This window comes from Cryptomeria japonica, chromosome 6, assembly GCF_030272615.1.
Source record: "Cryptomeria japonica chromosome 6, Sugi_1.0, whole genome shotgun sequence".
NCBI lineage: Eukaryota > Viridiplantae > Streptophyta > Pinopsida > Cupressales > Cupressaceae > Cryptomeria > Cryptomeria japonica.
Window position 1 is genome coordinate 506375093 of NC_081410.1, and position 70349 is coordinate 506445441.

The 70349-nt window shown below is 34.5% G+C and overlaps 1 protein-coding gene across 1 annotated transcript; it reads right to left on the reverse strand.

Annotated features, from left to right (window-relative positions):
• Positions 1–44551: 44551 nt before the first annotated feature.
• On the reverse strand, positions 44552–60633 carry LOC131052807 (cytochrome P450 71AU50-like). The gene is made up of 3 exons (XM_059222117.1): positions 60484–60633; positions 45242–46189; positions 44552–45163 (listed from the first exon to the last, which is right to left on the reverse strand). The coding sequence occupies exons 1-3, from the start codon at positions 60631–60633 to the stop codon at positions 44552–44554; spliced, it is 1710 nt and encodes a 569-aa protein (XP_059078100.1).
• Between the last annotated feature and the right edge of the window lie 9716 nt (positions 60634–70349).

The following is a 70349-nucleotide window of genomic DNA, read 5'->3' on the forward strand; positions in this document are numbered from 1 at the left end:
ACATACATATACACACACATACATATGTACACATGTACATACACATATATATACACACATACACATGCACACACATGTACATCTATGTATTCATGTGTATGTGTGTGTATGTGTATTTTTTATATATGTGCATGTGGGTGTGGGTGTGGGTGTCTATGTCTTTGTATGAGTATGAGGATTTATTTTTTTATGTGTAGTGTATTGATTATAATTTTTTATGGTTTATATGTAAGGGTAATGAGAAAATGATTTTTTAAAATTATTTAATAGGTATATGTTCATATTATTTTTATAATTTCATAGCGTTGATTTTAAAATTTTGGTAGGTTTGATTTTTTTTAACATTTTTTCTAATGTTTTCATTCTAAAAAGTTTCAAAAAATTGATAAACTACAGAATAAAAATAATTATAACAATAAATATATTAATTTTTTAAATTACAAATACAAAACAAAAAAAAAGGAAAAAAAATGAAATCACCTAAAAAAAATGGGGGCTGGAAATTTAAGCTCTTTGTGAGTCTGGCTGAACTCCCAATGTTAGATTCAATGACAGTCCCAAAGACATTGAGAGGGGGTGGGGGGTGAATCAGCGTCTAACTGGTTAATTGAATATTTAAACTTATTTATAACTTTGCAACCCAAAACAGTGTACCGGTAAACAAGAATTAATGCAGTAAACACAAATAACAAAGACATCATAGAAACACACCATAACACAAGATATTTTAACGAGGAAACTCGGTGTGGAAAAAACCTCGGTGGGCTTTGTGACCCACAATATTTACTCATTGGCCAATGAATAAATACTACTTACAATAAGGGCCTGCACATGCAGGAAGGCCAACTGCCTGGAGCGCACTGCTCAAAAGAGTCTCACTGACTACAATATAGATAATTAAATCCAATACAATGTACTGCTCAAAATAGCATCTCAAATGCTTGGTTCAGTACCGGTTTAAGATCAGTTAGATACCTTAACCAAAACCTTCATTGTCCACTATATCACCTCATACAATAATTTCCTATTCATTACATTCTTTTTTTATTACCTCCTTCAAAATGACCTACGAGATCTCATACATATATGAGTCTATAAAATATACCAAGTCGGCTTACAAATAGTTAATTAAATTTAGAAAACAATTCAAATAAACAAAACTTTATCCCATGTCGGTCTGAGTGCCGGTATACTTCATTTCCGGTGTAATCTGGATGCCGGTGAAAGTGCCTACCAGTGTGGGTGCATGCCGGTGCATGTGTAGAAACCTATTGCCGGTTGGTTTTCAGTTGGTTGCCATCAATGACAACAACAAATATTCTCATTAGAGTGTAGAATTCCAACAATCTCCCCCTTTGGCATTGATGGCAACACTCATGAGAAAAATCCAAAACTGCTATCCAAAAATGAAATCCAAAAAGAAGTGTGCTCCCCCTGAGAAAGTGATCTCCTCTGTGCATTTATTTTCTCCATACTACTCCTTATTTTTCTTTATACTACTACTCCCCCTTTGACATCAATGACAAAGGATGTCAAAAAGAATCAAAGAATACAAAAATGCTATCTCATCACCTGTAACCGGTTGGTTACAATCTAAAAAATGCCTGCCAAAACTAGATTTAGGCTCAGCATGAATTTTTTGCTGTCAGAGAGAATGGTCTCAGTTTGTTGGACCATGCTAATTAGATAGTGCATTTGCTGCTCTGGTGATCATTCTCCTTGAACTGTTGCCTTTGATAATTCAACCCATTGAGTAATGAGAATGTCCAATTTTGGACCAAGTTTACTTTTGAGTTCCTGGTCTTTTGACCTTATCCTTGCTTTCTCTTTCGCAATTTTCTCTAACTTCTCTTTGAAAAATGCCATTTCCTGCTCAAAAACTAACCTATCAAATTATCTACAATATCATTGATTTATTTATGTGTTTTCTTGATTTACTCATCTATATCCTCTGTCAAATAGTGAGGTTTACATGCTTCTCTATATAGCTCCTTATACTCCAAAATTGTCGAATCAAGTATTGGTAAAAGTGTGTCCAAGTGATCGGTACAATTCTTTATAGTGTTCTCAAAGAATGTATTTTTCTCTTTGTCAACTCTCTCCTTAATGGTATCCTCATTCACCTTTTCCAGAGTTAGAACATTTTCAACAATAAATTTGGACAATGTGTCCAATTTACCTAAAGAATCATTAATGTGATCTATCTTACGAGTAGGTGGAATCATTTTCAAGATAGGTAATTTGTTATCAAGAGCCTTAAATGCTAAGGAATTGCAATTTGTTATCCTCTTGATAGAATCCAAAAGAATATTTGTGATGTTAGTTGGTCTGAATTCTCCCACTGATGTGCTAGATTCTCCAGCTACCTTTATTATTTGTTCCTTATTGCCAAAAATTTGTTGCTTTTTACTTACATTTTCTTCCGGTGGATCTGTCTGTGTATGTACCTCTTCCTTTGATGGTTTCACAATATGTACAAGTACCTCTTCAACTTCCAGTTTCTTTGATTCATGTTGCTATATGTTAGTTGTCTTATCCTCTGTAGGTTTCTCAGTTTGTGCCCGTATCTCAGTCTTCTGAGAGTCTATAATGTGTGCCGGTTTCTCAAAGATCTTTATATTTTCACTATCAACTGCTTGTTCCTTATCTACAACAATGTTTATATCTTGTGTATCTACATTCATTGTGAAAATTATTTCAGAATTCGGGTTAGTATCATCATGAGTTATACCTTCAATAGCCATATCTGGTGGATTAGCTATGTGTACCGGAGGGGTATCTTGAGGTGGCAGTGGAAGATTATCTATAATCTTTATAGTAGGAACACCACCAACTTTACCTTTTCCCTTATCTTTCTGATATACCTTGAATGCCTTGTCCATTTTCGGTCTGTTTCTTTCCTCTTTCTTTTCCTTCTCAACAAAAAATATATCCCATTTATCTGCAGTCTCATCAGAAATCTCCTTAACTCTCCCAACCATTAGGCTTACTTGTCGGTGTCCACTGATAAATACTGACCGGTTAGCTTCAGATATAAGCTCATCTATCTCTTCCTTAGAGTTTACCGGATGTACAGCCAAAAGTGGTTCAACTTTCAATTTCTTGTCAAGTTCCATTACTGATAGCCTTTTTGCTTCCAATGTCATATATAAATCATTGGGTAAATCATCAATTACTTCTATCAAAACTTTCTTGTAAATATCCAAATGTAGAATAATGCTTTCTTCAATAGTTTCTTTGTTAGAATCTTTAAAAGAATGATACCATTTATTTATATTTACTAGATTACCTTCTTGTGTTATTTCATTCAGTAGATCATCTAGTGTAGGGGTAACCGGTGTCTGTTTCTTCTTTGGTGTAAGCTTCTTCTGTGGTTTCCTAACTGTCTGTTGTTTCTTTCTTTATGTTCTGGTTTTCTTAGGAGAAGGTACTAGTGGGCTTTTCCTTTTCCTTTCCACTCTCTTAAACTCAACAACCTTGCCACTATCAGTATCAGAAGATGTCACAACTGGTGAAACATGTGCTTCCGGTTGCAGTCCTTTAAGCTCACTAGCTGATATACCACTGATATTCATGACATTTTCCTTAATTGCACTGGCCTTCTTAGAGGCATCTCTGATAAACTTTTCTCTTTTCTTCCTTTCTTTCTGCATAGATACATTACTTGCAATAGTTTCAACATTACCAAATATTTTTTCAGATGGCTCCCTAGGTGCATCAAGTAGGGCTTTTGCATATGTTTCCAGAATAGGTAGGTCTACCTCATAACCCATCTCAGCAACCCAAATAGTTCTAGGGATTACTGCTTCTATCCAAGTCTCATCTCTTTTCATAACAAAGAAGATTTGCTTGTCATACTTATCAACTATGCTTCGTGGTAACCTCTCTCTTGCCTTCATTTTGGTTTGAAATGTTTTGAAATAATCTGTTATGATCTTGTCACAGTCAGTACCCATACTGGTGAAAGCTTCCTGCATCTATTTGCCTATTGGGATGTCATAACCAAAATCTTTGTGACCTATGTCAGGTATCTCTTTGGTAAAGTATAGCATTAAGCATTCTAGTAGGTTCCCAAAATGGAAAGTACCTTTCTTATCTCCCTTAATCTTCTTCAAATTGTCAATCAATTCATCTTTAAGACATTCACAAACATCAATCTTAGCATTGTTGTTCACCATCTCATATGCACTGTGAATACAAAGGCTAGAAACCAAATTCAGTCTATTTGCATGTGTTGCTTTATATCCAAGTATCATACTTACATATCTCACATTTATATCCTTAACATCATTGACTCTAAGTGATCTTCTATCAGATGTGGCTTCGGTTAAGCTTGTCACACTCTTGTTAGGTATTTTCTTGGTTTTATCAGGTCTACTACTAGTTGAGGGTAAACCAGTAACTGCCTTAATTGCTTCCTTGGTTATCTTGAAAATAGACTCTAACCACATGAACTCACCATGGACTTTGCTCAATACAAGTCATACAACTTCCTTTGGAAATTTGGGAATGTTCAGTATTTCTATAGAACCTAAGTCTTCCACAATCTTATGTTCAGGTTTAATCACACCTTGTTCATCAGTAATAACCTCATTGAATATTTTCTTCAAATCCTTACTCCCTAGGTCTTCTATGTTGCAATGGATGTAGATTCTAGGGTCTTTAGCAAATGTGACACCCTTCGGAATTTTCAAAAAAGCTCTGACATAATCATCCTGCTTTGCAATCTCAGGAATAATCTTAAACACGGGTCTAGGGCATTTGATATTTTCAACAATGATAGGGTTTGTAATAAACTCAGGAATAGAAGATGAAGTTTCCATTTTGATAAATACCTCTTAACTTGAAATTCTGTGAATGTCTGAAAATCACTTCGCTTCTTCGCCTTAGAATGCCCTTGCTCAATTTCGCACTCTTTGAATGCTTGAATGCTTGGTGAGTTGAAATGAGGGTTTTATAGTTCTTTATAGCCAAAAAGGTTCTTTAAAACCGCATTAAATGATTGCCGGTTAAGTGAAAACTTAACATATCTGCCGGTAAAGAAGAAATGTGTCTTCTTCCCATCAACCGAGGGTAAAATGCATTATTTTCAATTTGCTGCAATACCCCCTAAGAATTATTCCTTAGTTAGATGAAGAATCTCCTACCGGTTGAGGGTTACTCTATTCTACCGGTGCAGAGATAGATTCATCAACTTTCTGAGCTCCCTTCTTAATCCATTGTTTTGAAAATTCTTGCTTTATTTCATTTATCTTTTCTTTTCCCTTCACACTAGATCCTTTATTGTTCGCCAGCATAGTCTTGCTTCTACAAAATTTTGCAATATGACCAATCTTGTTACATGCATAACAAGTTACATTATTCCTTTGAATAGATTTTCCATATCCTTGACCAGTTTGTGTTCTGCATTGATTAGATAAATGCCCAAATCTACCACAAACATAGCATTTCACATTCATTCTGCAATTTTCTGAATTGTGACCAACTTTATTGCATTTGGAACATTAATCGATGGGTAAGTTTGTATTCTGATCATTTCTAAATCTGCACTGATTTTCTCTATGACCAAATTTATTGCAATTGAAACATTTCCCATTGAATTTATAAGCATAAGGCTATCTTACCGGTTTACTGTGATCTTGATTGTTTGCAGTCCCAAAACTTTCTCCATGTTCAAACCCAAGTTCAATTGTATCTCCATCAAGTTTTTGTCTTTTTAGTATGTCATCAATTCTTTCTAAACTTTTCTTGAATTTGTCTTTGTGTTCATTTGTAGTGATCAGCTCATTTTCAAGAATTTCAACTTGTCTCACAAGCTCATCTTTATCATGTTGCATGTGAAACAGATTTTTCTTGAGCATATCAATTTCATGATAGAGTCTTAGATTTTCATTACCTCCATCATTAAGTCTCCTAATCAAGTCTTCTTCATTCTTCTTTCTATCTTCAAGATCCTTACATAGCCTCATGGTTAAGTCTCGCATTTCATTTCTCATGTTAGTGTTCTCTTGCCTCAACTTGTCTTCAATATCACTAAGAGTTTCCTTTTCATCATCATGTTTCTACATTTTCTCATGAAGTTCTTTTCTCTTATTTTGTGCTATAACTAGGTTCTCCTGAAGTCCTTTAATGAATTCCTTAGCAGTCCTCAGATCATCTTCAAGTTTGATATTCTTCAATTTTTCTGCATCAAAATCTTCAAGAGCTCCTTCCAACTATTTTCTTAAGTTCTCCATCTGTACCGGTTTCAAATTATTTCTCAAGCTGTTAGGCTTTTACAAATAGAGGACTAGGCTTTGATACCAATTATTAGATTCAATGACAGTCCCAAAGACACTGAGACGTGGGGGGGGGGGGGGGGGGGTGAATCAGTGTCTAACTAGTTAATTGAATATTTAAACTTATTTATAACTTTGCAACCCAAAACAATGTACCGGTAAACAAGAATTAATGCAGTAAACACAAATAAAAAAGACAACATAGAAACACACCATAACACAAGATATTTTAACGAGGAAACCCGGTGTGGGAAAAACCTTGGTGGGATTTGTGACCCACAATATTTACTCATTGGCCAATGAATAAATACTACTTACAATAAGGGCCTGCACATGCAGGAAGGCAACCTACCTGAGAGCACTACTCAAAAGAGTCTTACTAACTACAATATGGATAATTAAATCCAATACAATGTACTGCTCAAAATAGCATCTCAAATGCCTGGTTCACTACTGATTTAAGCTCAGTTAGATACCTTAACCAAAACCTTCACTATCCACTATATCACCTCATACAATAATTTCCTATTCATTACATTCTTTTTCTATTACCTCCTTCAAAATGACCTATGAGATCTCACACATATATGAGTCTATAAAATGTACCAAGTCATCTTACAAATAGTTAATTACATTTACAAAACAATTTACATAAACAAAACTTTATCCCATGTCGGCCTGAGTGCTGATATACTTCATTTCTGGTGTAATCTGGATGGCGGTGAAAGTGTTTACCAGTGTCGGTGCCTACTGATGCATGTTTAGAAACCTATTGCCGGTTGGTTGCCAGTTGGTTGCCATCAATGACAACATCAACTATTCTCATTAGTGTGTAGAATGCCAACACCCAAATCTCCTTAGAATGCAAATGAGGGTTGGTGGGAAAATATCTACACTCCTGATGCCATTTCGGTGCCACACATGTACCACACAGCGCCATGCAGTCTAGGGGTAGTCCGTCTGGACTAACCTCAGTTGGCCCAAAGTGTGACACAGGTCCATGCTTTGGCCCTTAACAAATCTAAATTTAAATGACTTGCATATTCAAAAGAATACATAAATAAGAGGTGTGCAAAATATGACACCACATAGCTTTTGAGGCCAAAATCAATGGCCGAGAGCGTGACATTATCAATCTAGAATATTTGATCCCCTGTCAATGCCTACAAAACACAAAATAAATATACATTAAAGAGAGTTAGTATATCTTATAATTGTTTTTTTCAATTCAAGGTACTATTCTATTTTAACATGTTACAAAATTTATACCTCAGGCATCGAAGCTACAATTGCAACAACAATGGGAGGAATATGAGATGGTGTATTAACACCAGTTGCTACATCCTGAAATGTATATTATTTGTATCAATTTAAATCAATCTATAAATGAAAATTTATTTATATTTACGAGTTTTAAGTGATTGATAAATAAAATGATATCAATTCCAATCAACACACCTGTGTCTGCGTCTGACCAGCAAACACCATTCCATCAAATCATTGGTCAACACCACATCCTCTACAGTGCTAGTCTGACATCTACTCCCATAATATGTACATAGATGGGACGTGGAACCATCTACACTGGCCTCAATATCCGCCCCAGAGCATATAATTGAACAACTGGGACACATGTTGAATGGGCTCACCATGGCTAGATAGATCAACTACTGCATCGTCATTTGGGCAAAGAGGGTGTGATAATTGTGTGCCACACTGAATGATGACATCAACCAATGTAGTGGCCACTTGAAGAGTTTGTACCTCCATTGACTCTTTCAGGGCTACTGGGACCGTGACATGGACCACATGTTTTTGTACTAGGGGGATGCAATTTTGGGGGTTTAGTACCCTTCGGGATCTAGGTCTATCTTGGGCAGAGCCTCCACCTCTACCCTGGAACTCTCTCATATCAAAATAGTTTGGCCTCTCATTGAGGATAAACTTGTAATATAGTTTCCTAAAAAAATATAATGGAACCTCAAAATTATTACAAGGTGGTTGGTCAAAGACCATCCACCACCTATTCCAAAAAGCATTTTTCATCGACAAATGGTTACATCAGTGTATAGGAAATCTCTTTGAATTAAGAGGTAAGGTATCAATGGTTTTGGGGTTAGCAAAAAGAGCACATATTTATCATTTACTTATATTTTTTTTCACTTCATTATAGGACAACCCACTAGCATAAAAAACACAACATCAATCCCTATAGCTTCCCCATTTTGTAACTTGTTTGGAAAATTCATTGGCACTACTAGACAATGATTCTAGGGCTGTAGAAAGAGATGCATGATGCTCATGCTTGGATGCCTTCAATCTATTCACCAATTTGGTAATTTTGACAATACTTTGTGTTAATTGATTTATCAAATCTTCCTATGTAGTTTGTGAATGGTCTATTGTGATAGTTCTGATACTTAGTATAAGTACAGATCCAATAGCCAACAAGATGAGGGGGGGGGGTGAATCATACAAACTTAATCATCAATGAAAACAACAGATTCAACCTCGGTAACATATATCAGTCATAGAATAAAATTGTCAAACATCCAAACTCAAAAGCATATGAACTATATAAACCTCATAACACCAGATTTAACGTGGAAACCCAAATAGGGAAAAACCACTGTGGGATTTCAGACCCACTAAGAAATATACTCTTCTAGAGTATGCTCGGTTAAAAGCCAATCCTATTAAAGATTGCAAAACACATTGCTAGATGTGACCCGGTTAAGGGATTTGCCTCAGATCTGTTAGGATCTTCACTTTGTTAGAAGTGACCTTGTCAAAAGATTTCAAACACTCATTTAGAATGTCACCTTGTTAGAGGATTTACTTATAAGACTGTTAAGTCCACTCGGTTAAGAGATTTCCTGTTACTTTCACAAGCTAACAGTAATACAATCTATCTGCAACTTTACATCTAAAATGCTAAAGCAGATTCTTATTTGTTCAATCACAATCTAGACATAGAACTAATCTTGTTTATCTGTTGGGCATCAATACTCTGTTATTCCAACAGATCTTTAAGCTTCTGTGCTCGATGATCACTATGTAGCATCCTTGTGCATACACTTGCCCGCATACATTGTTTATCAACAGTTCCTTATTTATAAACAATCTTCTAACTGCTTAATCTCCTTGATCACATTTCCCATGATCAATCATAGTCATCAGATCTTCAATCTTGTCCAGGTTCATTGTATCTTACAATCTGAAAAATGTTTTACCCTACCTCAGAACTTGCACAATCATCTTGGAACTTGTGTTAGGGTAATGCGGTTCAATCTGAGCTGTAGATCTTCTTGCCGACTTTCCATTGCCTTAGATTTGTTAACAAACTTCTTCCACGACTTGCCAATCATTGATCCTCTCTAGCTCATCAGCTTCTTTCATTAAATATCACATGTAAACATTTAATGCATTCTGTTATAGCTCGGTTACAACTCGGTGAATACTAAACTTTACTCGGTAGACATTCTGTCTTCATTAACCGGCTACGATAACCTTAGGGTTTATTGACTAGGTTCCTTAGGGTTTACCGACTAGGTTCTTTGCCTGATATAATTGTGTAGTATTAACCTTTACATTTTACAACATATGTATGATGTTAAAACAATCTAAAACATCAAGATCTCATCATTGTCTGACTCGGTAGAGTTGCTCATTAAATAACTTATCCCCTTATTCATCATATTCTTTCCTGTGTCTTTACCGACTTCTTTATGATCTTCATATCATGTTTCTTAAGATATGGCCCAACATCATACTGAATTAGAAAATCAATTTCTTGACATCAATGACAAAATAATAATATCAAGACAGTAAAACATCTTTAATCAGTTATGTCCATAATCATCAACAACCTTCTCAATATCCTTGTTATATTGCCAACATATTGGAGGATATGGAGGGTTTCTATCTTGAGGGTCTAGCTGTGGGTTCTCCTGTGGGTTTTTCCCTAAGTTCTCAGGAGGTGTGTCTTGCTGGGGGGCAGTTTTTTCAGAATCTAAGATGCATTTATAACAAAAAAACAAACAAAAAACAAACTAAAAAAACCAAACAAAAAAACAAAAACAAAAACAATGAATTTACATTCAAATTCCAAATAGAATTTTATCAAATGGATAAAATAGATGAAAAAAAATCAGTCTCATACCTCTTGGCATTGTGGATGTGTTTGGGCTTCAAAACCTCATTTGTGTATTGCTCACTTCAAAACCCTCCAAAGTATTTTTGTGCAGCCACGGGTGAAAATCACCCAGTCCAGAGCAGTAATTTTTTTTATTGACAGTAAAATGCGTACGGGGTTTTGAAAACTAAACCGCGTACGGGTTTATTTATAACATGAACTGTGTACGTAGTTTTGCTTCATTTAGGCTCAGTAAAAAGAGCCTAACCGCATACACACTATTTAAAATTTTATGTAACCTGTGCACGTTTTAAGTATGTGTGTCCACCTTTTTGCACACCATCTTGGTGCACTTACCCTTAAATAAGAAGTGCAGATTTGATTTAAATAGGTTGTGTCCCTTTCAAAGGGCAGAAATAATGAAGAGTTGCACTCTTTCAAAGGGTGCTAATGGTGGAAAGGGTGTGTCTCTTGCCAAAGGGCATACATGATGAAGATGTGTGACCTCTCTCTCACATTGAGACATATAAAGGGAAGGAATAAAAAACATCTAGTGAAATCACCATTGATCAAATCAGATTAGAATAGTTATTAAGTTACATGCAATAACATCCTTGTTCTTGGTGGTATGCATGGGGATGTGATTAATATGTATTCTTAATATATAAAGCCTGGTAATGTTCTTATGTAGAATTTAATAGTAATATTAATATGGACTGCAATATGTATGACGATCATCTTAGTTTCATGTATATATTCATAATACATAAGAATTTAGTATACTTATAGTCTAATTCTTGTTATTTCTATTAGTATTTTATAATATGGGGGATGAGATGTTCCAAAGAGGGGCATTCTAAATCCAAGCAATAGGTTAAGTCTCATGATAGGGTCGGGGTTAGCATCCCATAAGCCTCGAGGGTATAGACCCAAGATAGGTAAGGGTTTGGATCTGTAAACTTTTAGGGAAGCTGTTGTATTTGGTCTCTAAGCGCTTTGGTAACATACGTAAACCCTTATCCCTTAAAACTGAAGTAGTAGTAGGGTTTGATATATATATATTAAGAACTACGGATAATGAAATTAATCATCTAATGAGGAAAATAAATAAACACTGTTAATGACTAATAAATTGAAGAATATCAATGACTGGCTTCATGATTAGTCTCTTATTCAATTTTAATATATTGAAATAGATCAATTATGTTAATTACGTAGGGGACATTACATGGGTTCATTAATACCCAGTTATATAGTATTTTATAATTTGAGGAGTTTATATAATTGTTCCATGGAGATGCGTCCCCCCCACCAAAATTCTCGCATTTTCAGGATGTAGACCACATGGAGACATTTCTGGAATGTGGGAACTTGGAGGAAACATCCCTTGCCACACCACCACTACTACCACCACGCAGACATCTCAGGGACTTCTCGGAGTCCCCTAACTATCTCAAAAATTTCTAGGAGTCTCTCATGGTTCTAGTTAGAAACTCTGACTAAAAGAATAGAAAAGGTCATAAATTTGAGAAAATGACATTCATAACGAAGGTTTGTGAGCTTTTTGAGGCCTTATTTGTGCTTGCTGGAAAGGGCTTCTTCCTTTAACTCTGCCCTATATTGTGACAAGGAGAATGCTAAGAGAACTAACCCAAACCCCACAAGGTCCACTACCCCTTGATTAGGGAAAAATTTAAGAACACCCCCCCTCGGACAAGGTGTAAAAACCTGGCGAAAGGTGTATAATTTTCGAGGAAAATTTTAATTTTACTTGTTAAATTTTGCGGTTTACGGAGTAAAAATAATAATCTCCATTGGTGAATCATTCGTGATCGCTCAAAGTTTGTGAAAAATCCCGGTGAATTATAATGTTTTTAAAACCAAAAAAATATTTGCATGGGCGAATTGTAATGTTTTTAAAACCAGAAATTGTTTTTGCATTGGCGATTTCAACCTATTTTCAAACCATTAAAAAAAATATTGGCTATTTCAACCTATTTTCAAACCATTAAAAAAATATATTGGTGATTTCAACCTATTTTCAAATCATAAAAAAATATATTGGTGATTTCAACCTTTTTCCAAAATGTTAAAAAAATATATTGGCACCTCAGCAGTTCCCGTCAAGTCATTAAACACGTGGCACACACTTGTCAACCCTCTGTCTGATAGACTTCCCATTAGAAAATCTCACAACCTAGAAACAAGCCCTTACAACTCTATCTCCAGCTCACAAGCTGAAAATTCTAAGCATTCATAACCTCGAGATCTAGCGACTGAGGGCAACTGAACCGCCACTCGCCAATTCTCAACCACAAAATGTTAAGTCCTCATCACCACAACGACTTGGAGATAGTGGTAACTTTAACCCTTGTCATGTACTCACCAACATAAAAATGTTTATCTCTTAACTGCCAGCACTTCACACACAAGCTCACGGCTTGATCAGGTCTTCAGCCATTTAACTTCGCGAGCTAGCAATAACCATAAAACTTAACCACAAACTATCTAGTCGCTAGCTCATGACCTAAAAATGCTAACATTAAACAAACATGAGATCTAGCAACAACTATATGAAATGATTTACTCACTAAATCTCACGGCTATAATGTATGATATCAGACCAACTCAAGACCTTGCTACCAAAGCAATTTCATTAACAATCTCCAGCTCACTAACATAAAACGCTAACACCCAAAAAGCTAGAGACCTCATGATGTAAACCCAAACCAACTTGTCGCTAGCTCATTGCTTGATCACATCTTCAGACATTTAACCTCATGAGCTGGCAATAACCATAAAATTTAACCACAAACTATCTAGTTGCTAGCTCATGACCTAAAAATACTAACATTAAACAAACATGAGAGCTAGCAACAACTGTGGTGGCAAGCTAATATGTACGAGGAATTTTTAAGGCTTGGATGCTGACTCATTCCTGAGGGAATAGTTTGAAGGTTTCTCTTGAGTCAAGGTTGATTAGACAAGCGAGGATGATGGTTTCAGAGGCATAAAAGGATTGGATAGCTTCTGAGTTAGAGATGGGAGATCATGGATTTCTTTGAGAAATCAGAGGTTGCTTGTTGTCAGGAATTTTGAAGCAGAATTTGTACAATCAAGGAGGAATAAAATCAGAACAAAATCATTCACATAAGATGAGCCTTAGCAGGATGCAATGGATTTGATAAGCATGACTTCTAGTCTTCTAGAGTCTAGAGTCACATTGAAAAGCACCAAAATGATGATTTTTCACGTGAATGAGCATCACCAGATGAAGTGTTAAAAAGTTATAAATACAATGGAGTGGTGACTTAATTGGTAGAAGAGAAAAGAAACATTTTTCATTTTTTGAGAGTGGTTTTTTCCTTAGAAAGGAAGATGTTGTTTGAGCAGGATCGTGCATGGAGTTGTTGTGTGCTCTGTGATATCGGATGGGTATTTTTTTTTTTTTTTTAATCCTATGTGAGTTTGTTTATTGTCAGAGGGGTTGTGAAAGTGAGAAGGATTGCTAGAGGGGGTGTGAAAGCCTTTTCTTATCAAGAAAGGCCACTCATGGCACATCCTCTATTTCTACTCTACCACAGGATGGCAGGAGGTTTGAAGAAGGAGCCCACAGAGGAATGAAAGAAGGATTTGTTTGGGTGGGGAGTAGTAGCCAGTCATCTTTGTGATGACATGGAAGCTGCCACCCCTCCCCAACATATTATTTTTACCCTAAAGCTCCTCTTTCCACTTTCTCTGATCTTGGGCATGAAGGCTCGAGTTCCTCTTTCGATTTTCTCTATTCTTGGGAATGAAGGTTGAAGCTCCTCCTCTATTTTAGGGGTGAATTTACTTAATGTCAGGTCCCAGGATCCCTCCCAAGAAGGGAAACAATCTGTTGGACATAACATAACATCTCTCAGAAGGCATCAGGGTGATAATGGCATGGCTCAAGCAGTTTTTCTTCTACCAATTTTTTAGTTGAAAATTTTGATTCGTAGCCAGCGCATGGACAAATAATATTTTTCTAACAAAATTGCATATGGCCTTTTAGGCCTAATTGCTGAGAGTAAATGTTCTATTGACATGTGTCTCTTGGCCTGAAGCTTGTTGCTCCCTTTTCTTCTATAAAAAGGGAAATCAAGGCCATTAGAAGGGTTCCTTTTGGGAGGATCTCTTGAGGGTTCCAAAATTCTGGTGCCTTTGGGGTTCCTTTTCTAGTTCTAGTAGTGAGTCTAGGTAAAGGGAGCAAGTTGTACAATCATTTACAAAGCAAATGAAAATAATTTAGTGTCAAGCTTTATGTAGGTTCTCGAAGGAGTTATACGTAAATTTATTTTGTGACAGGAGTAGTAATTTTATTCAATAGAAATTAAATTCTGATCTATTTCTCTCCAGTGTATAATTCTATCACCTTTCAAATGAACAGAATCAAGAGTTTTTAAATTTGTTGCATTGTTATGGTGTATGTAATTTTTCATTTAATGCTTCCTATTATGCCCAGGAATGCGGAATTTCAGTCAGTCTGGAATCATATTAAGGATGCACCTCATTGTAATTGGTGGGTAGATTACTTAATGGAAGAGGGTTTTTGAGGTCCTAGAAAACTTGTCAAACATACCGATGGATAAGATACAAGAAATCTTGAATGTTCACAGAGGAATATATATATATATAATTTATATTCATATATACACATATAATGACAAGGATACAAAGGTCAGGATACATGTTGATTATAGGTATGAGGAAATGCCGACTTTATGGAGGAGGGAAAACATGTACATGATAGAACACCTCAATATATATTACATTAACATCCATAGCATATAAAATAATAAGTGTATTAAGAATGAAAGGATCTAGATCAAACACCACAATAGATAGGAATACAACATAATTAGTAAAACATGCATGTAACTCAATTAAAGGGAATATATTTTGAGGATCCAATTCCATGATAGATGTTACAAAAAAAGAAGCAAGAACATAGTCTAATGTTGGGTAGGTGTGATGGTATGATGAAAGAATAAGTATCCGGTAGAATACTAAGAGGTGGGGGGGCTGAATCAGTATCCTGAAAAAATGATACAAACTCCCAAACTCAAATTCAAACTCACAAAGTAAACGTTCACTTATCAAGACCAATACTCAACATTAACCAACATCAACTTACATCAACCAGGTTAACTGTTATGAAAACTTAACAGTAAACAACTTCAATATTGTAAACATAAAAAATGCTTAATCATATGTCAAGATATTCATCTCTCAATGCTTCCAATTATCATGCCTTATCAGAATAGTTAAGTAGTTAATCATATAAACAAATAAGATCATAACCACAAAAGAATTCACCACTTGACAAAAATATTTATACATGGAAAACCCAAATAGGTAAAAACCATGGTAAGATGAGACTCACAAGGATAGCTATTTGAACTCTTCTAAAGTTCACCCTGTTAGGAGCCAAGCTTGTTAAAACTTTTACAATAAGTCATGTTAAAAACTAATTCCGATTAGGAATCACTCGGTTAGGGGATTTACAAATATGCCTTGATGAAAAGCACAATACCTTGTTAGGAGTAACCTCGCTGGAGGATTTGAGAGTCCAAACGAATGGACCACCTTGTTAGAGGATTTAGAAAGTAACCAAGCTTGTTAGAGATTACCCGGTTAGGGGATTTCAATTTTTGATGTAATTGTTAGAAAACAACAGGTTTTCTTGATCTATTTGAATAGCCTACATCTGCTTGACCAGATCCTTTTTAAGCTTCAATCTGCCTTTACTCAAACTGTCGATCCATCCACCAGTTTGGCAACCACACACTCAACTAGTTTCTCCCAATCTTGTCAACTTTGCCAACACTTAACAAAACAATATCATCGACCTTAAATAGAAATCAACTAGGTCGGTAACACAACAAAAACCTAATTCTCACCATTGAGATTACAAACAAGTCGGTACAATCTTGACCATTAGAAATCATAACAATCTCTTCACATTCTTCAAGAAAATTCCAACCGCTCCATGATCACCACTTCATCGGACTTTGTAACTCATCGCGCGCTATGCATTAGATGCAATCCACTTTGCTCTTTTCCAAGATAACAAACATGTGAGATCAATCTGAACTAATCCTCATTCAATGATCACATGTGTCTCCATCATTACCGCTCAACATTAGATCTTAAATCAATAAACTTGATCGGTTAGGGTTTAACAAAAAACAACTAGTAGGGTTTACCGGTTACATAACATAGAAAGGTTTAACCCTTTACATCGGCGCATCTTACAAACTACCATATACTAGTTTACAACATTTTCCTTAAAGTTTATCATACCGGTTATAAGACAATAGAAATGACATCAGCAATATAATTAATATCATTCACCGGTTCAATTGACATCAATGATAAATATCATTAATGTAATCTATATGTAAATGCCAAAAAACTAAAAATGCCAACATTATCCCCCTTTGGCATTGATGGCAATACAAATATCAATGCCTTTGATTGCTATTGTGATTAGTGAATAGGAATCCTGGTTTACATTACCAAGTATTCACCATGCTTTGTCTATCTTCAATCTGTCACTGGTCCACTTAATTAGACACATATTTCTTCTCCTTAATCACATAATTCTTCTCCCCCTTTGACAACAATGCCAAATTTAAAGTAAAACATGTAATTCCAAATTCTCACTATGCATCAATATACTGCAACTTGATGCCCCCCCTATGGAATACATCCACTTCCAAAAACAATCAATCCATGTAAGATTCTGCAAGTAATTCAGGGACTAATGCAATCAGCATCATGCTCAACTAAATTCATGAATAAGGACAACCCCCAACTGACTTCTAAGATACTCAAAAGTCATCTTAGGCAGAGGTTTGGTAAAGATATATGCAAGCTGTTCCTAGGTAGAAACATGCTCTAAGATAACATCTTTACTTTGAACTTTTTACCTCAAAAAGTGATACTTCAATTCAATGTGGTTAGTCCTTGCGTACAAAACAAGATTCTTAGAAATATTTATTGCACTTGTGTTATCACACAAAACCTTTATAGGTTCTGAGATCTTCATCGTAAAACCTTCCAAAATGTGTCTCATCCAAATAGCTTGTGTGTAATTCATATAAGCTGCTACATACTCAGCTTCCGCAGTAGATTGTGAAGTACAACTCTGCTTCTTACTACTCCATGAAACTAGCCCTCCTCCTAGAAAGAATGCTCCATCGGTAGTACTCTTCCGGTCATCAATATTTCCTACCCAATCAGCATCAGTGTATGCCTTCAAATCAAAATTGCCTCCCTATGGATATGATAACCCATAGTCAATAGTACCTTTCAGATATCTAAAAATTCTCTTCATTGCTATCAGATGTGCTTCCTTTGGATTTTTCTGAAATCTAGCCACTATACCAACTGCATGGGCAATATCCAGTCGACTATGAACAACATAGTGTAATTTTCCAATCATTGACCTATATTCCTTTTCATCTACAAAATTAGATGCATCTTCCTTGGATAATTTACAACCTATAATCATTGGAGTTCCAACTGGTTTACAATTACTCATGCCAAAAGTCTTCAAAACCTCTTTCACATATTTAAATTAAGTAATGAAAATACCATTCTTCATCTGTTGTATCTATAAGCCTATGAATTTTTTAATTTCCCCTACTAATGAAATCTCAAACTCATTCTTCATTTCATTTGCAAAACTATTGCTCATGACATCATTACCTCCAAATATATTGTCATCAACAAATACTTCACTGACCAGTATTTCATCTCCTTTGGACTTGAGATAAATGTTGCTATCATCAGCGGTTCTTGCAAATCCTATCTTCATGAGATGTGTATGAAGTCATTCATGCCATGCTTTGGGTGCCTGATTTAATCCATACAAAGCTTTATGCAATCTGCATACCATGTCTTCCTTATCTGCCAATGAATAACCATCAGGTTGTTCAATATAAACCTCTTCTTCCAATATCCCATTCAAAAATGCAGACTTAACATCCATTTGGTATACCTTGAACTTCTTATGGGCCGCAAATGCAAGTAATGTTCTAACTCCTTCCAGTATTGCTACTGGTGCAAAAGTTTCTCCATAATCTTCTCCATCTTCTTGCGCATAACCTTTGCAAACTAATCTTGCCTTATTACAAACTACAACACCATCTTCATTTAACTTGTTTCTGAAAACCCATTTAGTACCTATAACATTCTTGTTTACCAGTCGGGGTACTAGGGTCCAAGTGTTTTTCTTCTCAGTTTGATCCAATTCTGCCTCCATTTCTTTCACCCAATGATCATCACCAAATGCCTCCTTAGCACTTCTAGGTTCAATGGTGGAGATCATGCAAGAGTTCTCTCTAATTTTCCTTCTAGTTAGTACTCCAACATCCTTATCCCCAATAATCTGTCTAGGACTGTGATTCAGTCTCACATACCTAGGAATATCATGATCATTCTCATCAGGTTCAACTTCTTCATTGTCTTCTTCCTTTAAATTTATTTGTCCCAGTTGAACAAGTACTTTAGGATTTGCTTTACCGGTTTTTGATTTAACAGTTTCAGGTTCGAAAAGAAAAATGGAAGGAGCTTCATCCTTTCTCTCTGAACTAGTCCCTTCTAAAATTTTAGGACATTCATCTACATGAACATCAACACTCTCAACAATTCTCTATGTCTGGTTGTTGAAGAATTTGTAGGCTTTACTCTTGGTGGAATAGCCAAGAAATATGCCTTCATCACTTTTAGCTTCAAACTTGCTTATGTAATCACCTCTTTTGATAAAACATTTTCTACCAAAGATCTTAAAATAGCTAACATCAGGTATTCTTCCATACAAATACTCATAAGGTTTCTTGTCCTTACCTATTTTCACCAGAACTTGGTTAATTGTGTAGACCGTTGTACTTACAGCTTCTCTCCAAAATGTTTTTGCTACATTTCCTTGTATCAACATAGTTCTAGTTGCTTCAAGTACTGACCAGTTGTTCCTTTCTGCTATATCATTCTGCTATGGTGTTCTTGGTGCAGGCAGCTGCTGCTTGATACCATTCTCATCACAATACTTAGTGAATTCTTTAGAAGTAAAGCCACCACCTTGATCTGTTCTCAAACATTTTATCTTTTTCCCACTCTCTTTCTCAGCTAAGGCTCTACATGGCTTGAATTTACCAAAAGCTTCATTCTTATCCTTCAAGAATGTGACCCACTTCATCCTTGAACAATCATTAGTGAAGATCATGAAATATCTATCACCTGAAATGCTTCTAGTACTTATTGGTCCACATAGATTAGTATGAACGTAATCTAAAAAGTGGTCTGCTGAGAAGGACTTTCTCTTGAAAGTTGAAGAAGTCATCTTTCCTAACTGACATTCTTTACAAAGAGTATTAACCGGTTTGTCTAACTGAGGTAGACCTCTTACAGTATTAGACTTGCTCATTTTAACAATGTTATCAAAGTTTAGATGACAAAATCTCCTATGCCAAAGCCAACTATCATCAATTTTTGCAATCAAACAGTTGCTAACTTTAAGATCAAGATGAAATAGATTACCTCTGGTCTGTTTCTCGGTTGCAATCAATTCACCTTTGTTGTCAAATATTTTGCACATACCATTTCTAAACTCCAGTGGGTATCCTTTGTCATTAAGTTGTGCCACGCTCAGAAGATTGTGCTTTAGGCCTTCAACCCAATAGACATCGTTAGCCCTGCTCTTCCCATTAAGAGAAATAACTCACTTACCTTCAACCATACAGGGTGAGTCATTGCCAAATCTAACAACACTGCCATCAAATTCCTTCAAGGAAAGAAATTTGCTTTGATCACTGGTCATGTGATGTGAAAACCACTATCAATGATCCAATCATCAAAGTTATCCATCCTGGACACTAGTTCTTTCTAATTTGATATTTCTTCCTTAATAGCTACAAACATAATGTCTTCACTAGCATCATCATTAGATTTTTCATCAGTAATACCACTGTCAATAGCTACAAGACAATCTCTCTTGCCTTTACCCTTATACTTCTTAAATTTGTCTCTCTTGTATTCATTTTCACCATTAGGGAAATTAGCTGCTATATGACCAATCTTATTGCAAGCAAAACATTTCAACGGTAGCTTACCTCTGTATTTATTGGTGCCTCTAGGCAGTCATTTTTCCAACAATGCTTCAAGCTTCACTAAACTGTCTTCATCATCAACATCTCTACTGGATCTAGATTCATAGCTATGGCCGGTATCTCTACTTCTTCTCACAGATGAGTTAGAAACAAAATCTCTGAATGCAGATTTTGATTTTTGTACACTACCATCATAGCCATTTAGTTCAAAAGCAGTAAGTTTGCCAATGATAGAGTCAAGAGTTACCTTTGTTTTGTCAATGGATTTTAGCTCTTGAATAGCTGCAACTCAAATAGCATAGACCAGTAGCAGGGTTCTCAGTACCTTACTAATCACTGTGGCATCTTCCACTTTCCCTCCTGCACTCTTTATTTCACCAACTATCTGTTGGCAAATGCACACTCCAATGAGAAATTGTAGGTGATTGAAGGTATTTTCATTGATGGCAACCTTACAATCCTATGACACTAGTACTCTACACCGGCATACAGTTCACCAACAGCGACAAGGATGATTACCGGCACCCTGGCTTATAGGATTTTATTTGTATTTAATTGTAAAATCTTTTTGTAAGCCGACAAGGTGAATTGTAATAGGACTCATATAAGTATGAGATTTTGTAAATCATTTGTGTAAGCAAGTAAGGAATGTAATAAGCAGATGTGAATATTAAGGCATATTTTGGAATAAGGCTTATGGAATTTGTATGAGCTTAAACTGGTACTGAACTTGGCATAGTAGATGCTGAACCGAAGCAGTACATGATATTGGATTTGCATAATCCATTTTTGTAAGTTAGTGAGACTTCCCTTTTTGTAATTAAGCAGTGAGATTTAGGCAGTTGGCCTTCCTACATATGCAGGCCCCTATTGTAATTAATATTCACTTATTGGCCAGTGAGAGAATATTATGGGTCACAAATCCCACCGAGGTTTTTGCCACATCGGGTTTCCTCACCAAAAATATTGTGTTATGGTGTGCTTTCTATGTTGTGTTTACTGTTCTTGTTTACCGATACACTGTTTTGAAATGCTATTCATTTAATAAGTTCAAAAAATCCATTAACTGGTTAGATACTGATTCACCCCCCCCCCTCTCAGTATCTTTGGGAATCCTAACGATTGGTATCAGAGCCCGGTCCTCTATTTTCAAAAGCCTAACAACTTGAGGAAGATTCTGACACCAGTAGAGATGGAAAACCTGAGAAAGCAATTGGAAACAACTCTTTCAGATTATGATGCAGAAAATTTGAAGAATATGAAACTTGAAGATGATCTGAAGGCTGCACAGGAAATCATTCAAGGACTTTAGGAAAAATCTCACTATTGATAGGAACAAAAGAAGAGAACTTTTTGAGAAGATGGAGAGTGATGATGGTGAAAAAGAAACTCTTAATGATCTTGTAAGCAAGATGAAGCAAAAAAAAATGACCTTGAGGAATGAGATGCAAGATATGAGTATGAGGTTTTGTAAAGACATTGAAGACCGAAAGAAGAATGAAGATGATTTGACTAGGAGAATCAATGACGTTGGAAATGAAAATCTAAGACTCAATCATGAAAATGATATGTTGAAGACAAATATAATTCACTTGGAGCTTTATAAAACTGAACTCATGAGACAGAAATATTTCGTAGAAAATGAGTTATCTACAGCAAATCAACACAAAGAGAAATTCAAGAAAATTTTAGAGGAACTTGATAACATGCTGAAAAATCAGAAACCTAATGGAGATACAAATGGCCTTGGCTTTGAAGTTGGTGAAAGCTTTGGTACTGCAAACAATCATGATCACAATAAACCGGTAAGACAACCTAATGCCTATAAATTTAATGGGAAATGCTTTAATTGTAACAAATATGGTCATAGAGAAAATCAATGTAGATCTATAAATTATCAAAACACCAATGCACCCATCGGTCAATGTTCTAAATGCAACAAAGTTGGTCATAATTCAGAAAATTGCAGAATGAATGTAAGATGTTATGTTTGTGGAAGATTTGGACACTTATCTAATCAATGCAGAACACATACCGACATAGGATATGGAAAAGCTATTCAGAAAAACAATGTGACTTGTTATGCTTGTAACAAGATTGGACATATTGCAAAATTTTGTAGAAGTAAGGCATCACCAACAAATAACAAAGGACCCAGTTTGAAAGGTAAAGAGAAGGTTGAAGAGATAAAACAAGAATTCTCAAAACAATGGATTAGAAAGTCAGATTAGAATGTTAATGAAGCTATTTCTTCACCGGTAGAATAGAATATCACTCCACTGACTGGAGATTCTTCATCTAACTGAAAAGAAACCTTTTGGGGGTATGGCAACAAATTGAAAAACATGCTAATTTACCCTCGGTTGATGGTGAGAAGTTGAATTACTTCTTTACCAGCAGATGTGTTAAGTTTCACTTAACTGACAGGCATTTAATGTGGTAGTTGAAGGAAATGATATTATAAAGCAAGTGTTTTGGCTCTTTTTCATTCACCGACCATTCAAATTTCCTTAGAGCGTGAAAATCCTGAGCGAAGGCATCCATAGTGAGAAGTGAAGCAAATAATTTAAACATTCATACCTAAAGGCAGATTAAGGTATTTATAGAATGGCTTCCTCCTCTACACCTGAATTCATTGCAAACCCTATTGTAATTGAAGTTGTTAAGTGCCCTAGAACCATATTTAAAATTATTCCCAAAATTGCGAAGAAATATGATACCCTAGGAGCATTTTCAAAAATACCCAAAGGAGTTGTATATGTTGAGGATCCTAGAAATTACATACATTGTCATATTGAAGAGCTAGGAGCCGAAGAGATAATGAACATGTATAGAACAGTAATTTGTGATGTTAATGGAAATGTGAAACTAGAACATAAGATAGTTGAAACCCTAGTTTTTGTGGAGATTCTTAGTATCCCGGATTTTCCAAAGGATGTTATAAGGATTGTGTTAAGAAGAGTACATGGGGAGTTCTTTTGGTTGGATTCCATTCACAAGATAACAAAAGAGGCAGTTAGGGCAGTGACAGGCTTACCTTCCATCGGTAGCAGGCCTGACAAAACTAAAAAATGTTCCAAATGACATTGTAATGACCCTAACTAGTGCAACCTATGACAAGAGATCCTTGAGAGTCAACGATGTAAAGGATATCAATGTAAAATTCATTAGCATGATTCTTGGATACAATGTTACACATGCCAACATATTAAACTCTATTTCTATCTTATGTATCAAAAGTGCTTATGACATGGTAAAAAACAATGCAAAGATTGACATATGCGAATGACTAAAGGATGAGCTAATAGACAATCTGAAGAAAATCAAAGGGGACAAGAAAGGGACATTCAGATTTGGCAACTTACTTGTATGCTTATTACTATATATCAACAAGGAAGTTCCCGGTATTGGTAGAAAGGATTTTGGATTTGACACACCGGTAGGAAAACAACTTCGGGATATTCTAAACAACATGGGAGATGATAGGGAGAAGAATGTAAATGAACATTTTCAGGCACTGAAGGCTAGAATGAAAATTAGGGAAAGACTATCTCAATCCATAGTTGAAAAAAATCAAAAGGAGATATGCTTTGTGATAAAGAAAGATGAAATCTGGATGGAGGTAGTGATCCCAAGGATAGTTTGGGTTACAGAAATGGGATATGAGGCAGATGAGAACATAATAGAAACTTATGCAAAATCCCTTCTAGAAGCCCCCAAAGAACCAATAGAAAAAGTATTTGGAAATACAGAAACAATTGAAAGCAAAATTCAATCGCAAAAAAGAATAAAGAAAACTGAACAAACAGTTAGAAAAGGAACAAGGAAGGCAAAAGAAATCAAGGAAGACATATTGAACAAAACTGGTATTAAGGAGAGTGACTTGTAAGGATTACAACCAGAAGCACACCTTTCACTAGTTGCTACCTCCTCTGATAGTGAAATATCGACAAAGTTTAAAAGGGTAGAAAGAAAAAGAAAACCCTCACTGGTACCCTCTCCTACACCTAAGAGAACAAGACAGAAACAACAGGCAGTTAGGCCTCTAGCAAAGAAGATGACTCCAAGAAAGAAGAAAGGAAAACAAGTTGTCCCTCCACTTGACAATCTTCTACATGAAATAACTGAAGATAGTAACTTATCAAACATTAGCAAGTTGTATAACACATTTTCAAATGAAGAAAAAGAAAGCATAGAAAACAGTGTTATCCTACACTTGGATATCTACAAGAAATTTTTGATTGAGGTTGTAGATGATTTACCCAATGACTTGTATAGAAGGTTAGAAGCAAGAAGAGTAGCAATTGTTGAACTAGATAAAAAGATGAAGATAGAAAAACTACTTGTAGTTCACCCAGTGAATTCAACAGAAGAGATTGATGAACTAATAAGTGAGGCAAACAGGACTGTATTTTCCACTAGTCACCGACATGTAGCATTAATGGTTGGTAGAGTAAATGATATCACTAAAGAAACAACAGACAAATGGGATATCTTCTTTGTAGAAAAGGAAAAGCAAGAAGAGATTAAACGACCAAAGACTTTTAAAGTCTATCAAAAAGAAAAGGATAAAGGTAAAGGTAAGGTAGGTGGACCTCCAAGCATAAAGATAACATATAACTTGCCCCCACCTTCTTCTGATACTCCACCGACACAAACTGTTGATACACCACCGGTAATAGATAATGTTGAGAGTATGGAGACAACACATGAGGACACAAATCTTGATTCAAAGGTGTTGTATACAATGAATATTGACACACAGGAAGTTAACATTGTGGTTGATAAGGAGACAAGTGAGAAGAGAGATGTGGCAACTGAGCCACCGGTAGAAGACATTACAGTTGAGACAAATATTGAGGATACAGTTGGAAACAATAAAATTGGGGCTGAGCAACAAACTAAATAGTCAACTGATCCCCTCATTACTGGAAAGACTGATGTACATACTGAGCAACTGACAACTGATAGCACTGACAAATCTATTGAGATATCGGCTATAGACAATTCAAAGGTAAACATAGAGAAACTGGTAGAAAATCCAGAGTCACAATCAGAGAAACTGGTAGTGGAAAGCTCTGATAAATAGACTGAGGTACACACAGGGAAATTAGAAGAGAAGAAGGATGAGGTAAAGGTTTAGATAGAGACTGTGCCACTGACATCAACTGAGAAACCAAAACCCTTGCTACTAGAAATGCAAACTCAAATTGACCTACTAGAGGTCACCACAAGCAAAGAGGTTCCTCACACCGGCAGATTACAGATCGTTAAGGTAGCTAGTCAATCATCTAGTTCTTCACTGATAGAATTCCGGCCAACCAATGTAACAAAGGTATTGCTTGATTCAATTAAGAAAATAATTGATTGCAATGCACTTGCATATAAGGCAATTGATGACACCATACCAATTTTGAAGATGATTGCACTCAAGTGTAACATAGAAAAAAAATATTCTTTAAGCCAATTAGACACATTGTCTAAGTACATAACCGACAACCTACTAACAATTGATCAGATCAATGAGGATACTTTCGGAGAGAAAATAAATAAAGAGAAGGAAAAATTCTTTGAGGAGACAGTAGACGGTAAAGAAGAGTAAGGAACATATTGATACATTATTACTGACACTAGGAAAGACAATTTTGGACTTCAAGAAATTGTACAGAGATACATGTAAGACCAACATTTTGACAGAGAATATAGATACAAAGATTAGCAAAGCATAGAAGGAAATCAATAATATTGCTGATAATTTAATAGGTTCATAAGACTCCATATCGGTAGCAGAACATGAAATTACTGGCTATGAAGAGAAAATTGAAAAACTTGAAAAAGATAAGGAGAGATTAAAGTTTAAGGCAAAGGAACTGAAATGTAGACTAGGTCCTAAACTAGATATCCTCATCTCTTTGAGAAAAAAGATTTCTGAGGCTCTTGTTCCAGGACTTAAGACACCGGAAGAGAAAATGCACATACTCACCGATACAATCCAAAGGATAGAATAAAACACTAAAGGATAGTGAGAGGTTCTATAACAGCCTAAATTTTGCATTAGCGGATCTGTATCAGATTGTAACCCATCGGTTACAGGGATCCAGACAGGAACTACACTCAATTGACATTGAATGACAACCTTTGTCATTGATTCCAAAGGGGGAGTAGTAGATGATGAGAAAAAGGAATAAGGAGCACACAATTAATGTATGACAGAAGAGATCATCTTCTCTGAGGGAGCACACAGTTTTGGCTAGAGAGTTTTGGTAAGATTTTTTTTTGACAACACTTTTTTGGCTTTTTCTCATGAGTGTTGCCATTAATGCCAAAGGGGGAGATTGTTGGCAAATGCACACTCCAATGAGAAATTGTAGGTGATTGAAGGTATTGTCATTGATGGCAACCTTACAATCCTATGACACCGACAAACTCTACACCGACATACAGTTCACTGGCAGTGGCAAAGATGATTACCGACACCCTGGTCGACATGATTTTATTTTGTATTTAATTGTAAAATCTTTTTGTAAGCCGACAAGGTGAATTGTAATAGGACTCATATAAGTATGAGATCTTGTAAATCATTTGTGTAAGCAAGTAAGGAATGTAATAAGCAGATGCGAATATTAAGGCAAAATTTGGAATAAGGTTTCTGGAAGCTGTATGAGCTTAAACCGGTACTGAACCAAAGCAGTGCATGATATTGATTTGCATAATCCATTTTTGTAATTCAGTGAGACTTCCCTTTTTATAATTAAGCAGTGAGCTTTAGGAAGTTGGCCTTCCTACATGTGTAGGCCCCTATTGTAAGTAATATTCACATATTGGCCAGTGAGCGAATATTGTGGGTCACAAATCCCACTGAAGTTTTTCCCACACTGGGTTTCCTCGCCAAAAATAGTGTGTTATAGTGTGCTTTCTATGTTGTGTTTATTGTTCTTATTTACTTCATTAATTCTTGTTTACCGGTACACTATTTTGAAATGCAATTCATTTAATAAGTTTAGAAAATCCATTAACTGGTTAGATACTAATTCAACCCCCCCCCCCCTCTCAGTATCTTTTGGAATCCTAACACTGTCTCTTTTATGCTTTGAACATACTACTGGATATTCTCATGTCATCAAATTTTCCTCTTAAACTCTCCTCTTTGCCAATCTTAACATGTTCATCACTGCTATAAATCTCTTCAAGTTTTTTCCAAACTTCATATGGAGTTTCAAGACCATGAACATCTACATATTCAACATCAGATAGGGAATTGATAATAGCCTCTAATGCTTGATGAATCTCTTACTATTCTTTCTTCTGATCATCAGTCAAAGTTCCAGTAGGTGCAGTATACTTAGTTTCTATATGATCCCAATATTGACTACCAAGAATCTTAATGTAAATCTTCATTCCATCACTCCATATCCTTTAGTTATCTTTGTTGAACTTCAGACCTTCTTTCTTCATCATGATCTACAATATCTTTTCCTCAAGTTGTTAGGCTTTAGGTTAAAGAGGACCTTAGACACTCTGATACCAATTGATGGTATGATGAAAGAATAAGTATCCGGTAGAATACTGAGAGGGGGGGGGGGTGAATCGGTATACTGAAAAACTGATACAAACTCCCAAACTCATATTCAAACTCACAAAGTATACGTTCACTTATCAAGATCAATACTCAAGATTAACCAACATCAACTTACATCAACCGGTTTAACTGTTATGACAACTTAACAGTAAACAACTTCAATCTTGTAAACATAAAAAATGCTTAATCATATGTCAACATATTCATCTCTTAATGCTTCCAATTATCATGCCTTATCAGAATAGTTAAGTAGTTAATCAAATCAACAAATAAGATCATAACCACAAAAACATTCACCACTTGACACAAATATTTATACGTGGAAAACCCAAATAGGTAAAAAACACGGTGAGATGAGACTCATAATGATAGCTATCTAAACTCTTCTGAAGTTCACCCTATTAGAAGCTAAGACTATTAAAGATTTTACAATAAGCCCTGTTAAGAACTAATTCCGATCAAGAATCACCCGGTTAGGGGATTTACAAATATGCCTTGATGAAAAGCACAATACCCTGTTAGGAGTAACCTCACTAGAGGATTTGAGAATCCAAACTAATGGACCACCTTGTTAGAGGATTTAGAAAGTAACCAAGCTTGTTAGAGATTACCCGGTTAGGGGATTTCAATTTTTGTTGTAATTGTTAGAAAACAACAGGTTTTCTTGATCTGTCTGAATAGAACTACATCTGCTTGATCAGATCCTTCTTAAGCTTCAATCTTCCTTTACTCAAACTGTAGATCCATCCACTAGTTTGGTAACCACACACTCAACTGGTTTCTCCCAATCTTGTCAACTTTGCCAACACTTAACAAAATAATATCATTGACCTTAAATACAAATCAACTAGGTCGGTAACACAACAAAAACCTAATTCTCACCATCAAGATTACAAAGAAGTCGGTACAATCTTGACCATTAGAAATCATAACAATCTCTTCACATTCTTTAAGAAAATTCCAACCTCTCCATGATCACCGCTTCATCGGACTTTGTAACTCATCACGCGCTATGCAATAGATGCAATCCACTTTGCTCTTTTCCAAGATAACAAACACGCCAAATCAATCTGAACTAATCCTAATTCAATGATCATAGGTTTTCCCATCATTACTGCTCAACATTAGATCTTAAATCAACAAACTTGATCGGTTAGGGTTTAATAGAAAACAACTGGTAGGGTTTACCAGTTACATAGCATAGAAAGGTTTAACCCTTTACACCGGTTCATCTTACAAACTACCATATACCAGTTTACAACATCTTCCTTAAATTTTATCATACTGGTTACAAGACAATAGCAATAACAACAATAACATCAGCAATATCATGAATATCATTCACTTGTTCAATTGACATCAATGACAACATATCATTAATGGAATCTATATGCAAAATGCCAACAAACTAAAAATGCCAACAAGGTGAGATCAAATATATACAACACAATGAAAACCCAAACCCCAAACAAGATATAATAATAAAACACAAATGAGGGTAGATCCAAAATCTAACCAAATCTAATATAAAAAGAATGCAATCATTAAATCAAATCTCAAAAAAATCACACTTTCATAATCAAAGGAAAACAAGAAAACATATTCACCCACAATGAATCAAATATTTTAATTGGAAGGTCACTTCGTCAAGACAACAGACCAATGCCTTATCCTAGGGCATAGAGTCACTTACATTTCAAAGACAAATTGTTAATAAACTTCAATAAGATTCATTTGGAAATAAACGAGAATGAATATGCCATTACATACACAACCCAGATTCATACAAATGATATAAACATCAGATTTGTATTAAAAAATATAATTTCACTGAAACTGCCCCAAGAACTTTAATTCTTTCCTTGAAAGAAATCCTAGAACAATTTTATAATCTGCCTTGCAGATACGTAAATTGAAAAACCCTTGATGATTCAATTCACAGAGAAAACATAAATTCAACACAAATACAATTATGTGAAGATCTCAAACTGCAAATGATATTGAAATTATATTCATAATGATATCAGAAAGTAAATTTAAAATGCGATTCAGCTATGCACTTATCAAATTCTTGAACAGTTGAACTATTATAACTGTATCGGAGTTTTCAACATCAATAAAAGTGGCCAACTGGCCATCCCTCTCTTCCGATCAAAAACAAAAGTGGCCATCCCTCTCAAATTAATCTTGGAATCCTTTTATAAGATGAGGATGCAACAAGCTTAGGATTACTTTGAGGAATCTTGGGTAGCACTAGCAACCTAACATGTCTTCTTTTGCTTTAGCATGGCTTGCCACCTGTCCACCTCTTTGTCTGTTGGCCAACTGAATGCCTTTACCTCTTCCAACTTTGCAACTGACTTTGTCCATCTGGTATCTGTAACTGCCCTGGCCTCAACAATAAACTTTGTATGGTCAACCTCAACCTTGAACAGTGAATCAAGCATACCATTAAGGAAATCAATACCAACCTGATCATCTATATGCTTGATTATTTCTTCTCCCTCCAGAATCATATCAAATTCACTCATCCAATTAGAAACCAATTTCAATTCTCCATTACTACCATAAATTGAAGGCACCAATGTACTATAACCTTCCCCAAATGTTTGCAATTTTTCATTTATAAGCACATCCTTCCCTGTGAAAAATGCATAAGCTACATTGATTACCTCCACCATGTCTTTAGTGTCACTGATCTTGGGAGGGAACTCCTCACTATACAACATTGCAGTATCTAGCTTATCCATTAATCTACTTCTTCCTAACCAGACATTGAACAAAGGTCCAAGAAAAGCGACCTCAGAGGATTTATTACTTGCCTCTTTCAAAGAAATGTGCAAATCATGCACTACCATCAGTTTTCCTTTCAATACATTAATCCTGTGTTTTAGAATTTCTGACACAACAGAGATAGCCTTGACATTTTGTTCCTTTTCAAGATTTTCAATTTTCTCTGTGTATTCCTCCATTTTTGCTGTCACATCAGCTGGTATTTCTTGTACTTGTTTTGTAATCTGTATTGGAGGGGGCTCATTTGCAATTTTTTCTTTCAACTCCACTATCTCTTCTTCCAGAGCGACCTTCTTCAATAGTGTCTCTTCATATTTTTTAGCTAATGCAATCAATTGGTTATATGTTTCTGTGTATCTTCTTGACAAATCCTCTATTTTTGATAAATTCATGAAAGAAACTTGAGTAAAAAATGATGCAATCTCCATGCCACTTGTGTTCTAAAAATTTCAGATCATTCTATTAGCTTTCTTTTCTAATTGGATATTTAGAAGATGGGGGTTTTGAGTGGAAGGGGCCAAATACCAAGCAGCAAGTGTCTTTCACTTAGGATTAAATCCTGATCCTCTTATTATATCTCTAATTTCAAATTCAGTTTTAAACAATGGGTCCTCTTGCTTCCTAATCTGATCAATAATAAAAATAGACTAGATATCCTAGTTAGGCATCACAATCATACCAGTACTCTTAATGAATTGTCTTACCTGATCCACAGTTATTTTCTCCTTGTCAGGATCATATTCCTACAGTGCCTTGACAATTTCCTCATTCTTTTCTACATTTCCTTCCTCTATGATCAAATTCTGTCTTAATTAATTTTGTTTCAACCTTCTCAGAAAACTTTTAATTTCATCTGACTTAATAAAGTCATCATCTTTCATGAACTCATTTGACAACATCATACGCTCATCAAAGCCTTGAGAAAGGGCTTTGTTTATTTCTCCCTATTCTTTATTCTGGCCTGCTTCTCTGAGATGTGTCCTTATTTGATGAAAGTAGTGTCCTTGTTCAGTAACAATTGATCCAGTAGGGTCTCTCCTCACAATTTCACCCACCTCTTTGGTTTTTTGTTTCTTTGCAGGTAGCACTTGGGTAGATTGAACTTCATCCCCACTCTCTACATCATCAGTAGACACAATAAGTGGCCTCTTGCCATGTGAAGATTATCTATCTTGGGGGTCTTTCTACTGAGAAGCCACTTCTAGAATTTGAGGCATTTGTTCCATCAGAGTTTCATATAAACTCAACATTCTGTTAATACTCTCCAGGTATGGGTTATTAGGGCAAAAACCTGAGAAACTAGGGTCAACATCCTTCAATTATACTTCAACTCTCATGAAATTTTTCCATTTTCTTCTCCTTTCTTGTACTTCCTCTTTTCTCAGCAAATTTATAACCACATCTTCATCATCCAATGGTTCATGGTCCTTTATTGTGGCCCAAGGTGTCATTTTTGGCAATGCACATTTAATAAATTGTTTAGGATCATAGAATCTAGAAACAACATTAACCAACCTATACTGTTTAAGGAAATTGTTTACTTCATCAAAGGAATTCCTACCAATGGTAAAATCAGACACAACCCAAATCCTAGGAAGTAAAGAACCCTTCATGTGTTTCTCAAGGTATTCTTTTTCAACTAGGGTCAATTGCCACATAAACTCCATGAAAGCAATCCTAATTGGAACAAATTTTGGTAAAATATGGGGAGGTTGAGGACACCCATAGACTCTAATCACAGTAAAGTTATCAAAAAAGAAAAGGTCCCCCTAGTTATGTGAAATAGACCAGTTTAGAACATACTGGTAAGGTTTCAAAACTATCCTAACATTAATTGACAATCTTTCCCTATTTATTCCTAGCATTTCCATAATTGGCAAAAAAATCCAATTTTCAAAGTAAAGGAAAGAAGAATGGGGAGAACTACTATCCCAAACCTAGGTCCATCTTTATATTGGAATTAAGACACCAAATTATTCTTTGAACAACTCCAATTCTTTATTCGTGAACTCAACATTATAGAACAAGATTAAATGCATCAACAATGAATAATGCTTAAATGTAGGGCTGGGTGCACCACTCAGAATTTCAACTAGAGCATTATGAATGTGTTTAACCACATAGCCCACATAATCATAATCTTTGTTAACATCTGGGTGTTGAATGTCCATAGCCATCATCAATAATTCAGCTGATACTGTTGAATCTCCATCAAAACCCAACACTCTGCATAATCCATAGATTGTACAATGCATATAATGGTGGAAAGGTGTGATGTCAAATGGTGGCTCGATAATATCTAGAATTCTAACTGGTTTCCCATCCACCCTAGGCATGTATCTGTGTATTTCATGCTTCTTGATAACACCTTTGTATTTGTCATAATCCTCTACAATCCACTCCAAATCTATATCTGTACATGCAGCACCAGTAATCTGGAAAGCTTCAATGAAGCTAGCTCTGTTAATTGAAACTAGGGTAGACTGGTTCTTTCTTCTGATTAGCCTAGATATTGGGCAATAGCGTTTGGCCAACTCTTTGATCAAATACACATAAACATACACATCTAGCACAATTAACTTTTCCATATTTATATCTCAAGGGTTTGACATCAACACACCCTTAACCCTATTATTTCAGAAATAATGAAACAGAGTAGTACCAGACATATAAAGCATGGTCGGGTTTCTGCATTGGCTCCATAAATCTTTCCATGTCATTTCATTTGTATTCAAAGCAATGGAAGTCCCTGGAAACAAATCTACAAATTATTCTTTGTATTTCTTATCCTTTTTTTCCTCAATGGCCTTGGGCTTGGAACCTCCACTTATCGTTGCCTTGCTCATTTTAGTTGCAGGAGAAAAAATTAACCAATTAACTGAAATTTTCCCACACCCAACACTCCAAATTCTCCAACGCTGCTATAGAGCTCAATTCATTGGATTACCTCAAAGATATAATTCAATTATACAAAATCTCGGCTCGACCATGCAATTTATGGTATTTGGGCACCGTCACTTCTCTCATTAATTGGCACACTTGCATGAACTAGCTACTGTGACATTAATTCAAAGCTGAATTACTGAAGCAAAATTTGAATTCATGCCTTTCTATTTGATTGGCGATTGCAATTCAAAATTTTTACAAAACTCGACAAACAAGTCCATGTGTCAATCCCCATCTTTAATTGCACACTCGCAACTGGTTATAACAATTTGAAAAGTAACCGATGAGTTAGCGATAATGCTACCAAATCCTCTTAATCGCAAGCTCGCAACCCCTTTTACAAATCCTCAAAGAATCTCGCGAATGAGCGACATTCGTTGATCTTCGCCAAGCCCTTCAGTCACCACCTCGCAACAACATTTGTAATTTTCTCTCTTTACTTGTGAGCTGGCGATCACTGCAAATCTAACAAAACAACTTATTTCATCGCAACCTCGCAACTCAAAACTTAACTTGACTTAAACCCTTGCGAGCCTACGACAACAAGACACTTAACCACCATTGCATGCTCGCAACACTTTTTGACTTAAGACTTACAAACCCGCAAGAATGCGATGACCACAAAATCAGACCAAAACTTACTTGTCGCTAGATCGTAACATAAAATGCTAAACAACTTTAAAACCTGTGAGCAAGCGACCAAACCAACTAAGCTGTGATACCAATCACATCGCATGATCGCAAATTAAAATGAATTAACTGCAAACACCTCGCGACCTTGTGATAACATAAAATCACACCCAGTCGCAACCTTGCAACATAAAATGGTCAATTGCAAAACATTTTGTGAGGTAGTGACAACTAAAATCTCCCAGTACTGACAAGCTCGCGACTTAAGTTGAATTGATGACAAAGGACCTGCGAGATAGTGATAACCATAAAATCTCAGACTATTTATCTCTTAACCGCAATGACCCAACGAGTACCAACAAAAATCGATAGTCGCTCACTCCAATGTTTTATGTTACCTTCATAAACAAGCACGAGTAGTGGCACAACATGTCCATTAATGAATTACTCACTAACTCTCGCGGCTATAATGCATGACATCAGATCAACTCAAGACCTCATGACCAAATACATTTCATTAACAATTACCAGCTCACTAACATAAAATGCTAACACCCAAAAAGCTAGAGACCTCGTGATTTAAACCCAAACCAACGCTCGCTAACTCGCCACTTAAATTGTTAAACATGAAATTTATCTGCGAGTTAGAGATGAAACATTAAACATGTCTCATTGTTTGACCAACCATTTGAACACACTTGATGTTGACATGGACAAATAAAGAGAGGACAACTTAGATTTTCAACGCACAACAACTTCGATTTACTAGCCAACTAAGACAAAAAACAAACACAAAACCCTAATAGCCATGAACATGACTAGAAATCATGAAAAGATACTTACATAAAACTAGAGGACAAACCCATGACATGAATCAAAGCTCGACATGACTTAGCCAGAATTTTTGTAGTCCTAAAGGAGTTGGCATTTTGGAAAAATGGAAAAACTGTTGTTCTAACATCATGTTAAGCATTTAATGTAGAACAATAGAAAGGTTCTAACAATTATGCAATATAAATAATTTTAAGGATCTTGTGACACAAATTGTTGCATTTCATGTTCAACATAATGTGGAACCAATTTACTAATACTTCAATTGTTTACTAATAATTTAGAAACTAAATTCGAATTGTTTACTAATAATTCAAAATTTCAAATTCACAATTAAAAATATGAAATAAGTATCCATTCTGATTGACAAATTCAAGGAATACAATATCAAAAATAATCAATGACAACTATAGTATTGCAAATTATAATATGACTCAAGAACTGTAGTATAAATACCTATAAACTGACTGCTAATTCACTTCAGTGACTTAGTCCGAGGCTTCTATATCCCAAATGGACTCAAGATCCAAAAATTGACTAGTACTAACAGGTTCATCTTCATTTTGAGTCGGGTATTCAAAAATTTCTTCATCTTCATGCTGACTTTGAGTCTATGATCCATCATTTGTCTCAGCACTAGCAGTGGCACCACCAACTTTTAAAGTGTTGCACAACCCTTGTCTTTCACACATGGAATTCCAGATTGCCAGTGCCCTATCATATGGAAAATCTCTAACATTATATTGAGTTACAAAAAACCTCAAGCAAGTTTCCAAATTTTTGTCTAATTTTTTTTTCATCTTTGATTTCAAAAGCCCTATTGTACTAAAAACTCTCTCATCTTCCACTGAACCCAATATCATTGTTTGACATAAATCACTAAGTTTGAAATATTCTGGTATTGCAATATGCAATACTTCACTCTAATCTATCCTTTTCCAAAGCCTTGTGATCGATCCAGGTTAAAATGGATTCTCCAAGTTATCCATCTATTGTTTCATACACAATGCAAAGCGTTTACATTGTTTTTTAAGATGATCTGAATTTAAAATTCCTTCTATTGGATGTCCATTGCAATATGCATCTTTTGAAAATGTCAATATCAATTCCTCTAGTTTTTTATGAAACACCTTTGCGTCATTTGGATTATCTCCAATTGAATGCCAAAATTGAGGATACACACAACCCATGGCTTCAAGTATTTCTTCTCGAGTGAATCTTTCATGAATCTCAGTTGAAAGTTTGTATGCAATAGACTTCAAATTATCACTAACAGATTTAACAATCCTGTCAAAATCTTCCTTTTTAACTGGTAGTGCTTTGCCTTGCTTGCCCATCTTAGATTGGTGCATTGGTATCTGAAATCCTTTTAAAAAGACACATAACTCATTTTTTGCATTGAAATGTAAAAAAATTTCAGCATGATTCAAATTTGTAATTATCTGCCACCTAAAAAAATTTGGGCTTCGCCCTGTTAGATCTGAATATAGACCATCTAGGCCCAAGAATGTCATTTTACGTAGAGTGTTATACTCATTGATATACATAGTTCTGTCTTGGGCTTTCTTAACAAGTTTGTTCATTGAATCCAGCATGGGGAGAAGACTAGCTAAAGTTAACAAAGTCTCTATATCACTTAACTTATGTAAGAGATCATGAGCTTTGTCTACTGTGAGGCGTTGCTCATACATTAGTCCGATCAAGGATTGATATTCTGTTAGAACTCTTTCCGTTGGTCCATGAAAGTAGATCCATCTAGTCTCAACATCCCTAAGAAGCTTGTTTCCTGTTGTTACTCCCTTAGCAAAAATCTAAAATTCTGCAAAACATTTAGGACTTCGGTAGAAGTATGAGTGGAGCTCGTGGACCAGATCTTCAACTTTTGACACTATAGGGAAATTACTTACAATTCTATATGCTAAATTCATTCGATGGCCCATGCAGTGAATGCCAAGCATGTATGATGCAATACTAGTTTGTAATCTTGCACAAAGACTGATCCTTTGACCTTGCATTACTGTAGCTCCATCAGCTCCAACACACACCAACTTCTTGGCAATTGTCAAGTCATCCATACCAGCAATTTCATTCAAAGCATTCTTAACTTCCAAATATAAATTTTCTATTATTGAATTGTCCCTCATTTAATGAACACATAGTAGATGACCTTGGTAGACGTGTTCTTTTACGATATACACATGCATACAGACCCAAGTGTTATCTACCGCAATAACTTCATCTATGGATAATGAAATGAATTTTGACTCTTTTACACTCTCTTGTAAATTTTTATTTTCCACCTCAGCGAGACAGTTTGCCATTTCCCATCCAGTGTTTATTGACCAATGTGACATAGGATAGTGAGGAACTCATCTGAACAGTCTTTACCAGGTTTGCACCTTTCGCTGCATATTCAAGCTCAACCTTGATTGTATTTCCACTATTACCAATCAGTGTCATTTTGTGGTTATGCTCTTCATATTCTGCGACATACTTAACATGAAGACATTCTTCCTTTTATTTCCATCTTACTACTGGTGTTTCCTTTTTGTCTATGATCTGTTTTTCATAAACCTTAACAATATGCTTTTCTATGGTGTCAAGCTTTATCTGCATCTTCTTCTCTCTTTTAGTTTTCTAGCTACAAATCTTACACCTGCATTCTATTGGTTGTTCATCATTGTTTGGGACTGGTTCAATGAATGGGTACTTTGCTACCTAATCAATCTTAAAACTCCTTGCCATTTCCCACTCCCACCCCAGTTTTACTTTCTTTTTTCTTTTCTTCCTACCAACATCATCTTCAGTACTAGCATTTACGTCCAAGTGAATTATCTCATTGTGTGTATCCCTTAGAACATCTTTTGCTGTGTCAGTATTGTCATCCTCATTTGATGCATTTAACTCAATGACAATCCCACCTTGTGGTGGTGGTGAACTACTATGAATGGCTTTTGCAACTGCAAAAGTTGATGGACCAGAAAATTTTCCAATTCCAAAGTAAGACTTTATGGTAGTATCTTTAAGCTTTGGGCATTTTGATGGCCTCCCAATCCCTCCAGTTTCACCACCCTGAGGAGTCTTACCCTTGTTTGACATCCCAATCCCTTCACCACCTTGAGGAGTCTTAGTCTCACCCTTGTCTGACATCTCAATCCCTTCACCACCCTGAGGAGTCTCACCCATGTCTGAAATCTTGAGTCTTGACCTCTCACTATGAATTAAAACTAATACTAGAAAGTATGAAGAAATGATTACTCACCTTTATGCCTTCTCAATTTTCTGAATCAGGAATCAGGAATGCACGGGCCTATGTTGCAGGATTGTAACTTTGGCCCTTCGCCCTACAATCAACTTCAACGTTCCAACTCAAATTGCGGAATACGAATTGAGAGCTACCAAATTTACTAATCGGACACGAATAATTGTAAGAAAGAGTGTTTCAAACTTTCAATTGTATTTTTATTAATCCATGATTGCATTTTTGGCGAATTCTGTGGGCGTTTCAAAATGCATCTTGATTTAAGCGGGGTGAAATGGGTCCTCAAATGCTTATAATGTTTTAATTGATATTGGCGAATTGGGCCTCATTATTCTTAACAATAAATTTAACAATAGGCGAAATTGGCTGACGCGTGTAATGAAGATTTAATTTACTATTGGCAAAATAGGTTGTAGGTACAGGGTCATTTTACTATTTCTGGCGAATAATGGAGGTGATGTAATACCCACGTCCGAGTGATTCCATGTGAATATTACGGGCATCCACGTCGAATAGCGTGTGGTCAATGGTGAAGCCAGAATACAGTGGACTGTTAACCCCAAAATTCTAGGCGATTCAAGACCACTGTGTTGCCCCATACTATTCACCATTTCTTGGAAAATAAAATCACGGAATTTGCCAATTGGCAAAGATTCACCACTAAAAAACTCTCTACCCTTGATCCTATTAGGGGCTTTCCCCCTTGATCCCCATAAGGGGCACTGCCCCTTGATCGCAAATCTCCACCCACCATTGTTATTGTTAATGCAATCATTGCCATGTTTTTAATGTTTATTAGTTTAAATTCACTTAGTATGCCAAAGTTTCATTTGCAATTCTTATACTTATTCATGGTTTGCTCCCAAAATTCAAAAACTCTGCTCACCATTGTTAATGTTCAAATCTTAATGCAATCATTGTCTTTTTTTTATGTTTGCTAGTTTAAAATTTACATAATATGTCAAAATTTCATTTACAATTCTTATTTATTCCTTATACATCATTTTACAACTAGTTTTTCAAGTTCTATACGCTTTTTATGTTTGTTAGTTTAAACTTTACATAGTATGAAAAAATGAATGTTATATTACTCAATTACAAAAAATACATAATGAATTACAATTTTACAATGAGGTGCTTATAAGAAAAGCACAAAGATTCTCCCTATTATAAATTTAGGAGAACTAAAAACTATGTTCAAATATTAAAAATTACATATTGTTAATTAGAACAATAGATATATACAAAGCTCACAAAGCCTTTACATAAACAAAGCCATCAAAATGAAAAAAATCTACTCAAATGAAGAAATTAATGATAAGCCTAAAATTTACAAATTATAATCTTAAAAAAAATGAAGTCAAGTCGAGATCATTCCCAATCAAATTTGATGAAATAAATATCCCTCAATTATTGATATTAATTTCAAGGAAGTTAATAATTCATACACTTGATGCTTTGTCACTGTAAAAAAATAGTCCAAAATATTTACTCTCTTAATTAATTAAAAATATTTAAAATTAAATTAATAAAATAAATATTCATAAAAATAAAATATGTTTTCAAAAAATATTTATATAACAAAGACAATAACATATCTATATTAGAAAAAATGCGTATATTAAAATAGGAATTGTTTAAGAAAATCTTTAGTAAGTGGATATTCTATATATTTCAACATTTTAAGATTATTTCAAATTAATAATTATTATATATTAGATAGTGGTGATCTACATATTGGTGATTAATTTAAATTTAGTTACTATGTTTATTGTTTCTCAATATTAGAATAAGAGGTGAGATCTAATTTAAACTTCATTAATCTTAAAGGTATGTTAATCTAACACAATTATTTATCAATATTATCAACACCAATGGATATCAAGAGAAAACACTAAAAAATAAGACATCGTAGGTGAAGTAAAGAAAAAACTATGCAAATCACACAAGTCATGTCTATAAGTGAAGGACAAATTTGTGGTCATGGATCTATCCCTAATAGTTAAGTTTGTACCTACTTCAATTTCAAAGTGATTAAGTCTAATATTAGATATTTGTTTTTTATCAAAATACATTCCAAATTTATGAATTGTTTATTTTTTATATTCATCAACCATCAAACTAAATATATTAAATTTATATGTACATTTATTCAATTATTTAAAAAATCAATATCCAACAATCATTTATATAATGATAAATAATTTTCCTTTGTGATGAATGGTTAAAAACATTATCATTTTAGTTTTTTAAAGAAGAAAGAAACTTTATAATTCCTTACCTTTTTCTTCAAAGGCTCAACTTTAACTAGGAAGTTGGGCGTTGTATTCCACCTACTTCACAATCTAAGATGTTTTTGCCTTCCTCTACCAGCTGCCATCGCTGCCTGGTGTAGTTAAGGATGGAGTCTGGTCGATGATGGATTTGTTATAGTAGTTACCCACTTATCTCAACCAACTCTACAGGCTGTGGAGATCTTACAGAGACAATTTAAGCGCGTTCTCCCACATAGAGATCTCTGAATACGAAGAAGAACAGTGCATGCATGGGAACTACAAATGAGCAGCCTAGAAGCGACTGCGAATGAGCCGAGCGTGTCCATCAGTCGGCCAAGCTGAAAATATATCCTCAAAATTTTGGGCAATGTAGAAAATTTCAGGCGTCAGACATAGACAAATCTGGTGGGCATTATTAAAATAATAATTAGCATTTTAGTAATGGTCTGATCTACAAAAGTATCTCTTAGCCTTCTTTACCATTTTAACATGGTATTACAGCATGGCAAATATCTATGCGTAAAGAAGTTTGGGAGGAAAGAGTCAGCATTTTATGTCTTTCAGATAAAGTTGAAACAGAAAAATAATTCATTTTTGAATGTAACGCTTTCAAGGTCAGTAGGGACAGTTATGAAAACACTCTTGCGGACAGCTCTTGGGATAATTTATTCAGTGAGAGGTTTGTAGAAAAGCTAAGGGCTCTCATCATCATGCTGCACAAAAAAAGAGTTTATAATGCAGAAATTGATTTTGGAAGGGGTCTGTCCCTTAGGCTATATTTAGCCTCACAGACCTTAAAATAATAATTTCTTCTTCTTCTATGTGTTGGATGAAGATGCTCTAGTTTGGCTTTCAATTGTATATTATTACTGAGCACTTGAAGATGATGTAGATTCGCTTTTAACTATAGAAGCCTCCTAGCATGGATTGAGTTTGATATAAGGATTTATAAGTTAAATTTTGGAGAGCATCTTGGTGTTAAAAGTACACAACTGGCACTATCTAAAAGGAGGACAAAATAATGGAGCTGGGGTTTGTATCGCCCATGAATTGCTAAGTGTGAAGAATGGGAGGCTAGTAAGGAATGAAGGAGGAGGGGATTTATAAGTGGAAATATTTTTGTTTCATTTGAGTCATTGACATAAAAATATGAGTATTAATCAAGCATGTGCTTGTAATAGCAAAGCGAATGGCATTGGAAAGGGTCTGTTGAGTGGTATTGATTTTCATATGAAATTAAATGAAATGCAATGTTCAAAATTCATTAAAAAGTTTTATCTCTTTCTTAATACTTTTAAATATTAATTTATAACCAAGTGCCATAGAAGGTTTGGTTGATAAGAAGAAAAATTACAATAGAGCTGGAAGTTGAAAATATTCTTGTCAATATTTAGAGAAATTTTGGGGAGTAAGAATACTCTTATACATGGAGAAGATGGTTTATAAGGATAGTTTGTGTTAATTAGGATTTTGGAGATTGTAGTATTTCTTTTGATGCTACCTTCATAGTGTAAGGAGTAGCAATTGACTAATTGGAGGTTTGAGAAAATGGAGGTATGTCTTTTATCATCTAGGCACTCAGGATTGATTTGTTGCATGATAATCATTTTTCCTATTTGTGTTCCTTAGAAAAAGGGGCTTCGATTTTCATATGGGTGCACTTGATGTATCTATAGTGGTTGAGGTTCTTACGTATAGTAGATGATGGATTTCTTCCACAACATTGGAGGAGGGATTTGACACACTCACGTGAGATTTTTCTCTCATGTGCAAAATCAATGAGGGATTTAGACACACTCAGAGAAGATGTGGGCTTTTAGAGGAAATTTGTTCTCTCATTGTGGAAGGAGGATGCAGACAATTGATCTGCTTTCATATTGTATAGTGTTTTGTAGGTTCTATAGTTAGGAGATCCACTAATGGAGCAAGTTTGGTGTTTTCTAGGTGAGTGAGGAGGATTAGCGAAAGTGTTTCATCAAAGCCTCTAGAAGGGTTGTGTTCAACTGTTGCAATGTTCCACCATTGATTACATTGATATAATAAGGTGGTTAATATTGGTAAATATTAAATCATTCTAGGCTAGTTTAGAAAAAATAAATTATAATGTTAGTTAATCACTAGTAATTAAAATGATTAGTTTTGGGTAGATATATTCTTGTAGGTTAGTTCTATATTGGAAAATAAGGCTATAAAAGCCATAAAAATGTAATGCAAAATTATTGAATTAATATCACTAATATTTTATATGTTATTTTATTTATATAATAATGGTTTGATCTACAAAATTGTTGTTGGCTTCTAACAGGTTAACAATATCCACTATCCACATATGTGACTTGTGGTTTCAATAAAAAATATTTTTAGTTAAACATATTTTTACTATAACCACAACGCTAGAAACACTTTTGTTGGCCAAAAGTGTGAAACAAGTTTGGACTTGCACCATACACCATTGAATTAAAAATAAATTCATTTTTTCCTACCAAAAATGTGACCTAAGAATTTAACCTATTCTCTAAGTGAATAGCTAATTTGAGAAGGAAATGGTCTCCATTCTCCTCCATTTTAATCTGTCCTTGATCTTAGCTTTTTCTTTTATTGTGAAAAGCATTTAGATATCTTAAAATAGAAGCTCATGAGGTGAGAATAGAAAATATGTCATTTTTAAGGTGTTGGTTTCAACTGAAAATGCACCTTGTTACAATGTATTTTTGTTAGGTCATATGCCTATCTAAAAACGTGTATTCATGAAGGATATGCATAAGTAAGATGACATTATTAAAACACTAACTTTGTGGCTTTAAAACTTGTAGCCTCCAAGTTCAAAGTCTTTTATCCTAGCAACTATGCAATGCACTTATCTCAATCAATTTATGCCCAAACTTTATCTTTAAGAGATCATTTCCAGACTTTCTCGATACACAAAATATAACATCAGGTTTTAATTTTTCAAATTTTAAGAGTGGATAAAATACTCACTAATGTGGATCCTTTTGCATTTGACAAACATTTAAGGTTGCAAGATTTATTTATCATTACTTGTACTATAAATTCTTTCAAGAACATGAATAATAATGTCCTCTTTTCATTCCCACATAATATTTCTTAAAGAAGACCTTACAAACCCCATCTTATATTACTTTTCTTTAACTAAACATCATCTTCTGTATCAAACCTTGACTTTGAAGAGATATTTTAAAGAGAGATAAAACTATCTTTAAATTTAAAAAAAGAGTTTTGCTTCTTGTTCACTATCAAGATTATTTTTAAAAATATTACCAAAAATCATACAACTCTCCTTCTCACAGTTTTCTTTTTACTCTAAAAGTGATTTCTTTTTCCCTATAAAATTTAAATTCAGCTAATAATTAATTTTCCTCTAAGACTTTCATAACGTGTCTTACATTTGTTTTACCTACTTTAATACCACTATAAAAGCAAAGATCAAATACAATGTAAAACTAATGAAAGTTTATATACAAAGAGTAAAACAACACAAACTATATTTAGATTTTATATTTTGATGACAATATTATATGACTGTTGTAGATACCTGCATACTTTTAACAACATTTCTCCCACAGAAACTCAACTCGCTACTAATTATCCAACACAAACAAATAAATTATTAAACTAACACTACTATTTACTACAAACTAACATCTCAGCTTATAAACACACTTTGTTAAATCGGATATTCAGCTGTGAGCTTCCATGAAGGGCGGACAAACAGTGGATTATTTCTGGGAACAGTTAATCCAAACTCTTCCGCCATATCCACCTCGCCCTCAACAGTCCAGTCAAAGCAATGAAGCAGCTGAGCAAGTGCCAACTCAACAACAGAAATACCCAGGGAAATCCCAGGGCATCCTCTTCTTCCTGTTCCGAACGGCAGCAAATCAAAGTTCTGACCTCTCACATCCTTATTACTGCCCATAAACCATTCGGGCTTGAACAGATGAGCATCTTGCCAAACATTTTCATCCCTTCCCATTGCCCACACATTCACAAACAACCTCGTCTTTGGCGGAATGAAATATCCTCCCACGCTGCACCCTTCCATCGATTCGTGCGGAATGAGCAGAGGAAACGGCGGATGAAGTCGAAATGTTTCCTTCACCACGCATCGCAAGTAGTCGAAGCTCATGACGTCACTCTCCTTTACTCTGCGCTCTCTGCCTATTGCAGATTCAATCTCTTTCTGTGCTCGAGCCAGCGTTTCAGGATTTCTCAGCAGCTCACTCATTGCCCATTCTACTGTTGTCGACGATGTTTCTATCGCCGCAGCTAACATGTCCTGCACAATTTCCTTCCCTTCTTGAGTAAATACATAATAGCATATTTCAAAGCTGGTCCGTGAGCTTCTAAAACTTACGAAGATGATTGCTTTTATGTTGACCCGTGAGATTGTTTGGCCCTCCGTTTCCGCCATGTCGAGCATCACGTCTACCAAATCTTTAACACGACCTTCTTCCTTGGGATTTCCTTTGTACAATCTAAGACGAACGTGCTGGTCGATTACTTTCTCAGCAAATGCATCGAATATTTTGTGAACGGCCTGCATGCGACGACGGATTCCTTGCAAGTCGAGCCAGTCGAGATAAGGAATGAAATCACCAACGCAAAATGCACCGGCCACAGCGAACATCTCGTCAACCATTTGTTTGAAGCCAAGCCCTCCACTCAATTCGTTGTCGGAATAGGTTCTGCTGGAAAACATTCTGCAGGTAATATTTTGAGTAAGGGAGGAGAGCCTCTTCTTCACATCCACACACCGCTCTCCGCGACCGCTTTCCTGCCAGATGGAAGCGATCATGGCAGACACTTCTTCCTCTCTCACGAATCTGAAAGAATCGATTCTTTTCACTGTGAGTAGCTCCACCATCAACAGCTTTCTAATGTGTCTCCAGTATGCTCCAAAGGGGCCATACGCCACGTCTTTATGATCATAGCATATGTGTTTCCCATGTGCACAGTTTGGTCTGGTTGCAAAGACCAAATCGTGCGTTTTGAGGAATTCTTTAGCCATGGCAGGAGAAGACACCACAACAGTGGGGACGGAGCCCAAGCGAAGGAACACAATGATTCCGTATTTCTTTGCCAGAGCCGCGAGAGCCTGATGAGGAAGATTTCCCAAGAGATGGAGACTTCCTATGACAGGCCATGGTCGTGGTCCTGGAGGCAACTTCAATTTGCTGCCATTTCTCTTGAGCTTATACACAAAGCAATAGAGGGCAAAGAAGATCCCAAATCCTATGGTGACGGCCTCCTTCAGGGAGCAACTCAAGGATTCCATGCTATGAGGAAACGGAAAGTTGTGAGTCTGCAATGAATGGAAACCCATAAACAGTCCTTTTAATATCGTCCACAAGTTTTACCGCCTAGCACGACACAATCTATTAATGACAGCCATGATACCGATTACGTACCATAAACAAGCAAAAAAACATAAAGTTAAATAGATATGAGAATAGCAGAAATGGTTTTCAATAATTACAAATAATATATGATAATGATAATTAATTCTAGATCGAGAATTTGTTCCACCCACCTGATCTCGTCAGATTTTCCAATTTATATAAAATAGGAAAAGTATGTTCACCATTGTCGAAAAATGTTTTTAGGGGTCCAGTTGTAGACATTTTCAGGTACAAACGTTTTCCACATGAAGGAGAAAATTATTACTTACTACTGAAAACTTATAAAAAGATAATAAAAATTCATTTACGAATTTAAAATTTAATATATTTCTCATCAGAGAACAAAAGTAGTTAGAGTGGAGAAGCTTGGATTATAAATTTCCGAGCTATTGATTTGTATCATGTTATGCATTAGCAAATGGATTCATAATATACTTAATATCATCATTCTTAATAATATTTTATTTTATTTCATTTTTTATCAATTAGTAACAAAATTGTGTAATAGAATTATAAATATTTATATACATCCATTGTTTAATAATATATTTAAATTCTGTTATTAGATTGAGTAAATATTATGAATGCGTTTATTTTAAAAAATTTAGATGATTTTATAAGAAAGAATTTTGAAAGATTATAATTTATTAACATTAATGATCACATCCAAATATATTTAAGAATGATATATCAAGTATTGACTGTAAGAAGGAAAAAATTTATAACTATCTTAAATGATATACTTTTCGAATAAAATTGCTTTAAGTCATATTATGTAAAAAATAACACAAAAATGCAATATTTTTTATAATTAAGAGAAATAATAGATTTCCTATTTTATTTACTATTGTATCATTTGTAAAGAAAAATAATTTTGATAAACTTGTACATTAGTAGTAGTGTCTCTAGAATATGAAAAAATACAATAATGGAAAGCAAAGAGAAGACATATTATTTTGCCAAGATTCAAGAGGAGTTTTTGACATACTTTAAATATGTTTTTGTAGTGTGTATTAAATGCTTGAGCACTACATTGTCAATGAAATGAAACGATTTTTTTTTTTTTTTAATCATGCTTTGAAGCATTTAGTTTAATATAGTATTGCATTTCATTTTTTAATCTCAATGAAAAATAGTTTATATGACTTTAAGTTTTAAACACTATTCTATAAACTTTAGTCAAAATTTTATATTGTACTTGCAATAAAAGTATATTTGAAATTTGCTTAATCAGAAAGTTGTGAAGAAATGACCTCTTTAGTGCTTGTTTTGCAATAATTTATGGGGTGTTATTCTTATTTAAAGCATCGATCCCAAATATATTACCTTTAGTTATGTAATCCTTTTTCTTTTAATTATATTTTCTCTCAAATGTAATTAATAGTTCTTTTTATCATTTAAGTTGGAAAACATTAATAAAAAATGAATTAGTTATTAGTAATATTTTATTATAATATTAGATTAATTTTTATATACACATTTATTCATCTTGTAACAAATAATTGTAATTGTTTATATACCAGTTTCACAAAATTTTAATTTGATTGATTTACACAAACAATGATAATAAATGTAAATTAGTTGTTAGACTTTACCCTTATCAATATTCATTACAAAACAAGGAATCTATAAACATAGAGAAGAGTGCAAGATAAAAAAATTAAACAAATATGTTTTTATAAATAGGTCTTTAATAATTTAATTTAAAAGAAAAAGAAAAAAATGTTATATGTAATAAAATATATCTTACATTTTAAATTACTTTTGAGGTATTTTGTTATATGAATATGTAAATTAGAGTTTCAATAAGTGAGTGTTTCATATTTTGTTTCCATATTATGGATTAGATGACATGTTAAGGCTGCAAGATTGGGTAGTTTGATAAGATCCCCAGATCTTGTCTGCATTAATGGGTACTTTGAGAAACAAAAGGGAGAGTAGAGGAAGGTGGAACATAGGTATGTTGGTTAATAAGATTAGGCCCATTACTAGTATGGATGACATTACCATTACCATTATGTGTACCTAGGAATGGAAGGTATTATTGTTGGCATTAGTTGTTGGGTCTCAACTTGGATTTCAAGAGTGACATATCCAACCACTTCTGGACAACTAGATATGGCCATAGTGTTTTCATCCACTATGTGAGCTATGCTATGTAGAACATTCACACATTACAAATCACCTTATATCGACCTCCTTAGACTCTTATTCAAGTGGACTGCCTCTCTAGCCAAGTATTATATATTCAAAAAATATTGAATACCTTCCAATTCCTTGTGAATATTCTTTAAATGTTTGTTACAAACTTGGCTTCAAGGGTCATCCTCATCATGAGAATAATTAGGGGAATGGTGTTTAGGTATATTAGGCATTAGAGAAGATTCCTCATCTAAGTTTCTTGGTGGAAATAACTCAACATGTAACTTAGGCTCAACACTATTACTATTCAAAGCATGAGAAGCCAAGAGTCGGTAACTTCTTCTCATAGGAATTTATATTCAAAGAAATGGGTTATGAAACTCATAAGCAAGTATAAGCTCCACAAACACACATTTGTTCCTAGAAATAAATAGAGGAAGACTAGAATAAAAGGGAATTTGGTTTATGTTTTTAATGCTTTGGTTTGTCTCATGAATTTATTGTAAATGTAGTATGAAATGAAAATAATGCAACTAAAACCAAATAATTAAGTGATATTCAATGATATCAATGACATAATTGATTAACCAATTGATTAAATAATATGAAATAGAAATGTGATCAATTGACTAATTAATGGAGAAATTTATGAGATGATGATATTATGATTAATTAACCAATGGAAGCACATATGCAATAAATTTTAAAAATATTTACAAGAATGGACTAATTAAATTTAATATATATGAACGTAAATATAAGAAGTTATGCAAGCATAAGACATGTTGGGTTCATTAAAATGATATGTGTGGAATTGGGTCTCCTATTCTATGGATGCAAGCTAAGATCTCAATTTTCCACACATGACCATTAGAGACCATAAATAGGTTCAACTAAAGCCCTAATAGAAGGATTGAACACTTCGTGTCTATGGTCCATTTTTGGGGTTTTGCAATGGAATTGAGATGAATGCATGTATGATGTAGATTTAATGATATAAAAATGATGAATTTGCACAATAAAAGTAAATTGAAAATAAAAAGGTAAAAATATTAGAATAGATCTAAAAATAAAACATATAAAGGAACCTAGATCTACAATCTGAGCTTGAAAGTACCAAAATGGTGTGTTGGATACCCCAATATAGGTGTCCTTGAAAATATAAAGGAGCATAATTGTAGTCAAGAGATCTTATAGGTTCGTCTCTCAAAAAGTCAACCAAAACTAGTTTGACACTTGTGTTGAGTGTCCTAGCCTAGGTTTTTTTGCATGTTTAAAAGTCATCACAATCTATGACAATTTTTTTGCACTCTTGTAACCCTTCTTCCATTAGATATGAACCTGCACAAAAAAAAAAATGAGGAAGAAATGTTATGTTGTATAAGGGCTTGCCTAAGTCAAACCATATGTTTGTGTTTCCACCTCCACAATAGTTATGAATGATGTAAAAGAGAGATTTTTCTATGGAGGATAGAGGTTAAACAATAATGAAAATTATTGAATTGACAAATATTACCTCAAATATGAAACCCTTAGCATGAAGTCTTGCATAAGGCTTGATGTTTCTAGAAGATAAAAAATGCATTATTTCATCATGGAGATATACACTGTGATTGATCATGATTGTTATAAAATGTTATATGCTTGAATTATTTTCTTCTTGATTGCATATCTATTCTCATCCGACTCAAGTATGATTAACTGAATGTGAATTACATATATTATATGGTGATAGTGTTTGAAATGAAAGATGGAGTTGTATTTATATGAAACTTACACATTTTAGGATTTAAATTTTTGGGAAGGTAAACATCAAATGAAAAATTCTTGCTACTTATAAATCTAACATTCATATTTCAAAATTTAGTGCCAAAATACCTAGATACGAGAACTTGATGCTATAATCCTAGCATGTTAGGCTAGGAAAAAGGTCGTGAATTTTGGGAAATCACCAGTTTAACAAAAATAGTCTTGAAACTAATCACAATTAGGCAAAAATAAGGTATGCATAAGGAATACATGCCAAAGTGGGTCCAAACTAAGTGTGAAATTGTACAGAGACAATTTATGACACTGTACAATCTTAGCATCATCACATCCCCTTTTTTAAATTAAAAAATAATATATCAATAAAATATCCAAAAAAAAGTTAAAAATACAAAAAATCGTAAGGAAAAATAATTTGTCCAAAGGTGAAAACCACTTTAGTGGTGCCTTGGGCAAGTACCATGGTGAAAAAATGGTTACAGGAGCCATGTGTAGTAGCCCCTTCTCCACCATCTCTTAGAACATTATCTTCCCCACCACTATCACTCCTATCATCTTATTCATAAGAAAGCTATCATTGCTTTATTGCTAATTGATCATGTTGCAATTTATCCTATGCAACGATCTCCCTTGTCCACTTTAACCCTTTCATTGGATATGGAAGCTACACCTGAATTGTGTCTAAAATAGGTCCTTGGACATACTTAGTGTTCAATTCATCAGTATTCAACTCTACAAACTATCAGAAGAGAAATCCCTTAGCTTGATGGAACAAATTATGGGATATGGAAAATTTGAATGGAGAATCATCTTAGATGTCTTGGCAAGGATATTTGGGAGATCATTAAGAAAGGATACACACCTTATGATCCATCATCTGGCAATCCTGCTCTTGCAGACTTGGATAAGAATATTGAAAATGATTGTAGAGCTAGAGAAGCCCTCTTGTGTGCACTTATTGATCAGTAGATCATGGGATTAACTGATAAATCATTGACAAAGTTTATGTGGGATAAAATGCAAACTCTAAATGAAGGCGATCCTACTATCAAAATTGCTAAACTTAATGGTTACCGGGTAAGATATTAAAACTTGAAGATGGAAGATAATGAAAGAATTGTTGTGTTTATGGAAAGAGTAAATGAGATTGTTATGGGAATTCAATGTTGTGGAGGATTTGTGAGTGAAGATGAAATAGTTTCCAAAGTCTTGAGAGCCCTTCCACCAGCTTACAAGATGAAGGCAACTGCAATTAATGAGTTGAGAATAATGGAAAACTCTTTAATTAATAGAGACATTTTGATTGGGAAATTATCTGCTTCTGAGCTTGAAGAATTTGGATCTTCTGGAGCTATAAAGTCTGAACCTGCTTTTCATGCATTATCGTCATCGTCATCATCTACCGACAAAAGTGATTGGAAAGTCCTAAATGCAAAAGAATTGGAAGACATGAGGAAAGAACATGAAGAATTTGAGCAACTTGAAGCCTTATTTGCTAGAAGATTACCTAAAGGTCCAATAGGAAGTAAGTATGAAGGAAAAGCACCTTTTAAATGTTTTTCATGTAATAAGATTGGTCATTTTGCATCTAGATGTCTTGGAAGGAATGCAAGGTTTGAGAAAAGAGTTAAGAAATCATTTAAGCCTAACCAGAATAGATATAGATTCAAGAAAAGTAAACAATGCTACATAGTGGATGAGGAAGGAGTAAGTGATGACTCTGGAGATGAATCGACAAAAGATTCTGCTAGTGGATTCGACAATGGAAAAGAATGGGTGTTTTATACTTTAAAGGAAGGTGAACCAAAACCGGCTATCAAAAATGAAGAAAAGGCCCTAGCAGCAAAAGTTGAAGATAAGGATGAATGGGTAATTGATAGTGGATGCTCACATCATATGACTAGAGATAAAGGGAAATTTCTGTCCCTGCAAGAATACAATGGGGGTCAAGTTAGATTTGGAGATGACAAAGCATGTATGATAAAAGGTGGAGGTATTATTTCTTTGGATGGAAAGCATAACACTGATAATGTCTATTATGTAGAAGGTTTAAAGCATAATATTTTCAGTGTTGGTCAATTGGTAGACAAGGGTTTCCAACTTCGGTTTAAAGATAGAAAATGCAAAATCATTAACAAGACTGGTTTGGAGATTACAACCAGTATTCAGACTGGAGGTAATATCTTTCACTTGAACACTACTAGTAAGACATGTTTGATTGCTCATATTGATGAGAGTTGGTTATGGCATAAGACTTTGTGTCATGTTAATTTTGATTGTATTGTTAAGACTAGTTTAACTAAGGTAGTTAGAGATATACCTAAGATTATGAAGCCTCATAATCCAGTATGTAATGAATGTCAAATGGGAAAGCAAGTTAAAAGTTATTTTAAGAGAATACATGATCAATCTAATGATGTACTTTATTTGATTCACACTGACTTATGTGGTCTAACAAGGACTAGAAGCTTTCAAGGTGATAGGTATTTCATGTTGATTATTGATGACTATTCTAGAATGATGTGGGTGACTTTTCTTAGGGAGAAGTTTGAAGCCTTTGAGAAATTCAAGATCTTTAAAGAAAAGGTTGAAACAGAAACTGGATTGAAAATCAAATTTCTAAGATCAGATCATGGCAGTGAGTTCACTTCTCATGAATTTAACAGTTATTGTGAGACAAATGGAATCAGGAGATAGTTATCTACACCTCAGACTCTTCAATAGAATGGAGTAGTGGAAAGAAAGAACAAAACCATTTTGGATGCAGCAAGATCTATGATGATGGAAGCCAAATTGCCTCATATCTACTGGAGAGAAGCAGTGAGTACAACAGTCTACACATTCAATAGAGTTCCCATCAAAGGTGAAACCGGTAAGACCCCTTATAAATTATGGTTTGGACATACACCTACTGTTAAATATTTCAGAATTTTTGGAAGTAAATGCTATATCCAAAGAGATGATTCAATTGGAAAGTTTGATCCTAGATGTGATGAAGGGATATTTCTTGGTTATTCAATTCAAAGAAAATCATATAGATGTTATAAAAAAAGATTGCAAAAAATTGTGGAGAGTGATAATGTGAAAGTGGATGAGCAATACATAAATCATTTTATATCATATGATATGGAATCGATAGTGGAAATGATCATAACTAAACCAGAAATACCTCAACTGATACAGGAAACTGAGACAGTTACACCGACACAATCAGAAAATTCAACCATGATTGATGATCAGAGCAGTGAACCTAAAGTTCAGAAGACACCAAGGTATGTAAGATTAAATCATTCTGAAGATCAAATCATTGGAGATAGAAACAAGGGAGTTATGACAAGAAGAAGACTATCAAATGAAGAGGTATGTCTTATTTCTCAAATTGAGCCGGCATATGTTATTGAAGCCTATAAGGATAAACATTGGTTAAAAGCTATGGAAGATGAATTAGATCAGATAGAGAAAAATGAGTCTTGGTCTTTAGTTCCCTGACCTAAAAGTAAGAATGTTATTGGAACTAAATAGATTTTTAGGAATAAACTAAATGAGGATGGTCAAGTTGTAAGAAACAAGGATAGATTGGTTTGGAAAGGATATTCTCAAATGGAAGGAATTGATTATGGTGAGACATTTGCACTTGTAGCTAGAATTGAAGCTGTTAGACTATTTCTTGCCTATGCAACTTATAAGAACTATAAGGTTTATCAAATGTATGTTAAATGTGCATTTTTGAATGGTGAACTTGAGAAAGAAGTATACATTGAGCAACCTAATGGATTTTCACTTACAAATGATAAAGATGTGGTTTACAGATTGAAGAAAGCTTTATATGGATTGAAACAAGCTCTTAGAGCTTGGTATGCAAGGTTGGATAAATATCTTTTGAAGCTTGGTTTTACTAAAGGCAGTGCTGATAGTAATTTATATTATAAGATCATTGATAATAATATTTTGATTATTGACGTAATTGTTTATGATATCATTTTTGGAGGAGAAGATAAATTGTGCATGAAATTTGCTAACAATATGCAGAATGAATTTGAAATGTCCATGATTGGTGAGATAAGATTTTTCTTAGGTTTGCAATTACTCAAACTGACTAAGGCATTTTTATCTGTCAAACTAAGTATCTGAGGGAATTGTTGAAGACATTTGGTATGGATAATTCCAAACTGATAAGTACTCATATGGTGACAAGTGAGAAATTATCTATCAAGGATACTTCTACACTGGTAAATTTGACAAGGTATAAGTCTATGATTTGTAGTCTATTATATCTAACTTAGACTAGACCAGATATTATGAATGCAATAAGTATTGTTTCAAGATATCAAAGTAATCCTAAAGAAAATCATGAATGTGCAGTAAAGAGGATATTCCGGTATTTGCAAGGAACAACATAATATGGTTTATGGTATTCTAAAAATGATGATTTCACTTTATGTGCATATACTGACTCAGATTGGGCAGGAGATACTGATGACAGGAAGAGCACTTCTGGTGGAGCTTTCTTTCTTGGAAAGAAATTGGTTTCATGGATCAGCAAAAAGAAGTCATGCATTTCTTTATCTACTGCAGAAGCTGAGTATGTTGCAGCAACAACTAATTGCACTCAAGTCTTATGGATGAAGAAAATGTCGAAGGATATCAAGGTAAATTATAGTGAACCGGTAGTTATCTACTGTGATAACTCTGCAGCTATTGACATGTCTAAAAATCCGGTATTTCACTCTAAGACTAAGCATATATCAATAAAGTATTACTTTCTGAAGGACAACGTAGAAGGAAAGGAAGTCAAATTGGTTTATGTGAACACTAAAGAACAAATTACAGATATATTCACCAAACCGTTGTCTAAGGAATCATTTGAGTATTTGAGAGATAAGTTAGGGGTTTCTGCCCCTCCAGTAGAGACTTGATTGATGCAGTTTGTCATCAGTCCGACATGCATTATTAGAGATATTATTCATTTCGGCACTGATGAGTGGTGCTACTACTCAGGGGGAGTAGTTAGCTTTGAGATAGAGAGGTTTATATTCTTGCTTTGATATTTTTGTTAGATTTATGGCATTGATGTCAAAGGGGGAGAGATAGTGATGTAAAAAAAAAAATTCAGAGCCTTACAGAGATATCATTCACAGGGGGAGAGCTATTGATATTTAGGAGATTGTTAGTTGTCTTCCACAGGGGGAGACTTGTTTGGCATCTTTTTGGTACTTAGATGTTTTTCACATCTAGTGTTGCCATCAATGCCAAAGGGGGGATTGTTGGCATTATGGATGAATTGATTATGTGTTGCATTGATATTTTATCATTGATGTCAACACTAGCTGTTATGGTTGGTTACTGAAAGATAGGTTTTGGTTATCGGTAGAAGATCTAGTGTTACCGACAGAAGAGACTATCTGTTGGACACTTCCGACATGTTTGGATTAGTGAAGTATGTTTGATTTCATGTTATACATGGTCCTTGAGCATGTTTTGGTCAGAAGGTATTGACTTGGTAATCGGATGCTATCATACACTCTTGTAAACCCTTACCGACATTGGTTTAAGGCTTTACCAATAGAGCTCTCATTGAGGAATCTTGACAGGATGCATAATTGGTGTTGGTGCAACTCCTAGATGGATTTCAAGGTGTTGAAGATGTTCTTTGATCGTGCTTCAACTTCTTGAAGACATTGCTTTGGCATGGTGGACCCATAATAGGTCCTATACCTATCTAGGTTATGGACCGATATCATGCTAACTTGTACTCTACACATTACCAGGATGTTTTGGGATGTTTTATTGATTGGTTATTGTTGTTTTGGTCTTAAGCCAACATGGCATATCATTGTAATATGGAATTATGTAATGATCTTATTGTAATATCTTTTAGGTGGCCAACCTAATTGGTTTAGGCCTTAGGGTTGGTATAAAATGATGTAAGATCTCATTGTAGATCATGGTATGAGAATAGAATAAGTGTTCGTGGTCTTGAATTGCAATACCATATGTGAAGGAGATTTGGTTGATCATAGGTGATCGGATTGGGATTAAGGAAGAGGTCAAAGGCCTCCAGTATTGAACTTAACCAGGACTATAATCAGGCATGGTAGACACTATCTCTGACAGTTCACTCTATTAGATTGTTGTCCATTTATCTTGAGATGGTTATTGCCTCTCTGTAGTCAGTGAGACTCTTTTGTAATGAGCAATACGCTCTAGGCAGTGTGCCTTCCTGCATGTGCAGGCTCCTCATTGTAACACATACTTTTTGTTGAAGTATCATCTGACTATGGGTAGGCTTCCCACCATGGTTTTTCCCATTCCGGGTTTTCAACATACAAATCATGGTGTTATGTGGTATGGTTGCTTTGCATTGATTACTTGTTTAATTGTTAAGTTGCATTGTTTACTGGTATCTGTTTCTTCTTTATCGGTACTTAATCTGGTTAAAGGTTATTAAGTAGATTAAATGTTAATCTGTTAACAACTAATTCACCACCCCCTCTCAGTTGTTCACCAGTTATCCTAACACACATATATTTCACTGGAATTTTATACCTCATGTCATCCCATCATTTATACCATAACAAAAAATAGATCTCCACACTGTATCATATCATTCCATCCCATCTGATACCAAACATCATCTAGAATAAACTTTGGAACTCTTCAAACTTATACTTAAACCAAAAAACCTTGCATGTAAACGTTACCAAATTTTGCGCATGCCAAAGTTAGTGCCCTAGTGAAGCCTAGCATTCATTCATTTTGAAAAGATCAAATCATGAACTAGGGAGAAATGTACTGTTTTTGTTTAACTTGTTTGCTTCATGTGCAGATATAGGAAAGTAAGACAATATGTGGGTTAAAATGTGGCTCCCATGAGGGTTGAGCTCAGCATGTTGTAGACCATAGAGATATTTATGCTCCATTGTAGATGAAATATCATGGCCTATTAAAACCTTCAAGCAAATTCATGTTGGCAAGTGTATCACCGAATCCCCTGTGTAGCTGATGAAAGGCCAAAAGAAGCTCAAAGAAAATGCAATTGGCCTGTGTAAAGTTTTTACTTGGGCACCAAGGAGGGTTTTAAAAGACTAGAGAACTTCCAAGCATTTTTCAGTCACTAGGTAGGAAGAACATTTATCCCACATTGGTCGTGGGGAGGAGCATTTTTGTATTTAAAGGTAAAGTCACATATATCTATAGTGTCGAAGCTTACGGGCTTTTGGCAAGAAGAGGTAGCTCGTGGCTTGGTAGACCCCGCACGCGCGCATATCTCAAGGCGACCCAAATTTAGCATCAGACCGTAAAGAAGAAGGTAAAGATTGAGCAGATTGATCATATCCAACGATCAGGCAAAAGATCTAATGGTTGTTTCTATGTCACAATGAAAATATGCACACCGAATTATCGCTGCAACTTGGCGACTAATGACATGGCAGAATAAAGAGTAAAGATCGACCATCAGATCAAGAGAGATCGAACGATGGAGTGACATTCTGGGGCTATCTGTGACTGTCACCGTACCGCGGTTAGGAAGTGCCCGGATCGAATACCCTCACAACAGGTGGCAGGCCACGTGGTGCCGAGGTGGACTTTGAGAAAATAATAAGTTTACACATGGTGATAGGTGGCGGTCTAGTGGCTGGAGACATGGCACGAATGGGCAACATTGAGCAGATCCTAGCTGCGATGAGTCCCGAAAGAGTTTCACCGACATAACAATATCGATGAAACTGGTAAGTAGCTCGCCCATGGAATATTTTGGCTGAAAGAATGAGATCCGACAAAGCAGGATGCGTGGCAGGCCTGACAGATAGGTGTTTCCCAGGTAAATCTCATGAGCCAATCAGAGGGTGACACACGTTGACACACAGCGCAAGAGAGAAGATTAGGCAGGGTTAAAGGTCGAGCAAGTTTAGGAAAGATCAATGGTAATTTGAAGGATCTAAGGGCCATCACTATACTGCTATAGAAAGAAGCTCACTAGTTATCATAGTGACTTGGTGACTAAGCATGTGCAGAAAAGGCAAAGGGGAGGTGAGCGGCTAAGAGGTTAAAGATCAAGAAGTTTGAGGGTAGATCAATGGCCATCGCTATACCACAAGATAAAAATGCTCGTTGGTTATCTCATGTGACTTGGTGACTGATGATGTGGCTGTCTAGGTGGTCAACCAGGTGGACTCATAACAAATAAGGATGCGCTACATGGTAGAGAGAAGATGAAGAACCAAGGCAGACCAAGGTTAAAGATCGAACATATTGATCACATCCAATGGTGATCGCACAGATCTGATGGTGGTCGTTAAGCTGCAAGCAAAAGTTGCTTGCCCAGTTATCGATGCGACTTACCAACAAGGTGGGTGCAGTCCAGATGGTGGTCCAGATGGTAGACAAAGTGGACCTGCAAGCAAATCAGAGGTTGACACATGGCAAAAAATCTATAGATGAGCGGATGTCTTGGTTCAACCTTGAACTTGAACTTCAAAATGGTTCAATGGTTCAAAATGCTTCAAAGTTCAGTGGTTCAATGCTTCAAAATGGTTCAATGAGTCAAAGTTCATTAGCATCACTTGTTCCCGTGGGCCCAAGAAAATAAAAGAAAATTAGTAGAGGTAAAAAGCAAGAAGGTTCCTGAAGATCTAGCAGTGGTCGCTATACCGCATGATGAAGATGTGCGGTGTTTATTCACCATGACTTGGTGAACAAGTAGTGGGGCCCACTAAGGAAGAAATTTGGAGGAAGAAATAAAGAACACCGATTAAGGTTGATCGGGTAGAAGAGCTTCATTCTGACAATGAGTCCAGGCCGTGCTAAGATGGTAGGGCAGGAACCCCAGAACCAGCCAGGATGTGACACATCGTCAGCCTGATAGAAAAGTAGGTGAAATGGAGTGTATCATCAGCCATCGGAATAGGTGTTTCAGTGCTAACCAGACGACCTAGTGAAGAAAAGCAATGCTAGTTAGAGTTAGAAGCCGAAAGTGGTGGCAGGCAAGGTAGTGTCCAAGGATCCATGCAAAATAAGAGGAAGTCATTCGGTTAATGTAGATGATTATTAAGCTCAGAGTAGTTTGCATGAGTCTTTTCTTGCAATCTTGAGGTAATAAGGATTGTTTTTGCGCACCACATGGGTCAACCTTTAGTTGACTAAGAATTTGAAATCAATTACCTAGCTTAAGAGAAAGTTTGCATGAGTTCTTTTTACATGTTTTGAAGTTGTCATGCCCAAAATTTAGGGCAAAAATGGGATAATTTTTATTTTTTTTAAAATCACAACTTAAAACATTAAATTAGCAAATAGGAGATGCTCTACATATTTTGTCTTAACTATGTTCGAGTTAACTCTAACCACTAGATCAAGTAAACGAAAATAATTTAAAAATTAAATGCGGAATACTACATGAGTTAATTTAATATCTCACCAAATTTAGTCAGAAGAATAATCAAATCAAAAACTCTTAAAAATAATTGATGAAGATAAAATTAATCTCCAATAACCATTATTTGTATTTTTTTTTTTCTCTTTTTGGAACTAATTAAATTAGTCCTAGCTCTTAGTCCATAAAAGTCAATATTTTATTTAAACATTAATTGATTTAAGATTAAACTAAATCGACAAAAGGGTCAATTGAATTTGTAATGAAAATATGCTCATTAAGGTTTACTCCCATAAACCTATATCCAGGTGAGCTAAAATTAATTTCCCATAGTCAAAAGAGCTCACCCTATTTTATTATAAATTATCAAAGGATTATACTTCTTAAGTAAGTTTAAATTAAACATTTATATTTCTTTTTAATAAACTCATAAGTTTATAAGGACATCACTAAAATGTAAAAACACCTAGTAAAAATATTTTACCTCCAAATATATATATATATATATAAACATACACACACACACACACACACACACACACACACACACACACACACACACACACACACACACACACACACACACACACACACACACACACACACACACACACACACACATACACATATATATATATATAAACTTAAATATATTCCACATTGAATAAATCAACTATGAAAACCTTAATTAAAAGGAATTCATTATAAAAATGCCCCTTTCACTCATTTTTGAATATACTTCTTTATTTTATTATTTTCATTCTACCTTAGCCCTAACCGGGCTAGGGTTTTATACTCTTTCTTGAACTATGCAGGGCCGAAGGTTTTTTTTGGATGGCGTCCAAGGCAGGGCACGCGAGGGAGGGAAGGGAGATGGCGGCGGGGTTCCCGTGAGTGGCGCCGCTCACTGTGGGATACCATAGTGGCGACGACCACTGTGGTCGACCACTGTGGTCGACCACTGTGGTCGACCACAGTGGCGGCCCTCGAGCCATTCACTGTGGATAGCCGCAGTGGCGGCACCCATTGTGGTTGTCCACTATGGACGCCCACAGTGGCACTGACCATGGCCGCCCACTATGCAAAGCACTGTGTTTGGCCCGCCGAAACCCCCCCCCATATTTCATTTACTCTTTTTTTTTTATATGCGTAGATTACTAAAAAAAGACATATATTATATAAAATATATATATATATATATATATGTATGTATATGTACATACATATATATATATATATGTACATATATATATATATGTACATATATATGTACATATGTACATATACATATACATATACATACACACACACACACACACACACACACATATATATATATATATATATGTACATATATATATATATGTACATATATATATATATGTACATATATATATATATATGTACATATATATATATATATATATGTACATATATATATATATATATATATATACACACACATATATATATATATATATCTATATATATATCTATATATATATATATATGTATATATATATATATATATCTATATATATATATTTTAATCAAACAAGTTTATTTATTTGTTTAACTTTGAGAAATGAAATTCATTTATGTATTTATGCTTGCAAATAATTTAGTTGTATGTATAATTTTGTTTATATATCTATATATATATATATATATATAAACAAAATTATACATACAACTAAATTATTTGCAAGCATAAATACATAAATGAATTTCATTTCTCAAAGTTAAACAAATAAATAAACTTGTTTGATTAAAATATATATATATACATATACATACATACATATATATATATATATATATATATATATATATATATATATATATATATATATATATATATATATATATATATATATATATATATATATAACTATTAAATCCAGGGCAATCCACCTTCATGCAATTATTTTTTATTTTGAACAATTAAAACAGATTAAATATTTTCAATAATTTTTATCATTTTATTTATTTCCCTTTTTATTAATACCCTAGTTGCTAAGTAGAAATAGTTAGGCTATCTAAAATAAGGCTTTTCTTTCTACAAAAATAAAGTAATTAACAGAATTAAACAAACTTAACACAACATCTATTTAAATCTAAAAATGTAACTTAAATCTTTAGAGATGATTTTAATCAACTTTAGAATTTTATTTTCTGCAAGTTAATAAAATGACAGATTAAATAAAATTTTAACAACACTTTATTTATCTAGAATTCCTTTAACTTTAACCATGCAATTAGGATTTAAACTGAATTATTTATTTTCAAAGCAACATGCATGCAATCTTTAAATCATTTCTTTATTTCCTTGATTTATTTCATATACATAAAGGGATAAAATAATTATTTCTTTTCCAAAATATTATCTACTCAACAAATATTAAATTCAGAAAAGCTTTAGGAACTAAACCCAGATTTATTCATTTCATTTTCTTGCAATATAGCAAATAACCTATTTCATTTCTTTAAATTATATTTAAAAGACACTATCGTCAGTTTACAAATAGGTCTGTCATTATTAAAAATGAGGACTTTTAAAACAAAATAATAAAAATATTTCCAATAAGATTTCTACAACAAATAACTCCATCAAATTTTCCACTTGTCCTAATCCTTTCCTTCCAACAACCTACAAATAAAATCGAGGATATGACCATGGAGTGCTCACCTCCCAGCCTAGGCTAACTAGTAGCCACCCTCGAGCTCGAAGAACCAAGCCCTAGACAGGTAACACATATGCAAACACAAAAGACAAGGGAAAAATAATCTCAAACACAATCCCAACCCAGGCTACACTGCACCACACATTGTGATGTCTTTTCAAGGGTGGTAGTGGACCAAGTACCTTGAGGAGACTGCAAGTATGGAAAAACATATAGCCACCTCATGGTAAACCAAATACATCATAAGTATAACAACCCCACATTCCTTATGCCCCCCAAGGCATTCATGCCTTATTTCCCTCCTTATGACCCCCAAATGCATAAACAAGCCATGCAACAAGGGTCACATAAAATCCCTTGTGATCACTCTCATAATGAGAGCCTCTCACTTGAGGGCTGTCACTTCTACCACCCACAAGACCATCCTCTCTTCCCAAGAGTAGGAGGCCTTGATTACTCCCAAAGCACAAAAATGCATACCAAAAAGTATAACATAGAACACATTAATTTTTCAAGAAAAAACATGCAAGAATCTAGCCTTTTTACACAAGAAAATTTTTTCAACTCAATATGCAAAATAAAGCAATACAAGAGAAAGTTTGACCAACCTTCAACTGCCCAAAGGTATGCTAGAATTGTTTGAGGATGAGCAGCCCAATTCCACAATTCCCTTGCCTCTCTACACTTAGCCAATTCCTAGTTCAAATCTAACTTTTTCTTTCAAAATCCTTGTCTCCAAAAATGGAGAGTGGGTGATTACCCACAAAATCTCTCATTCTTGCTTAAGAAGACCCTAGTGAGAGTTCTCACAAGTTTCTAAAACTGAAAAGGAAAGGTAGGGTAAAATGGGAAAGGGATCTAACATCCAAAAGGAAAGTTTACAACCTAGATGATCCTTCTAAATTCAATTTTCGCACAACTTAGAAAAGTCACTTTTTAGGGTGTCCAAATGGTCACATGAGAGTTGGTACATGCCTAAAATTGCTCCTAACCCTTAGGTATTCCTTATGGGCTTTAGGAAACCCTATTAAACTACCCCTAGGTGTCTTTTTAACCCTTTTTAAACCCACCTGAAGTTAATTTTCGGGTCAAACTTAAGTTGACCATAATTGAAAAAGCTATAGTTAAACAACTCCCTCCAAGAGACAAATTTAAAAACTCAAACATAAATCAAAACATGTGTCAAGTGACACAAAGAAAATACTTTTACAAAATTACACATGAAATCTTGTCTCTTGTTGGATTTACACAAATAAACAAAATTCAATTTAACATTCATGGAACAATCACTTTCACGAATAAAATACGATACAAACGGGGTGTTGTCTCTCCAACTAGACAAACCCTAGTTTTACAAATGCACATAGGTCTAGGTTTGGTTCTCCATAATATTTCCATGGTCACACGGATATCTTTTCTTGCGCAACTCAATTACACATTAGTAATTTCAAATAACCTCATATAATATTAAACACATGAATTAGAATACACATCAAACACTCTGCATACAATTTACATTTGAACAATTCAATATATCTTATATCCAAATGAATCCACATAAGCAATTATCATAATTCTCATAATTTTGATCCGCACATAAAACATACTTCCTATTTCTATCATCATAGTAAAGTCTTGCAAATCCAATAATGACATACATCATCTCAAATTTATCCTATTCTAGAATCATATAGAGTTCTATATCATAAAGCATATAAATGAAGCATCAACATACATCAATGTTATCCAAATCCTAGAATCTTATAAGTTCTAAATCCATAATGGATAAAAAATGTACACCTCAAGGTGAAATAATCCTGTAACCTGGTTCAATTACTTTTCTCACCAATCTATCTGTCTAACATAGCCCATCCTATTGAATTATAGCATTTATTAGTAGGGTGAAATGTGGTCAACTAAGTTAATCAAAGCTTGGTTTGGGAGGGCCTTACATCCTCCTCCCCTAGAGTTTGACTTACTCCTGGAAGTCGCATGAGTAGATTTACGAAGTAGGGACATAACATTTCCCACAATTTCAATAAGTTACTCAAAATCTTATCTTGCCTACTAGAAAGGTGAAATACCCAAATCAACTTATTATTGTAATTAACTTACTATCTTCACAAGGTTAAATTCTTAGTATTTTTATTACATTTCCCTTCGATCTCAGGTAGGTGTTTACAAGTACTATCTTTCAACAACTTTCATTAATGTGCCATCCAAATCATATCAATAACACACATCAACTCCCACAATCAAGGTTACACATGATAGTCTACTTATTAATTTCTAGGAGTCATACTTATTAAGGGTTCGTGTAAAACATGTTTATCTCACCGCAATTGTCATCCATGGTTGCCTCTAAGGAGAATTGACATCACAGTTTATTCATAATGAATCTACTTACTTTACATCAAGGCACCTCATTAGGGTGTTAATAAAATATTTGTTAAACCATCCTAGGTGTATAATTTCTTCCAACAAGGCATAATCAAATTTAGGTTCTTCGAACCCTCCCCTATATAGGGTAGTTTTCTACCACTAAGGATTAAAATGTTTTTATATTTCTAGGCACCAAGGTTCAAGTTTCATAGGGTACACCATTCACAATTTCCAAACATTAAGGTACATAACAATCCCATTCTAAGGAAGTGATGGAAATTATTAATACTTATTTTAGATATTGTCCATGCAATCATCTCCATACACATGCCAAATTTACCAGTCGACAAACATCACTTTTGCAATTCATTAGGTCTAGGTCACACTATTACTATACATATTTCTCTTCCAGATTACTCACAATTTATCTTACTTCGGAGGATATTCCTGTTTTTCTTTCTTAATTTGATAAAATATATTCTTTGTTAATTCTTTGTGCCTAATTTCACTCCTTGCGGTATTCTCCCTTAACACACTATCAGTGGTTCAACAAACATGATAGACATTACACAAATCACATCACTAGGGCTAGTTATATCAACCATCAAAATGACCACTTGACACTTTAGAAGGTCAAAATACAAAAATTACTTTTACCAAGTCCCTTCAAAAGAAGAAAAATGCTGGCAATTGAAAGATATTAAAACTAGAAACATGGCAAGGGCAATAGTTCCAATAAAAAAAACATAAATTTAGTGGTCCTCTCTTCATAAAAAATAAATAAATAAATAAAAGAAAGTACTAGCTCCTAGGTCACAATATACTTTTCAAAGAAAGTTGAAAATACCGACGAATCAAAACTTGAACAAGGTGACCATACTGGTCATATCCTAGGGAGTAACCACAACACATCACCCAAGATCACATGTCCTGAGTGTGTTAGGAAGTGATTGTTAGACTCTTAAGGTTCTTAGATTCTTTATAATCCTTTATTGATTTAAGAAATAAATTCTTATACGCAAGAGATCGCATTTGTTTTAATAAATCGTGTTCTATTTTATCCTTCACGTGCTTACTATTTCAAGCAACATTTTCTGATACAATCCACTATCTATATAGGGTTATTAACATCCTTAATTATATTCTAATAGGTGCTTGCACTAACTCTACGATTCTCCATCCATTTCTCTTGCACTAATTTTTTTTGAACACTTAATTATATGCAATCTATGCTTAATTAGAGGTTAAAGCTTAACAAGCTGATCCAATGAAACCTTAGGTCTCGATAAAACTCCTAGGTGATAGGATTAAAAAAATTACTAACAAAACCAATACGATAACTCCTATTATCAAGTGGATCGAATAAATTTTATAAGAGCAATAATAATTTCACTTCAAGAGTCCCTTTCATTACAGTTGCATTTAATATCACTTAATTAGATCATCTTCTACTAAATAGACATTTATATAGTTACTTGGCTCAATATCAATTATTTAATAAATATCCAGCTTCCTCCATTCTGTTAATACATCCCTCCTTAATAACTTAATTTAATATGGCTTCTATTATTTATCTTAATATGCTAAACCTTGATTCAATGTTACGTGGTAGCTCAAGTATCGACTCTTTCATGTCTTACCCACACGGTTGATAGTTCGGTACAAAATTGACACTTGTTTACTTAGAACCAATTAGGATTTGTATAATGTAATCATATAGTTTTACTAGGGACATCATTTGTTTTCTTAGCACCTTATGCTTTCTCCTTATACTTTTACCTCTAACATTCACTTGCCTTCATTAGGTAGGAGCTAGTTGCCAGATTACCAACACTTATGGTTAAGAGCCATTTGGGGTGGACTAATTGTCATGTAAAATCAATAACACTTGACAACTAATTTCTTCCCACACATTTCATGACATATTTCATACATCGCGGAGAGTTGACTTATTCCCTCCTACTTCCCTTATGCAACTTATGATATCAAGTGGGTGTGCACTCGAGGAGTGACCAACACCCATCCTTTTTAAATAATATTGGTAAAAAGGATAGTTATCTCATTCCATATTACTTATTTATATTTACTTACTAGCCAATTCTGACATATCACGACCTTCGATTTCTTCAATCTAAATAACCCTTCTTACCATCCTAATATCTTGTTACCCAATTACGGTATAACTTAAAGGTGTCCAATAATTACCAATGTCTTAAGACTCCCATAATTTTTCAAGTTCTCCCTTGGCTAACCACATAATTCGGCTCCTTATCGATGTTCTCATAAAATATTTTATACTGCCAACTAATTCTCTTTAAAGTTTTGGTATTATATTACTGTTATAATATCTTTCCATAAGCCATTTCCATCCACATGTTGCTTCATCCATACTTGATGTTTTCACATACTTTCACACTTGAGTGCCATAATTTGCATAGTTTCTTCGATTGTGCCTAATAGTTAAATTGTGTTACATATTGTCTTGTACCTAGTGACCAGCCATGATTGGGTTGCCCCTTTCTCCTTAGGTTTTGAACGAATATAAGTTAATCATTTCTAGATTATAAGATTCTAATACTTTTACACTCCCCTTTCTCTTCAATAGGGATTTTTATACGATTCCCCAAATCAACTCTACTCTCTCTTCCATTATTTACTTTCTCCAAGATTATCTTCCCATAAAGGAACTAGTTGAGGTTTTACTTGCTTGTTTCCCCAATTACATAGCCACGGATGAACTTAGGGTTTATTGTAATTACATGTTTTAACCCAAGAAGTTCATGCCTCATTTCTCCTTATTTAACTCATCTATAGTATTACTAGGGTTTTCTTATTAGGGAGTTTGCCATTCATCATTTTAGTTCTAATCTTTAGGGTTATCCAAACTCTAGCTTCACTGCACTACTACAAAAAATTGTCTAACAAATGCTCTTTATAAGAAATCTAGCATAACCAAATTCTTAAGGTACCTAGTCATTAGGATAGGTTAATGCTTCTATCTAGGATTTGCAAGAGTTCTTTTTAACTCTTCTTCATTTATGTCTACAATGGTGGCCTTGATCTTATAACCATCATAATTTCATATAGCTTAAAACTTATCTTGAACTATCTTGACCTTATTTATCTTATTTATTGTGCCTTTATCTTAGGTCTAACTATCTTGCTTGACTTGCCATGTCAAGAACATATCTCGATGGAAGGCATTCTTTTAGTTACCATCAGAGGTATTTTATTGTAGAATTTAACTCCTCATATTTGATTTGATTAGGGAAATTGTTATGCTTAGGGTCCAATTGAATGGTAACCCCATAAGTACTAAAGAACTAGATTCTGTTAATAAACACCGAAATTACTTCATATGAATAAATAGTTGAAAATTTCGCAGCCTTTGGGGTTTTATTACGCCATAAACCTTATGATTAATAAGTTCAAATTTTCGGGCTCTTAGTGACCCTTGGAACCCCTTGAATTGATATTTGTTGATCTGCTGATTTAAAAGAATTTTGAATTATGTTTCACTTTGTTATATCACAAGTTTCCACCTAGGTGTTATACTTCAAGCCCTAGTTTGGTTTCAACTAAGTTATGAATGTAGCCCATGTTCACCAGTGTATGAACCTAGGGCTCTGATACCAAAATGTCATGCCCAAAATTTAGGGCAAGAACAGGATAATTTTTTTTTTTTTAAATCACAACTTAAAACATTAAATTAGCAAATAGGAGATGCTCTACATATTTTGTCTTAACTATGTTCGAGTTAACTCTAACCACTAAATCAAGTAAACAAAAATAATTTAAAAATTAAATGCGGAATACTACATGAGTTAATTTAATATCTCACCAAATTTAGTCAGAAGAATAATCAAATCAAAAACTCTTAAAAATAATTGATGAAGATAAAATTAATCTCCAATAACCATTATTTGTATTTTTTTTTCTTTCTTTTTGGAACTAATTAAATTAGTCCTAGCTCTTAGTCCATAAAAGTCAATATTTTATTTAAACAATAATTGATTTAAGATTAAACTAAATCGACAAAAGGGTCAATTGAATTTGTAATGAAAATATGCTCATTAAGGTTTACTCCCATAAACCTATATCTAGGTGAGCTAAAATTAATTTCCCATAGTCAAAAGAGCTCACCCTATTTTATTATAAATTATCAAAGGATTATACTTCTTAAGTAATTTTAAATTAAACATTTATATTTATTTGTAATAAACTCATAAGTTTATAAGGACATCACTAAAATGTAAAAACACCTAGTAAAAATATTTTACCTCCAAATATATATATATATATATATATATATATATATAACACATTTATATATAAACTTAAATATATTCCACATTGAATAAATCAACTATGAAAACCCTAATTAAAAGGAATTCGTTATAAAAATGCCCCTTTCACTCATTTTCGAATATACTTCTTTATTTTATTATTTTCATTCTACCCTAGCCCTAATCGGGCTAGGGTTTTATACTCTTTCTTGAACTGTGCAGGGCTGAAGGTTTTTTTTGGACAACGTCCAAGGCAGGGCAAGCAATGGAGGGAAGGGAGATGGCAGCGGGGTTCCCGTGAGCAGTGCCGCTCACTATGGGATACCACAGTGGCGGTGACCACTGCGATCGCCCACAGTGGCGGCCCTCCGGCCATTCACTATGGACGACCGTAGTGGTGGCGCCCACTATAACGGCCCTTGGGCTATCCACTGTGGATGCCCATAGTGGCGCCGACCATGGCCGCCCACTGTGCAAAGCACTGTGTTCAGCCCACTGAAACCCGCCCCTCCATATTTCATTTACTCTTTTTTTTTTATATGCATAGATTACTAAAAAAAGATATATATTATAAATATATATATATATATATGTATATATATGTATATGTATATGTATATGTATATGTATATATATATATATGTATATATGTATATATGTATATATGTATATATATATATATATATGATATATAAGTATATTTTTATAAATATATACATAAACAAGTATATATATTTATATATATTTTAATAAAACAAGTTTATTTATTTGTTTAACTTTGAGAAATGAAATTCATTTATGTATTTATGCTTGCAAATAATTTAGTTGTATGTATAATTTTGTTTATATATTTATATATATATATATATATATATTTATATATATATATATATATATATATATATATATTTATATATAAATGTAATACTATTTAATCCAGGGCAATCCCCCTTCATGCAATTATTTTTTATTCTGAACAATTAAAACAGATTAAATATTTTCTATAAATTTGATCATTTTATTTATTTCCCTTTTTATTAATACCCAAGTTGCTAAGTAGAAATAGTTTTGATTAATTAAAAAATAGGTTTTCAAGACCTGAAACCTTTACAGCATAGATAGAGAAAAAACACTGAGAAGAACAGTGCAATAGAGTCTGCAAACATAAAGACTAGCCAAAAGACCAGCGAACAGAAAGAACAACTTAACAAAAAAAACAACAAAGAAACAGGGAAGGCGCTACACAACGATTTTCTTTAGCAGATCCTTCGCCTTTGTCACCAGCTCATCATAGGTGGCCCCGACAGCCTTCAGGTCTTCTAGATCCTTATTTGGTTTCTTTTCCTTCCTCTTGCATCTGGTGCGGGTCCTGGGACCTTGAGCTTCCCCTGTTCCTTCAGCTTCCAGTTCTAAGTCCTGGATTTCCTTTTCA

What these genes read in the sequence shown, in the direction of transcription:
- LOC131052807 (XM_059222117.1), bottom strand. Translation starts at nt 60,633, where the DNA reads ATGGTCAGTGCCACTGTGGGCGTCCATAGTGGACAACCACAATGGGTG. An exon ending in CAGTGGTCGTCGCCACTATG is followed by an intron (nt 46,190 to 60,483) that starts GTATCCCACAGT and finishes CATTCATTGCAG; the next exon opens with ACTCACAACTTTCCGTTTCC. An exon ending in ACATAAAAGCAATCATCTTC is followed by an intron (nt 45,164 to 45,241) that starts GTAAGTTTTAGA and finishes GAAATTGTGCAG; the next exon opens with GACATGTTAGCTGCGGCGAT.